Genomic DNA, 72,089 nt, shown 5'->3' with positions numbered 1-72,089 from the left:
CATCTATTTTCTTAAATGATCAAGCCCAAAATACTAATCTTCTATTAATGATATCTAAGAATATTTTACTCTGTATGCTTAATAATGTGATGCCTCTGTAGTTATTGGCATCATTTACATAACCTTGTTTTCAAAAATAGCATTAAACAAGACTTCTTAATATGGGACAATTGTATCTGATGCATTCTAAAAAAAACCTCGGGATTGACGTTGTCAATACCAGGAGACTTTTTTTCAATCTTTGTATGCTTGAAGTGATTTCTTCTCTTGAAATAGGAAAATCTAATACATCAGCTACTAAACTAGCCTCCTCACTATTTCGATGTCTTCCTGCAAATCTTCACTGTTATTGTCAAAAGAAAATAAGTCCAAAATGTTTAAACCAGGTATCTATGTTCATGTCAGTATTATATAACCTTTTTGGATCATTTATGTTACTTTAGAGTTTTTCTCGCTGTCTCGCCTTGTATTCCCCTTTTTTAACTTCTTCGTGTACTTATTTCTATCCTGGTTGTAATTTGATATGGATACTTCATCATTAGTTTTCCTAAATATATTTAAGCACCTGCATCTTTCCCTTGTGAGGAATTCACACACAATATCAAAACATTTCTTATCTGTAATACTTCGACCAACTTTCCTTCTTCTACACATACCAGACTTACACAATGCTTCAACAAATCATTGCCCACTTTTATTGATGTCAGTTAATGCCACTTCCATTGACCTGTGAGGTAATTCTTGTACAGTATCAGAGTAAAAAGCATCTTGAAATTGCTCGTTCTTATCATTATCCCTCACAAACTTGAAGCAATCACCTGTATTACTAGGTGTGTTACCTAAATGTCTAGGAAAAGTGACATCTGCTGATTGTAGACTGACGGTGACAGGTAGATGTGATGATTCAGCTCTTGATGTGATAGTAAAGTCAGTACAGCAATGAAAAAGTTGTGGTGAATATATAACATAATCAATGACACTAGTCCCATTTTGGCCTACGTACGTAAAACCATCAACATCCGAGTCAGAGTCACATCTCCCATTGATTATGTGAACGTTAAGTACTGAGCACAAATACAGCAAACATTTGCCGATCTTATTAACAGCAGTGTAACATGAATATCGCCTCATACGAAAATGATCAAGCATATAGTCCACAAGGTTCATAGCCCTGAATGTGTTCAATAGTGTCATCTTCAACATAGTCCGGGTCATTGCCTGTGCGGCCATTAAAATCTCCACCGAAAAAGAGTATGACGTCCCCTTCTATATCCAACAGTATATCAAGAATATCTTCTTGAAAAAGGGAAATACCATTTTACTTTCTAATCCAGTATAGTTATACCATGTTGAATTCTGAGGGTGAATATACGCTGTGGAATATAAAACATCTGATGTAAGACCAAATAGTGTCCTGTCAAATAAAATAAATATGCACTTCTTAGTATTTTTAGTCCATTTCATGTATTTAACAAAATCCCTTCTTAATAAAACAGTTATTCCACCTGATAATCTCCCAGTTTTTGTCTATTTTATCTGCCTCCTTATTTAGTATGGATAAATTATCTAACACAGATTCAAGTTCTTGTGGTATGTCTTTAATCCATGTTTCAGTTGGGCCTACAACATCAAACGTGTTCAAATAATTCATCGTATACGTATCCTCAATCTTTGGAGTTAATCCTGAAATGTTCCAAAATAAAGAAATCTCATCATCATATGTTGTTTGGGACAATTGATGTTGATGTGTCGTAAAATCGTCCAGGCCCTGGCCCCACCCCTCTCTCCCCCCAGATTTAGGGGATGGTCTGTTGCTCTGTCTGGATTGCTGTGCACTCTTTCCTTGGTGTCGATTACGTTCACTAGAGGAGGTGCAAACGCTCTGGTGTCTCTCTGACAAGTCCTGTGCCGGTGGCTCCAGGTGTTGTCTCTCACTCTCCACTATGAAACCCCCACAGATAGCAGTAGCGTCGTACACAACAACAACCTGTACGCCATGTCCGTACTTCTTGTCCAGTGTGCCTCGTGTGAGTAGGGGAGAACTTTCTGAATTTGCCTCAGGCCACAGGGTTGCATAAAACGGCCTATCCGAACACGCCAGGCATCTATGCTGATCCCCATTGCTTCTTTTTTTATTTAATAATTTGATTTGTTTTCGTTCGAGCTGAGACAATGGGTGCTACTATTCACGAACGGTAACGGAATCAGTCGTACGGGCCCTAACTGTCGTTCTGAATACCCCGTGTGAACGTTTTCGAGGTTGCATAATTAGAAGACACAAGCCGATTGTCACTTTCATGATCTGGTAAGCGATGCTTTGATTAGTTGGGTGAAAGGTCGTTCTGACGTGACCCGTAATGGGATGTTCTCGGATCTTTGTTTAGCGATAGCGAGAACTAAGCTCTGATTTTAATGAGATTGCAACGTTAATATTCTTATTTGTTGCAGGTGTCGTTGGCTCTCACAGACCATGTGCACTACATATTGGTGAATCCACGCTCTGTCGTTTCTCCTACTCGGATTGACTAGACTGACATTTAGTTCCAGAAATAAGGTAATCTTATTTAAAAACAAACATCTACAAAACAAACAAAATAAAATCCAAATGGAGCCCAGAACAATCCATAATTTCCTAGAGCTGAGGCAATCCAGACTTGCCAAATCATTCTCAACTTGAGTTGGACTCCTTTTCAAATAAAAAATTCTAGGGTCTTGGAGACAGACTACTGGTCGATGGCTGATGGCTTTGACAAACTCATTAGTCATCCCTGAGGATACTAGCTGCAACTGATGAACTATAGGTGAGTGATTTGGTGAGTATGATTTTACGCCGATTTTACCAATATTCTAGCAATATCACGGAGTGAACCAAGGCCTTGTTTGACTAGATCAAAATCCCGTCATGATTGATTTTTATATACGTCTCACGCTGTTCAAAAACATGAATGATGGATTGACGAATTAAAATAAATGTCCCGAGCAAGTGCATTTATTTCTCCCCTACCCTTGAAAAATGCCGTCAGTAAAATGCAACCGACTTCCGGCTGACATCACGAAACAAAGAAAGAAAGAAACAAACGAAAAGGCCAGTCCATCTCGAGCCCTTGATCCTAGTGATCCGTTAATGAAATCTGAAGCATAGTGCTGGGCTGAAGAAGGCCGCCCGTGACGATAAACATTAATGGTCAGCTGGTCAGCGTCTCCGAAAGCACTTCTATAGAAAGATCATCCCTTCTATGCGACCATGACATCTGCACAGTCAAACAGAGCCAAACAGCTTTTTTATGTTATACATCATCTGCTAAGAGAGCCTATTAAATCACAAATGAAATGAACGTAAACTATTATCGACGCGACTCAAAGGGTAAGGCATGCTGCTTTCACAGGCAAATGGAATTATATATATAACCTACTTTATTGTCAGCTACCGTGTGAGGCTCGAGTTCACAACATAGGTTGAGTTCGCTTAGTGTGTGTATTGATTACCAGGTTTACAGATCCGGCGACCCAAACTTCGACAAAGGTAGTTATTGTCAAGACCTGATTATTGCTCTAACCGCTGAGTAATAACTTCAAATCAGGTCAAGAGTATAATTAAAAAAAGAGACATTTAGAAAATATCTGTGTGTCACTGATCCACCAATACTTATGAACGATCACTTTTCAAAGCATTTTTGTTTCCGATTCTAGCATTTCAGCTTTGACAATGTCAATATGAGCTCATAAGAAGGGCGGCTGCAAAATAACCTCGATAGATGTACAGTACACCATTCTTAGTGTACAGTACACCATTCTTAGTTTACATGCATTAAGTGATCCATGGCAGTGGAGACTGTTCTAAATGTATTGGTAGAATTTGTTAGTGGCAGCTAGTGATTGAAGTGCTAGTAAAATGTCGAGTGAAATTTAGAGTAGTGAGTGAGTTGGGTTTTACGCCGCTTTTAACAGTATTCCAGTTATATCGCGGCGTGTCAGCTTAATGTGGGAGGAAAGCCCGAAGTGATGCAGGCCTCAGACGTTTACCACTTCGATGAAACCCACGAGCACGGGTATGGTGCTGACAAACCTAGAAACATAATTGGGGCGAACCGGGATTCGAACCCACAATCATAGATTTCTGGCGTGCCCAAGGGACGCAACTCTGCACAGCGAATTGCGGCGCCTTAGACGACAGGGCCACCCGTGCCCCCGAAATTTAGAGTAAGCATTTAAACATGAACATGGCCGACCCTATCGTCGATCAATCCAATTTGAAATTACTAGGCTATGTGTCTACTTTCCAACAAACAAAGCAAACTATTACCTCCATGATATGAAGATTACAGCTTATATAATATGTATAGTTATTACACCAAGAGCTAAATTAATGATAGTGGAAATCAACAATAGCAGTATATATACATCGTTATAACTGTGACTCCCACATTATATGTGTGCAACATATGGTGAAACTATCTGCTGCTACACATGGAAGTGTAAACTTGTTTCACATTGAGTATGTACACGCCAAGTAAACCGGAAAATATATGCAGTCTTCATCTTCCATAATACAACAAATATGTTAACATCAAGTAAATCACAAATTTTATTAAACAGGAAGTTTCTTTTATGGAGGTTGATTCGACATGATACAAAACTATGTTTAACAATGTCATTGGCAAATGTGCCACATTTACATTCTATAGACTGTATAGAAGATGATCCTATCCGTGCAAGCCTACCAATGTCAACGGAGTTATCTGAGTGTTATTTAGTTTCCGTAACCGTTAGTTGATACAGTAAGTAATCAATATAGAGCGTAAACTGCCATGCCGATCGAACGCCTTCTCATTATCAAGGAAAGCGCACTTTACTGGTGAATCTCTCTCTCATTATAGAAGGCAAGGCTTTCCATTAAGGTAAGGACTGCTATCTCAGCGCCTGCGCCTTTTCTAAATCCAAACAGAAACGCATGGGGAAATGTGACATTGTCATTAGTCATTCTTTCAAGAATACCCTTTTAGTAATTTGCTTAAGACAGGTGTTATTGTTATATCCTTGAAGCTAGAAGGGTCACTTTTTCATTATCCCTGACCTTTGTTTACGGGGAGGATTTGACCGACATTATATACCTTTGGAACATATTCGTATGCACCAATAGTGTTAAATAACAATAATATATATTGTATCAACGATTTTCCCGACATTATATAGGATCACCCAGGAGAGAATTGTTATCCTCCAGACATTAAGTCTTGGTAGTCTCACAGTATTCAATGATAGACAGAGACCTGCTGATGCCGTCAACAAATGAATAGTCAAAGTTCCTGTCTGCATTTGGTACAGACAAGTCTCTGAAGTATTGTCCATAGCTATGGCATACACGGTCCTTAAGTGATGTGCAATATGTCCGTGCATAGCCAAGAAGGAGTAGTTAAATAATGGATAAAGTTACTAAGAATGGAAGAATGGAGATATCCTCTTCAATGTTATCAATTGTTAAAGCAGTTGTATGATAAGGGTAAACATAACTGGGTGTCTGAAGTAAGAAATCTGTTATTTACATAATATATGGTTTTTCTTTTGTGTGGATTGCACAGGTTATCTGTCTAACCAGACAGGTCATTAATGAGATCGTTTTCTAAATTTAGAATCTCATCACATAATTTTAATGTAAATATGTGTCGTAAATCAAAAGATATTGATACTGTTAACAGTGTTTATACCAATTGTGACAGAGGTGAAATTGAAGATGAATTCCATGTCTTATTAAGTGTAACAAGTATTCCAAGTTAAGATCTACATATCTCCACTTCTTGAATAATGACTATAAATCTGATAAATATTATCAACTCAAAAAAGAAACATGTTATCTTTTCAGTGGCTACTTATATAAAGCATGTTCTAAATATAAGATTCAAGAAGATGTAACTTCTGTATATGCACGTGGCATCATATTATGAGTTAGCGTCAATTGTACTTTAGGCCATATGGCCATAATACTGAATAAACCTGTGTGTCTGGGTGATGTGATAAGAAAGTGAGTGAAACCTCTAAATCCCTGTGAAGACATTTCAATATGATAAGGAATATCATGACAGGTCATGAGTGCAGTTGTTAGCTTACCAACGAGCGTGTAAAGTTTGATGATTTGGGTGAGAAGACTAGTCCCAGATCTTTAAAACATTTGATATGTTAAACATTCATACTCCAGAACAACAGAGGCAGTTACTCGTGACATAGGTCGTAGGTGATTCATTGCCTGTGAAATTCGGATTACACAAACCCACTCCAACAAGAAGTCGAGTGTGTGTTGGCGAAGGACAGCATCAGACCAAGTGACTGTGAGTGGCGTTCACCATGCATCCTGGTAGCCAAGCATGATAACACCAACCGATCTTGTACCGACCTGAAACTATAGAACTTGTTGTCTGTGTTATTTCTCATACCAAGAACTAACGACTTAATTGACGGAAATGGTTTGTAAATTTAGCATTTTGAAGGGTCAGTAGAAGATCGTGCTGACTGAGCATGCAAATATTTCTGCATTACTACTTCTGTTTACTACTCCACACGGACTTTATCAACACAAATTGATGCCATTTGGCTTTAAAAATGCACTGGCTACCATTCAGCACCTCATCAATGACGTCACTGCGGGCATCCAAGCTACAGAGACTTAATAGTACCATTCAATCGGCCATTCAATGTAGTGGTAGAGCATTTGAAGAGGATCTGTGCCTTCTATGAACAGCTATCACTGGCAAAATTGACAGTAAATTATGAAAATGTGAATTTGCTCATGCACATATTGTGTTCTTATGTCATGTTGTCGGTTAAGGCCAGGTATAACGGATCAGTTCAAGACTTGAATCTGTAGCAAATTTCCTAGACAAACAAAAAGGACCTTTACTACCAAAAAATCAGCAAAATCACAAAACCTCCATTCCACAACAGTCCCTCAAGAGGTTGTTGACCTAAAAGCGACGTTGCTGTGTGGCATGTGTGCCTTCCCCAGAAGTGGTTACACTCGTTACAGACTGGCACAAGCCCAAGCTTTATTTTGACCCTTACTTTGAAAACATGTGAGGATGACAGCACTCGGAGAACTGTCGTTTTGTCATGAAATTTCAGCTGTTCATATGCACCAGAGAGCCCGGTCTTCCTTACATCCATAATAATCTGCGTTCCTTAAACGCAGAGTTTCAGTTTATCTTCACTTTATTCAGTACTTGTAGGCCATGGGCCTTTTTGTGCAGACGAAATGACCTTAAGGTGCAAACAGTTTAAGATATAATATACACATGCACAAAAGTTAAGCGCCACCCACCATATTTGTGAGCTGTTACTTTTGGCACTTAATGATGACTATTATAACGAGATGTACGATTGTTATAAGCCGTATATGTGAACCTCATGTGATGCAAAATTTGTCCCAAAGCAAGTTTATCTTGTGTTCCAGAAGAATATAAGCAGAAGGGAATTTTACCGGAGACCAGAAATTGAAGGATTAGAAAACATTGAAAAACTTTTTTTTGTCGTGTAACTGTCATGATATCAGCAGACCATATCAGGTGTCACATAGACACCTTAGGGAGTGCAGAGTCTATTGCAAGACAGAAACGTCAGTAACGTGTGTATGATCCTCGGACATTGACCACAGCTTCAAACCTACGCCTCATACTCTTTACAAGTCGTTGAATGCTTCTCTGAGGTAAAAGGATCCATTCTTCATGAAGTACGGCTTCAAGTCCAGCGAGATTTTGAACTGGGGGATCACGATGTCTGATTTTCCGGCCAAGAATGTCCCAGAGATGCTCAATCGGATTAAGATCCGGACTACAGGCCGGCCGAGGAAGAGTGGCAATAACTTCTTGACGCAAATAAGCCAAAACTGCCCGAGATATGTGTGGTTTAGCATTGTCGTCCATGTAAACAGGTCTTGTCTGAAGAGGATGGTTGTCAAAATGAGGACTATCACTGGGCGAAGAACGGCATCTTGGTATTGTTGGCCATTCAGGTTTCCACGAATTGTGACCAGCGGAAGTTTGCAGCCGAAGGAAACACAACCCCATATCATGACAGACCCCCCGCCACATGCTAAGGTCTCCTGGGTGTTCCTTGGTGCAAAACGAGTGTTACGTTGCCTCCAAACACATATTCGACCATCAACAGTTCGTAGCAGCATTCGACACGCGTCAGACCAATGGACCCTTCTCCAGTTAGCCAAGTTCTATCGACTACGGGCACGACACCATATCAGACGATTCCGCATGTGCCTCTCAGTCAGTTGAGGACGTTTTACTGGTCTTCTGGCGTTATAACCAGCCGCTCTGAGGTCATCGTCGAGAGTAATCCACTGCAGTCTTAAATCTGTTGAAGTGGCAAATGGATTTCGTCTGACTATCCTAAAAAGACGTCTATCCTCTCTGTTAGAGGTCTTTCTTGGCCTACCAGACCTATGCCTGTCATTGACATCATTGGTTTGACCATGTTTGACAATCAAACTGTGATGACGACCCATTTGTCTTGCAATGGCCCTGCATGACATGCCAGCATTTTTCATGCCTATCACTTGCCATCTTTCAGCGTTCGTTAACTTTCTCCTCAGCATGGCTGATTTTCAACCTCTTTTAGAAGGGGAATCTCACACAGGAGCAAAATGCAACCACGTGTCTGAAACTTGAATTTCACTATTTGTTGGGTAGGGGAACTGCAGCAACACGTAAAGCACGCTTTCCTTGTGGTATCTGGACAAATTTGGGATTCATGAAACTATGGAAGCCTAATTCAGTCATACATCATCATATTTCGTATTTCTGATTCCCACACGTGAAATCAAGAGACTATGAATATGGTGGCGCTTAAATGTTGTGCATGTGTATACATTTCTTTGCTTTTTAACAAAATCAGTTTTAACATAATTGCATAATATACATGCCTAAGAGGGCTATAAGTTGGACAAATTAACAAAAAGTGATATTCATTTTCGATATGGTTTAAGTTACAAACTACATTTTCTAAATTCACGAGGAATATTCTAATGTCGTCCACGTTCAATTTCGAAATTGCGAGAACTAAGCCGAAAACGAGTCAATGTGGCTCTGAATTTATTTACAGTAATACTACTCGAATAGTGTGCAAACAAACTGTGCATGATAAGCCATTGTGGGGCTTTCAGATAAATCACATGCCAAACCTGAAAATAATTGTCTTTTAACCGTTTACGTAACGTATTTAAAAATAATGTTTTATTACCGTATGTTTAAAGAACCAGACATCAACAAATCCTAATCTAAAAATAACAGTTTTAAGTTTCGTTACCCAATTTACATGGCCTTGTTCATCGTACACGCGCAACATATAACATTTTTGGGGTAAACGGGATTCCTGCATATTTAAAAGAGACAGCCAATATTTCAAAACAGCAAGCAACTGAAAAGAGTATCTACCACTCGCCTAACACCCCATTATTTGAATAACTTTACATTTAAAAAACGCTTACAGGCATACAATTGAACTTTTTCTAGTGGTTCTATGTCACTGAACCCCCAGATTTCGGCTCCGTATAAAAGTATTGGTGTTATCTTTGCATCACATAATTTGAAGTGAGGCGAGTATGGTTTCAAGGAATGTATACTACTTAAAAGGACCATGAACACCATTCTTGAATTGCGATATTTTTTAAAGCTTTCGACCACAATAATTTATTGCTAAAATACAAGCCAAGATAACTGTATCCAGTAACTACTTCAACCGCATTTCCATCATAATACCATTTTTCGTAACGTGATAAACTCCCGCCTTTTTAAAACAACTTTTTTTGTTTTCGATAGATTCACTGACATTTGCCATTTTACAACAGTAATCCTGCAAGATATTTAACTTCATTTGTAAGTTGTTGACAGCATTGCCAAACACAATAAGGTCATCCGCAAAAAAATGTAGAAAACTATGAATACATTCCGGATCTAACTGAACACAAAAACGACATACACCCTTGCCTCACATCCATGAAGTAATCAAATGTACCAGATTCTCTGTTATTTGAACGAACACAAGCTTTTACATTACTGTAGATGGATTGTAACATTTTGCCCATTTTCGAACTCAAACCATGTTTGTACAATACGCAGAGATCACTCTGTTTGTTACTTTTGAAAGAAATTTGACAAGCACCAAAAAATTACTCAACAATAGAGAAAACAACAACCTGGCCTTGATTTTGTCATTGCAACAGTTTGAGGTGTATCTGTGAACTGCTCACTGATCACAGCCCGCTAACTGTCTTCACAGGATAGAGAACGAACATCAGATATTGATGAGGTGGAGTTTGTCTTTGCAAAAGTTAAGCTTGAGATCAAACATATCAAGGGCAAAGACAATGTTATTTAAGATGCTCCTTCTAGGGTCAGATAATTGGATCAGCACATCAATACAGTTTTGCTAAGTGTGCAGCAACACGAGGGATGAGACAGTTTCTAGAAGGCTGGCTGACCCTTTACAAGCAGCAACACGAGGGATGAGACAGTTTCTAGAAGGCTGGCTGACCCTTTACAAGCAGCAACACGATGGATGAGACAGTTTCTAGAAGGCTGGCTGACCCTTTACAAGCAGCAACACGAGGGATGAGACAGTTTCTAGAAGGCTGGCTTACCCTTTACAAGCAGCTACACGAGGGATGAGACAGTTTCTAGAAGGCTGGCTGACCCTTTACAAGCAGCAACACGATGGATGAGACAGTTTCTAGAAGGCTGGCTGACCCTTTACAAGCAGCAACACGAGGGATGAGACAGTTTCTAGAAGGCTGGCTGACCCTTTACAAGCAGCAACACGATGGATGAGACAGTTTCTAGAAGGCTGGCTGACCCTTTACAAGCAGCAACACGAGGGATGAGACAGTTTCTAGAAGGCTGGCTGACCCTTTACAAGCAGCAACACGAGGGATGAGACAGTTTCTAGAAGGCTGGCTGACCCTTTACAAGCAGCAACACGATGGATGAGACAGTTTCTAGAAGGCTGGCTGACCCTTTACCAGCAGCAACACGAGGGATGAGACAGTTTCTAGAAGGCTGGCTGACCCTTTACAAGCAGCAACACGAGGGATGAGACAGTTCCTAGAAGGCTGGCTGACCCTTAACAGGAACACGGGGGCGATTCGATGTCTTCACGTCCTCACTTGCGTCTTTTCTCCCTGCAAATTGCGGTTTGGATACCTGTCTGAAACCAAATTCCAGTCAGCTTCCAGCACCAAAATCTTTCTTGTCGTCGCCGGCGTTTATTACTGTTTTCCCCAGACTATATTAGAAGAGATACGGTATGAATAGATTCTTCTATTGATCGATTGATTATTCTACACTCAGCGATATTCCAGCTATGACGGAGGTCTGTAAATAATCGAGTTTAGACCAGACAATCTAGTGATTGACACCATGAGTTGAAACGCGACTTTGAACAGTTTTTTTTATCGAAGTGTGTCGGCTTAATTATGGTAGCAAGCCCAAGTGATGCAGGTCCTTCACACGTTTACATTAGGACGAACACGGAGATGGTACTGAGACATCAAGCATCATAACAGGGCGAATCATATCATGGATTTGAACCCACGACACTGAATAGGAGACTTCTTGACCCACTGGGCCACCCGCGTCATCCGGCTTAGAAGAAGAAGAAAAAGTTTATTCGGTATCAAAGGCCGCATGGCCAAGAGTACAATACATGAGATAAATCTTTGCACATGGACAAGTGGGACAACCCTTACACTATCTCAATTCAATATTTATGATACATTATACAGGCAGATTTCTTTTCAAATATATAGCAATATTTTTTTATTAGATTAACATTTTTTTGTTGCTACTAGTTGATTAAATTTTGCTCGTGATGGATACTGGTAATAATAGCTTGGGATGTAGAGTTTTCTGTTTTCCATATAAAATGGACAAACTAAAAGGAAATGGTATTCATACTCAATAATATTATGATTACAATTCTTGCACTTAAAGTAAATCAGTATTGACTTTGTCATTGTAACGAAAGTGTTGAATACCCACCCAACTTATGGCTCAGACATCGGAATTTAAATGATATGCGGATATGATCCTTGTTTGGATATAACTCCACAATATATTTCTCTGGTTCGAGTACAGACTTATATGTAGAATAATGGTTTAGAAATGATGAAGAAATAATTTTAGCATGCCAATGCTTAAAACATTGTATCAAATGTATCAAATTTGATATGCTGCCACGTTCCTGTGCGATCCAAACATACGTAAATCCGGTTTCTAACAGCAGCAAACGAACATGCGTTACCCAGTTGTGGCTGCCGTTTTCATCCTGTGATTTCAACATGTCATAACATGCTTTTGGGTATGGACAATTATCCATATACAACAGCCTGCACCAATACTTTATACAACGACTAAATTAATTAACACATAAGTAGGTTCTGCCTTCTTCGCCTAGTACAGCGTTGGTTGATACTTTTTTTATTAACACATAAATATCGTTTAAAGCAAAAACTCTGATTTTTTTCAATATTTGCACGAGAAGTGTAACCCCAAATTTCCGAACCATATAACAATATGGAAGGTATTTTACTGTCACATATTGTAGATGCTACCTGTAGGAAAATGTTTGGATAATCCTTTAATAAGATAATGATAGGAAACGAAGCCTTTCTGGCTTGTAGTGCTAATGTTTCACACGCTTTTGACAAAATGAATCTGGATGTGAAGACAATACCTAGATATTTATAGTGGGATACTACTTTCATATGTTTACCATCATAAGTCCATTTTTCTGTATTTCTTATGTATCCGCCATTTCTGAAACCTGCAGTTAAACTCTAGGCCCCATTTGTTACAATATCCTTTTAACACATCAAGTTTTCTTTGTAGGCCTATTACAGTGTCATCAATCAATGTTACGTCATCAGCAAATAATTGCGCTATAATATCGTTTAGTCCATCTCTATCAAAAACACCTCTCAATCCGCATTTCTTCATTTCATCTACAGGCTCATTTATAAAAATATAAATAAAACAGGACTCAACATACATCCCTGGCGTACTCCACATGATGTTGTTGTAAATATTTCAGTTTTCGAACTTCCGATTCTAACACAAGCTGAGACCTTGTCATACATATCTTTTAGAATTCTAAACATTTTCCCATGTACACCTTTCATAAGTACATACAATAGCTTATTTCTGTCAACAAAGTCAAATTCTTTACGAAAATCTCACAAAATCAGAAGAAAGTGCGTGCATTTCTGGTGAATTATTCATGAACGACTCGTTTTTGTGAAACCTGTGTTTTGACATAGGATTACACCAGCACTGCTGCCCCGAACCTGTATACCACGGAGTAGAATATGATCTGATCAGCCCACTTTGTATCTCGACTTTTTTATGCTGCCCATGTTCGGTTAATGCAGTAAGTGATTTTACGCTATTCTATTATTATTAAGAATTTAATTTAAGGAAATAATAAATTTCCGATCCGGTGCCAATCGCTTGACTGTCAATCTTGTAGAATTCCAATTGGGCTAGGTTTTGTTTTTATGGTTTAAGGATTCAGATTGTAGAAAAAAATTGTTAGGTTGGTCGAAAAAGAAGAAATATATAAATTTTATAATCCAGTGTACGGAATTTGTTTTTTAGTCAGGAAAATCCCTTAGGTTATTTTTATTGTCAAAGCGATCTTTATCGTCGGCCGTATAAAATTCCCTTGTCATCCTGATTTCATCGTTATTCTGAATTTTCGATTTTAAGGTCCTATAAAGTATGCAAACGATATGTAAAAACTCATGATTAGACGAGGATTAAACGACACCTCCATGATCTTGATTCACTGGACGAACCCCCTCACAGATAACAGTACATGTATGTACGTTTGTGTGGACTTCGTGACTGTCATTAGAGCTTTCTTTTGCTCACGGGATTTTACTGTACATCATCAATCTCTCAGTAAACGATGCATTATAGGACCAAATAATTGAGGCACGTACAAATCTACCTTGTTACTAATTCTTGCAGGTGAGACGAATTCGCTTAATAACCATTGTGTTGGTTTTACGACCCACACGTGTATATGACGTCATCGATTTGTGTGCTGATCGATATTCACGTCTTCAACCCGAGAGGTAGCAGACGACAGCGCGTGTTGTTTTGATTAATAACAGTATGCGATGCTCCTGGCGTGGTAAAATGGATACCTGATACAAGCTTCGTGACAACTTACAGGGGAGACAGACCTTACAATGTCTCGGATGCATTCAACAGCGAGAGAGGTTCTTCTCGAAAGCGGCGAGTTATTGTCTAGCTGGGATTTCACGTTGAAGGTATTCGAACTGTTGTTTTGTTTCCAAATGAATAAAAGCAACTTGAATAATTCTTGTCTGTAGGCAGTCATTTGGGAATTTTGTTGAATTCTGATTAGAAAAATGTATTTTATGACCAGGAACTCCAAGACTTATTCGTAATTATAGTTTTGTTACTTTGTCTTTACTATCATAAGCTAAATGGTGTGACTATCTATCATAATCCTAACTGGTGTGACTATCTATATCTATATAATCTATATAATCTGAATTGTGTATAAGTTAATTCCCTATTTTGACTTGTACGACATGTTCCCGTGTTTTTTTAGGTGAATAATTCATTTCCCTTTACGTGTGTTTGCAACGGGTGACATCACAATTCGATAGTGATTCATAAACACATGCTCGCTATACAGTTGAAAACGTACAATCGACTCTGCTTTTAGAAGAGATTTCTTTTGGCCAGGAAAATGGGTTTGTCGCTTATATCATTGTGTTTTTTGAGTCGGATCGATGAACGTCATTTAACTTAGCTTCTTTATCAAATCGGATACGATTTTCTGATAGAACGGACATTGAAGTTGATGTACAAACACGACATTAAACCAAGCAAATTGTATTTGCCAGATACCAACTCGGTTCACTTTGTAATGGGAAATAACAATAAGTTCTAAAACAATCAGCCCCGAAAACTATAGAAGCATATTTGCAACAACATTTGGTGCATTACTCTGACGATGTGGGTGTGTTAGGTAGGATCGATGTTATTGACAGCCTACATACTTGTAATTGACAATACTGAAGTTATTGGGTTTCACTGGTACCTGGTCTATTGGCAGGCTTCCCACTGAGGGACGGTATCCGTTAATGCTTTCACAGAACAATCAAGCATGGACGGATAATGACGACTCTTCCTCGTGTGGTAAGCAAACAGAAAACTTTAAGATCTTGATCTTATTCATACTCGATATTATTTGATAGGACTTCTGATGACATGAGGAAGATGTTCGTGAACAGATAAGCTTCAACCAAATCCTGTGGCGACTGGCATAGCGTATCCATCAGTACCCCGGGCAAGGAGGGTACAGTGGTATTAGGCACCGCAATTCCATGTGTAGAGCCGCGCCCAATATGTGCATGCCTCCGTCATATAGCTGGAATATTTCTGAGTGAGGCGTTAAACAACAAATACATTGTTACCCGTGTAACAGGTCTATAAGACACCATGAGTTATTGGCGACACCTGGTGATCAGAAGACAAGATTATGTATGTTACAATGCACGGTGTACGTAGGGTGGGGCATATAACACTGAACTACAGGGGGTATTGATATATCTATAAAGAGAGCCAAAAACATTTATATTCCGAACCAGTAATATATATCATCTTCTTAACGCTTTGGAAACATGTCTCGGCATATATCAAAAACACGTCTTATGAATAATATGCTTAGAATATCAATAATACACACAGAAAATATTTGGCTAATATTGGCAAATGTTTATCTCATCATCGTGTTGTGTCACGACATAAGATAAACTATCTATTTTACAAGAAAATCCGAAAGTTATGCTGCTGTTATTTTCTTTACCATGGTATCAGCGCGACACAGGCTAAGGTTGTTTCGGCATTAAGTGGGATTTCACAAGCACTATCGATTATATATTATTAGATAAAGACAATTTTCTGTTTATTGTTCAACTCGGCACTCCGCAACACTCCAACTATATGACGCATGTCTGTAAATAATCGAATCTGGGCCATATAACCCCGTGATTGACATCATGAGCATCGATGTACGCAATTGGGATACGATTGCATGCATCAACCAAATCACTGAGCTTGACCACCGATCCTGTTAGACGCCTCTAACAAGCATGGGTTGCTGAAGGTCAATTCTAACCCGGATCTTCACGGGTCCTAAAGCAAAATAAAACGCGTTTTGTTAAAATAACATTGTACTCGAGCTCTGAGGAATTTAATACTGAAACAAGCCCCTGACGTCTCTATAAGCACTTACTATAACATCATCACGTGGATGATGTGCACAGCAACGTCTCATTGTTCTTCTTGAAGTAAACGCCACACATATAAACACAGCAGTAATCAACACAGATACCGTTGGTTGGGATATATAAGTAAACATACAATATTACAGAGTAATGTGTACAACGGCATTTAATATGGAAAAAAATGTTTCATGTGAGCAAACTACCAACACGAGTAAATGTGTGAATTCCGTGTTTTGTCAATTGCCAAACACTTACTGCTCTTCTTCGGGGTATATCTGAAATTTAACATGCAATCCTTTAGTTTCTCCAACAGTATTTATATTGACAAAACACCCTTGTAGTTCAAGATTAGACACTAACTAATAAGACTTAAGTGGGAAATAATGTCGTGATTCTCAAACGACGGGATTCTTTCAATCACGTAAAAGTACCGATTCAAATATAAATACGAGTAACCAATAAATCGATAGACAGAATTACAGTTCCATGCCTGTTGCGTACTGATGTAGGAATCCCAGTGTAAATAATGAAGTCCTCGGCAGCGCGATCGGCCTACAGTTGCAAGCTGATTGTAAAGGTAGTACAGCAGTTCCAGGAAGCCCTTCGTGCAACAGTGAAAGGGATATCAGCTGAGAAACGTTTCAGCGTTTTCAGTTTATTCACAGAGGAGCAAAAGTAACGTTACCAACCAACATTGTCTGTTCTTAAAACCAGGACAGGAACATTATGAAGGAAGATACCTGCATTGTCAAAAGACATAAATAATCAACTTGATTGACATATAAACTGACGAGCAAAAGAAACGGTACACTGTAGGCAGTGCCGAGTGTTGCAAAAAGCTATTAATTTACAAAGGCATATTTAGAAAAGCATATTGAAAAACTCAGAACTAACTGAAACATTTTGAAAGTATCTGAATTAGCACCGCTATGATTAAACACAGCAGCGGCGTATCTAGAATTCTTCATATCATAAACAGATCTACCCAAAGCACAATATATGACCCGATATAGATATTTATATTGTTCAAACACCCAATACATACACTATTTTGCGCGGCCACTCATATAGACAGAAATTAGACCGTGCTAAAACCTCGGTAGGAATTAAGTCTGAAGTCAGATTAGTTCTTGTGTATTTCAGTAATGAAAATGGGGTGAGTGGTATCAACTTAATAGACAAAAGTGTATCTTAGCATTCTATTGATAGAGAAAGACGTCATTGAATTCACCCACCCTGTGCACTATTTGTACTCTGAATATCATACCCATGCGCGGTGTATTTCACGAAAGCCAATATTCCCGTATTATTCATGCCATATTAACAATAATTTCCTAAAGTAGAATATAAGAGATAATCGATGTCATAGTGAAACTCTTGATTGGAAACGACATAACTGTTATCATTAATCATAGTGCCAACCTTTCAAATAGTAGTTATTTAGGGGGTTGCACTAAGGGGAATGGCCCCCACCATAAACAATGAATGTGGTGTTAACGGAAGTAGGTGAGGGGTGGCCCAGCTTAGGAGTTGGATTCATGATTGTAATTGGCTGATGACGGGGAGGGTGATGGAAAGAACTCCCAACCCATACATGAAGCTAACTCAATATTTTGTTTTATGTTTTGTATTTACCGTTTGTTTAGTTGCCAAGAAATGTTATAGTAGGCACTTCAGAGTGAACGGGTTTGGCTTATGAAGGAGGCTCGAAAAACTCGTCAGTCCTGTCCATTGTGCACAGTTTATATGTTAAAACCGGCGTGTTACCTAAATGTAGGAAAACTGTACGGAGCGTATTAAGTAGTTGCTCTCAGGTGACCTCATTTACACATTTATCAGATTGGGATACCAATTTTATCGAATTGATTTATAGCATCAAAACATTATGAAAAATCTGATTATCTGTTTCTCTTCAGATGATCAAGAATATGAACCGAAGGGTTACAGTCAGAAGAATTCGAACAGAAAGGACAAGCTGATGTGAAGAAAAGATTTTTGTGAAGTTTTACGCTCTAACTCTAACGCTATGGAGGAGGAGGGGGAGTTTCATGTTGCTTTTGTGGTCATAGCATCAATAATATTAATATCAGAATTTCTGTTTGGACTTGTGTTCAATATTGTTGTACTTGTTATCAGTCTTAAATCCTTGAAAAACGCTGATGAGCGCGGTAACACGTTCATATCGAATCTGAACGTCGTCGACGTGGTGATATGTCTGACAGCTGTTCCCATGACGCTGACAATGGTTCTGACGTCCCGCTTCAAGGATGCTCTGTTTTGTTTCTTCATGGAGGGTATAATATCGCTGGTGTGTGTGGCAAGCTCTATGACATTGCTGATGATTTGTCTAGACCGGTATTATGCTGTCGTGACGCCCACAAAACGACAGGTCTTCACAACGAAAGTCACAATCGTCATGGCCCTCATATGGAGCCTGGCCTTCTTCGCATTCTGTACGCCATTTATCGGCTTTGACCAATCAACGATCAACAGTCTGAGTACAAATAAGTCTTTAAGCTGCAACCAACTTATGTCTTCCTTGGGGCCATATTATTTCTACGAATTGTTTTACGTCTTAACTTTTGCCATCACAACTATCGGGATGATCATGTTTTTCGTCGCCATCTTACGCGTCGCTCGGAAACGAGTCGCCATTCAGGCTGCCGTTGTTGCGGTATCGTTATCAAGTCAGGACCAGTCTAGACGGGAATTTGCTCGTGATCAGGAACGGAAAATACTACGCATGTCACTGGTGATTGTCGTGACGTTTATGTGTTTATGGGGTCCTCACGTGGCCGTCACTGTGGTTGAGATGACCATGGAAGGGGACTTAAATCTGGAAACTGCCCAGTTGTGTTGTCAGGTGGTTGCATACTTGACCACCATTGCCCATCCTCTACTGTACGCCTTCATGCGTAAGAAGGTCAGGAAGGCGTTGCTCCAGAAGTTGACGCGGGAAGCCACCATTGTCCCAAGTACAAGTTGAAGAACCATAATCACCGAGATAAACATACTGCTTGACGAACCTTGCGGTTATTTGTCAATACTAAGATTTTCAAAGCCTGGGATATACCATCATGAACACACACTCAACCAAATCAGTATCATGAATTACGGTACCAAAGAGTTCAAGCCCCGCGGAAAGTAATTTAAACGTCTTTAACTTTACTGACTGACATGTGGACTCGGGAATTATGAATTCATCGTGATAAACCTAACGGTAAAAAGCTACGTACATATAGATTATATGAACATGAACCATCAACAAGTGATTCCGTGCGGTCTGTCCAATATCGGGACCCTCGCCGAGTGTTATCTACATTTAGATTCGGTAACCTCCCCTTAGCGATGGAGACAGGCAGAATTTCCAAGCCACCTATACCTCTAAACGACAGAATATGCAAGTTCTGCACGGAAATTAAACAACATACTGTGATAGAGGATGAGGCCCACTTTTTAATTGACTGCTACTTTTATTCTGACCTACGTTACAAGCGTGTGTGTGTATGTGCGTGCTTGCGTGCGTCTGTGTTTACATCTAAACATTTTCTACCAGGCATACATGTTTCCCATATGCCAGTATGGCTGGGCATACACTGTTATGTAACACTGTAATTTTATTGTTGTAAGTTTAATGCGAGACACAGAAAAAAACTTTTTATCTCTCTTATCTCTCTCTGTATCAGAGAGTATATACATAATGATGTGTTATTACAAACAAATAATAATCCGTTTTAAAAGTGTCGTTTACGATGTTGGCTGTGTATACCTGAACTTGACTGAATTCACAACCTGCCAAAGTAGTTTTTCATAAAGTATTGACTTGACAATTAATTTTGTCTTTATTTATGAATATGCTACCTGTGATATAACTGACTTCATGCGTAACATTCCGACAAGACATAATAATGACATATGTCGGAGACGTGTACTGTGGGTACTGTTACATAGAACACTGCTAATATAGCATTTGGCTGACCTACATTTTATGATAAGTCTTAGACATCTAATTTCGCTTTTGTTGGGGTTCTAATGAACTGTTGTTCTGATCTTCAGAGATTTCATTGTATGATACCAGAACATCGTTCCCCGGTAGCTTAGCTGAGCGCGAAGCTGCCGGCTATATAATAACGCCGATGGATGTATTAGAGATCCTTTATCTGGCATTGATGAATCCATTTCTGATGTACTTTGTAATAACGAATAAATATCGGAAGTCCTTTGATACGTTAAAACAGGGTTCTGTCCTTCAATTAAATATAATGATAAGTTTTTCAGCGTGCTGTGATACGACCTAACAGGATTGATTGATAATTCCAACTGAAACGCCACAATGTTTTTATTTGCCTGGTGATTGTGCTACATGACTAGCGATGTTCCAAGTCAAGCAAGTCATACGTCGGATTTATAGCTTATTTCAATACTGACCATATTCAAAGACATATTGATATATAGCTGCTAGCAGTTCGTTCAAAACGTTAATTCGGTTTGAAGGTAAGGGAAATAGTTTAGTTAAGCCTTCTCAGATTCGATTTAATGACAATCGTTAGCTCCAAATATATTCTGAACATAGTGAGTGAGTAAGTATGGTTTTATGCCGCTTTTATCATCTTTCTGAATATAATTCTGTATTATGTTCATTTCTTTCGCCGGATGAGTTTGGCTTTACACCACAGTAATATATGGCGATGCGGAAATAATCGAGTCTGAACCAGGATATCAGTAGATGATGACAGGAGCACGATATCACACAATCAGTAGGTGATACAACAACCGTCCGTTCCCCTGTATCAATCCGTTATTTCGACAAACAAGCACAGGCAGTCTTCACCCCGGAATCTTTAGAGGGGGCATGGATTGCCTGGTGGCCCAGCTCCGCAACTCGCTGCAGAGATTAATTTGTGGGTTTGAATCTTGCATCAGATTATGATCGATGGTCTCCCAGCATCATACCACTGCTCGCCTAATGCCACTTTCAAAATAATAATCTCACATGTGATATGACAGAAATGCCCACACGTCAAAAAGTAGGTGGTCATCAGAAAAAGTTTTTTTTCCTCGTAAAAGATAATAGGTATATGCCATGCTGCTGCAAACACATTTGCAAACATCGCCCTGATTTACGGAGTGTTATTGTCACCAGGTAAGAAATTTATCGCTTTTGAAGCCGCCCAAGCATCCTTGCTGTTGTTATAGCGACCAATAAATGTGCTTCTCAGCATTATACGTTATAACTGTTATATGATAAACATGCTGCCGTGGCATGTGAGGGAAACTGTAGATAAAATAAGGATAACGCAGTTACGAGTATCTAATTGCTCAAGGATTTGCAGTTCCACATCTACCTGTAGACGATAATTTCATGGTTTATATAACCGGAAATAGTTCCGCAGATAATTACACAAAATTTGCAGGAAAAAAGTCTATATATGCGAACAGACCTATCAATGAATAAGGTATTTTTAAGGTAAATAATAGATAGCAAATTATTGCATTACTTAGAAGCCCTAGCGAGATGGCAGCTGTGTCTTCCCTATTACGATCTCATTCGTGACGAAAGAAATAACCTCGTTTGTCCCGACATGAAATCTCGGTAAATATTTCATACAATTAGGAAATTGAGTGGGGTAATTGTCGAAGCACGAATGCGTCATATTGAGAATAAGACAGGCGTGTTCATGAGTGGACGTGTTGGGTGTTTAGTGCAACAAACATTCAGAAAGGTCACGATGGTAAGTCGGTCTTCTGTTTGTTCTCATCAAACCACGTATTCTTCAGTGTTATATTAAACATGTTCGAAACGTACAAAAGAAGTAATTCTCTTCTACTACGTTCTCATGAATCTGGCCAAATTTCCGTACTTTAGTAAAATAATTTAGGAATTTGAAGGTAGCAACAACCTTAATTCCTTAATTGACAATACAAATGGTGTCCAAACTTAGTGGAATAAATGCCAGTCACCTATATTTCTATCCCTGCCTCATCATTATTAGTAGGTTGCCATGGGTGACCGAGTATTTCGGGACGTCTCCTATGCAGAGTATGCATCTCGAAGCCGTGTCAAGTCGTGAGGTCATGTCCATGATTCCCCCCGTTATGATGCTTGATCTCTCCGCACCATCTCCGTGTTCGGGCGATTCGTCCTCATGTAAACCTGTGTAGGATCTGCATCACTATGACCTTGCCTCTCACATTAAGCTGACTACAAGCCGACTGAAATACTGTTTAGTGCTGCTTGAACCGAAATCATTCACTCATAATTATCATGAGTTACTTATGTCGCTGCAATGAAGTCTTTAATATTACATTAGTTCTTGTCAAGATATCATACGCCGAATAATGGCAGATAATGTGTTCTGTTACAAACGTAATACGTATCCTATACATCCGCAGTCTGGGTGGTGCTCCACAGTTTATCAGAGACAAAACACGTCACTGTATTAAACACAATTCATGAGAAAACAGCTGGACAAAAACGTATTTTCTTGGCATTCTAGAAGTTCTGGTATTTCTGGTAAATGAAGGGCGGTCGGGTAGCCTAGTGGTTAAAGCGTTCGCTCGTCACGCTGAAGACCCGGGTTCGATTCCCGACATGGGTACAATGTGTGAAACCCATTTCTGGTGTCCGTGATATTGCTGGAATATTGCTAAAAGCGGCGTAAAACCGTACTCATTCACTCTGGTAAATGAACACCATCGCCATTAGTCAAAGGCGCGCCGCAGTCTACTGACACCGAGCCGACCAGTTCCCCTTAATGCCGAGCACCAGGGAGGCTGACTAGTACCACCTTTACCGTATTTTGGTATGACGTGGCCAGGGGCTCGAACCACGGACCTTCCGCTCTCCGAGCAGATGCTCTGTCCACCAGACCACTGAGGCTGTCATTTACACTTATGAAGATAATATGCATTAATATCTATCCTACATCAATAAATCTTAAATGCCTATCTAATGTTTTGTTAATTGAACCTTATTAGCCATATACAATATCAACAACAAGTCGATCACTGACGCATCGATCCGATAAACCTAAGATTTGTAGACTCTATCCATTGTTCTGGATAACCTCAACACAGGGACAAAAGACTACGACATTATATAGCCATATATATCGATGCTATCGATTTCCTCGCAGTCCATTGGTCGCCACAGTCAGGTAAAACCAGATAAACTCCTTTCCTCGCCCCAGTCTCCCCAGCGTTGTTAGTTAATCAATAGTCAGTATCCAAATTCCCTTGGGTGAGAAATACATGAAAACAATGAACACTGCAGCTAGGGATGTTGATTAATGAGCAAAAAATTATTCCGCATGTGCCAATTTATGCAAACACGCATGCAGGTCTTGAGAAAATCTTCTGTTTGTGACGTCTGCAGACGCGTTGCTTCTGAGCCTTTGGTCTTGCTCACGTTCGCAAGGTACACGTAATGTAATTCATTGCGTCTTGTCAGCCGTGATTGAAATTGCTTCAGATTTTCAGATGTAAGAAAATAATTACTCCTCGGTGGGTAATTTGGTCCCATATACATTATCAGGCCATCTAATTATGTGCATGTTGATGATGTGTCGACTTTGTATGCAGAGAGTGAGTGAGCTAGGTTTAACGCTGCATTGATTAGTATTCCAGTTATATTCTTAAAAACGCAGCGGATACTCGTAAATGACTTAAAATTTTCAAAATTCTAAGAGATATTAGTTCATAGTAATAGTTGGATGATAATAATGAACGAATTGGAAACACATTACAACTGGTATAGGGGGCACGGGTGGCCCTGTCGTCTAAGGCGCCGCGATTCGTTGTGCAGAGTTGCGTCCCTTGGGACCGGCCAAAACCTATGATTGTGGGTTCGAATCCCGGTTCGCCCCGATTATGTTTCTAGGTTTGTCAGCACCATACCCGTGCTTGTGGGTTTCACCGTAATGGCAGTAGATGTTATGGCCGCCAGCGTTCTTGAAGGACGATATGGGTAAGATGAGAAATTTAAAAGTTGATGTTTTTGGACCAGTATTGCGTAATACCCTTCCTTGCACAATATTGAGGGGGGCAAGCATAGTCGCCTCTGATAGCAAGCAATGGTTGCTGAAGACCTATCCTCTACCAAAGTCTTCATAGGTCCGTTCATTTTGACGTCGCCAGACACGACCACGCCTATCAAGGAAGTGCAAAGTGAATCGGAACTCATATGAAAACATGACACGTGACCAGCGACGAATACCCCAGTTTCGACGTCGTGTACTCTCCCCTGACGTCTGGCAGTATGGCTATTTGTAAGGGGTGGCACAACACGTGGTCGTCGAATATGGAAATGAACTGCATGTTGACTATCTGACCAGAAACTCCAGTAGCCTGGTGTATACAGGCTTCTCAGCCCTCATTTCTGGCCTTGTGGTGTATACAGGCTTCTCAGCCCTCATTTCTGGCCTTGTGGTGTATACAGGCTTCTCATGCCTCACTTCTGGCCTTGTGGTGTATACAGGCTTCAGCGGCCTCACTTCTGGCATTGTGTATACAGGCTTCTCAGGCCTCACTTGGTTGCCTGGTTGTGTATACAATTATTAAGTTTAAATGTGTATGTTACTATCGTTACACATCAAATTTTGAAATAACTCGTACACTCTTAAAAACTGAACGCGACTACACACAAAATCTGGTACATAAAATGAAAATATGTTATTGGAAAATGTTGGTGGCCTGATATTCGACAAACGGTGCGTCAAAACGCAACCATTGTCGATTTGTCGGCATTGTTTTCATACTTGATCAAAAATGTCATGGAGGAAAACAGTAAAGCAAAATGCACGTGCAAGTTATGACATTCGTAACTCGTGGTAGTGGCTATAAAAAGGCAAGCATAAGACAACCATTTGTCATTCAGTTGTCAATTCGTCAGTTCGATAATGCCGAGACACAGCGCTGCCGATCGGAACATCGCAATAGGACGTATCCAAATAGGGGAATCGCAATCTTCTATTGCACGCCACTTCAACGTCCACCACATCACGCCCTTTGTGACCGATACACACAGTTCATTTCCACTGCAGACCGTCCGAGAACCAATCCCATTAAAATCAGATCTTAGTTCTCGCTATCGCTAAACAAAGATCTGAGAACATCCAATTACGGGTCACGTCAGAACGACCTTTAATCCAACCAATCAAAGCATCGCATACCTGATCATGAAAGTGACAATCGGAATGTGTTTTCTAATTATGCAACCTCGAAAACGTTCACACGTGGTATTCCGAACGACATTTACGGCCCGTGCGACTGACTCCGTCAAAATTATCGTCTATCTCTCGCTTCCGTGTCAAAAACATTTGAACGGAGGAGGCGTTGTCCTCAGATCTTTGTTTAGCGGCAGCGAGAACTGAGATCCCATATTCATGAGATTGTCCGAGAACCGGCCGACCAAGAGTTACCACCCCTGCACAGGATCGCTACATTCGATTGTTTCAGCTACGGAGACTGCAGGACGCATCCCTTGTTTTAGGAGGATATCAGACCAGAATGTCAGGAACAATCTTCGCGAGGCTGTAATCCGACCCAGAAGACGAGTTATCGCCCCTGTTTGCAACAGATCCATCGACAGCGACGCTTGCTTTGGTCCATACTTTACAGCCTTAGAATTTGAGAAACTGAAGACGAGTGTGGTTTAGCGATGAATCACGATTTCTTCTTCACCGGCGAGATGGAAGACAACGTGTTTATCCTCGTCGAAATGAACGTTTTGTACAAATTCGGTGGCGGTAGTGTCATGGTGTGGGGGTTAATATCCAACAACACGAGATCTGAATTGGTTGTGGTTCAGGGAAATTTGACAGCAAATCGCTACATGAATCAAATTCAACCTCACTTTTCTCCAATCAGTGACCGCCAGAGGGAGCTGTTTCAAAAGGAAAACTCTCCACCGCACACAGCTCGTGTCACGGTAGACTACCTTCATAATGCCAACATCAACGGCTTGCCCTGGCCGTCGAGATCTTCAGATCTCAACCCAATCGAACACCTCTGAGATGAACTCGATCGACGTGTACCTCAACTTCAGAACACGCCGCAGACACTCTCACAACTGTCCAACGCGTAACAAGCAGAATGGCGCAGAATTCCACAGACAGAATTCTTACACTTATCCAGTCAGTGCCGAGGAGATGCAGAGCCGTGATTACTGCCCGGGGCGGTCACACGAGATACTGAGTTCAGCACAACCTTTTGGGCTCATGTTTCATGACAATTGACAGTTGTCAACGCCTTTGTACGACAACATGTGACCATCGAGCCACAAAATTTCATATTTGTATCTATGATATTAAATTAAATATACCGACTTTAATAGGTACAATAAAATTACTAAAAATCTACCTGTGCGTTTCTTTTTTTGAAGAGTGTATTTCAAAGCTGTTTTTCCTTGGTGGTTTATGGACTTACAAAGCAAGCCAGCGTCTAATGTAACATCAGGAGTTTTCGATACCATGAATGAAATCGATTATACTTTCACCATTTATTATAATATATTGTCTTTCCAAACATGTTTTCGTGAATTTGGCTGTTCAATGTATCTTATATCAAACCATCTAATGCTATCCCTGAAGTGATATGTTCTTCGTCACCAGAATTAAGGTCTGATTTGGGCCTGAAGAGTATTGCCAGGTAATAGCTATTACCACATAACTTGTCTTGTCCAACAGGTCCTTGGTGACAAAGTAGACACAATGTATAGATAACACTTCTTCATTTACTGTAATGGCATAGATTCTTATACAGTTGTCAAGTAAGGTCCGAAACATCGCCTTTACTGTAAATAAAGAAGTTGTTTCCATAAATGGTGTCTTCATTGTCATCCGTCAACTTCTAAGTAATGCCAATAAAACAAATTAGGTCCTTGGTGGGTATGGTTTTAAGCTGCTTTTAGGAATGTTCCCGCAATACAGGGACTCAAGAAATGGGCTCTTACACCTAATTTTGGGAATCAAATCCCTGCCTTTGGCAGGACGAGTGAACGTTGGTGGTAGCCTGCCTCTCAGACCCAAGAGAAAAAAAATAAAAAAGGAGTCGAACTCAAGTCAAGAATGATAGGGCAAGTCTATATTGCCTCAGCTCTGCAATTAAGGATTGTTCTGGGCGCCATTTGGATTTTATTAAATTTTTGTAGATACATAAATTTTAATCAGTAAACTTTATTTCGGGGATTAAATGTCATTGTGACATAACCTATTCAAATTCCATTTGTCTCATATCACTTAGGATAAATTCAACTTACCCTTCTAATCAATATATCCCTAATTAAATGAGGTAATACACATAAAGGCCGCTATTGACAGGCTATACCTGCCATGTTTGTCTAACTTGCGTGTACCAAGTATCTACAAGTAACACATATTGACTCTCACTGTGAGGCGATGATGATGAGAGGGGAGAGGACAATTATTGGAGACTCAGTCAATAAACTCGCAGTTAATATGAGGCTTTTATCAATATATCTTGTGCAACTTCCAACCCATTTTCAAGTTTATCAATTTTCAAATCATTGCGATGTTTAAGAGTTCATCAATAAAAATTGACCACTAAATTGGATATCACCAACTTGTGTTCACAGGTATTCAGAACCATTGGATTCATGACACCGAGTTGGTCAAATTTTCCCTATACAAAATCTAGTTTATTGAACAGTGAGAAGAGTGTGTGTGGCAGTTTCTAAAAAAACAATACGATACACGGCATATAATGGCTATATTTATGATGTACTTATGTCAATGGGTGAGTGCTTGAGTGTTTGAGATGGGTGTCAGCTTAATGCGGGAAGAAAGCCCGAGGTGATCCAGGTCTCCGACATTTACCACTTTGGGAAAACACGCAACCTCGGCTACGTTGCCGACAATTCTTAAAATGTAATCGGGGCGAACCTGGATTCAAACCCCCGATCATTCCCACAATCATTTGCATCTTTGGGTGTCCAAGGGGCGCAACTCTTCATAACGAAATGCGGCGCCTTTGACGACTGGTCCCCGAGCGAGTGAGTATGGTAGGATGTTTTAGCAATATTCTAATAACATTACAGCGGGGGACACCAGAAATCAAACAACAGCTATCATTGTGTATAATTCTTAGAATACTATCTCAAATACATCATAGCTATAAATTCCTGTTTTGGCTGCCAATGCCGCTATAAAATCATTCAGATTTTCAACAGACGTCCTCTCCACTGCCATGATATCTAATAGTTGTGAGTAAAATCTTATCTTCGGCATCAACTAGATGCAGATAGATTGGGGAGGTGGGAGGGACTAATTCCAGATTTAAAAGAGGTACTATTCTTAGAATTATACACAGTGATTACTACTTGGTTATTCATTTGAATACCTTACCTTTGTTACATCATAGCCAATATATACCAGATGGACCCGGTCGGATCTAGTTGGCAGCAGTGAAGTAGGAATACATCTATATATGTATACATTGGGGAAAACGGAAGTATATTGCCTGATATTTCGTTATCGATCTTCTACTTTTGGCATTAAATGACGTCACATTTTGTGTCATTCGGAACTTTCTGACGTTCGAGTTCTGATGTCTTTATACGTCACTTCCGGTTCTGAGGTCATTTATATTATCACTATCGATAGGAGATTTCCGGTAGGGACTTGAAAGATGTTCTGCTCCAATGTTGTGCGTGCGCTATTGAGGTATTATCAATGGCGTATAGCTCTAACACCCTGGCTGCAGTGGCCATGTTTTTTTCTCGAAGCTTTGAGTAGTGTACAATTATTCATGGGTTAGTATAGTGGCTCCACTACTGCTGTCTTTGCCAATCTCATCAAGATCTTAGTTTAGCGGTAGCGAGAAATAAGATCTGAGGACATGGGATATCCCATTACTTGTCATGCCCTTCATCCGACCAATCAGAGCGTCGCTTACTAATCAGGAAGGTGACAGTAGGAATGTGTTTTCTAATTGGGCAACCTCGAAAAGATTAACAATGGGTATTCCGAGCCACCGTTAAAGGCTTTACGACTAAATTCTTCAAAATCATCGTCTGTCTCTTGCTTCAATAAACATTTAAACGTGAGTAATTTTGCATAGCCCGCGGGAAGTACTGATATATCTATTTGACATCCCAGAATGTTCTTTGGTTCAGTTTTCAAAATTTGAATTCCAATATTTGTCAAACTATACTGAGTCAAATTAAAAACTTCACATTATAAAAAAGTAATCTCATATATGATATAGAACGGACAAATGTATCAGAGAAGGTAATTTTTAATCATTAATGTCCAAAAAAGGATTTTAATTAACGGTGGTAACCATAATTTGTTCCAAGCACCTACGGTATTCGGTAATAACATCAACAGTTTAAATCATAAGTCCAAAGCACGAGAATCTGATGGCACACAAGCTCAGTAGCGTGTATGGCCACCATGTGCGTTGACAACTGCCACACAACGCCTCCGCATGGACCTTGTGATGCTTGTGAACACATGATTGGGAAGACGACGCCATTGTTGCTGCAAAATGGTGCCAAGATCTTGCAAATTCTGTGGTTGGTTCTGGAGAGTGCGCAGACTTCTGCCAAGAACATCCCAGACGTGTTCGATGGGATTGAGGTCGGGAGACCTTGACGGCCAGTCCATGACGTTGACTCCCGCATTCTGAAGGAAATTCCTTGTCATAATTGCTGTGTGGGGTCTGGCATTGTCGTGTTGGAAGATCAAACCGGGTCCATGTGCTGCCATTAAAGGCCGAAGTTCTGGAGCCAGTACCTGGTCGCGGTAAGCAGCTGCATTGAGGTCGCCACGGATGACAAGAAGCCTGGAACGTGTATTGCCACAGAAAGCACCCCACACCATGACACTTCCGCCTCGAAATCTGTCATCTTCCTGTACACAACACTGGGCGTAACGTTCATGAAGGCGCCTCCACACCCTCGCCCTACCATCAGCAAATCGAAGATTAAATCGGGATTCATCACTGAAGACGACTTGATTCCAATTCCTCTGAGTCCATCGTAAGTGTCGCTGTGCCCACAATTGACGTTGACGTCTGTGTAATTGAGTGAGAATCGGCCAGCAGTATGGCCGTCGTGCTTGAAGGTGAGCAGTTCTCAGACGGTTTCGAACAGTTTGCGCACTCAGTCTACCCCTAAACAGTTCATTTCTGGTTGATATAGCCGTCAAAAATCGGTTACGGAGGTGACGTAAGACAATCTGACGACCCTCTGCAATTGACGTCACACGTGGTCGACCTGGCCGTGGGCGATCAGCGGTGGTACCCGTTTGCTGTAGACGCGTCTGTAAATCATAACCAGTCCGTCAACTACAACCCATCGTCCTTGCGACTTCAGATACGGAGGTTCCCGTCTGGAACATGCCGATGGCACGTTCACGTTGCACATTTGAAAGGCGTGGCATGACAAATGGCCGTAAAGACTTTTGTTTTCCTTTTTTTGTTAATGACTGCTGACAAGTATGGCTGAAAATACGTGCGATATTATGGCCACGTGACCAGTTCCACGTGAAAAACCACTTTTGCCACTATAGTGCTGTGCACATGATTTTGATAGATTCACCGCACAAAAACGGGTGTTATCTGAAGACAATACGTGGCCATTACTGTTTAAATACACAACAACGGCCCACAATGATAACTGGTCAAAATGTTAAAATTTTAGGATTGTGAAGTTTTTAATTTGGTTCAGTATATTTTTCAAAGTGTAGTCGCCAGCTTGAAACAAAGGTCGTATAGCTCGATAAAGCTGTATTCTGGGTGGCTAATGTCGATTTCTTGTTAGTCATTTAACTTATGGAAAGAGTTCGCGAAAGGTCGTCCTGACGTGACCTGTAATGGGATATCCTCAGATCTTTGTTTTTGCTGTAGCGAGGACTAAGATCTGATTTCAATGAGATTGGAAATGTGCTTGTTACTTCGATGTCCTCCAGTGCAAAGGACTTCATGAGTCAATTTAGTACTGGGTCAGGACCTATAAAGAGCCTATCATGATGTAGTAAGCCAGAGCTGATCTGTAGCCTTCAAAAGTGCCAGGTCTGAAATTCTTGTCGTTTCTTAGATTGAGCATGAAATCAGATACTGCAGGTAACGTTATATCCATGTCTTGTGAGCCACTCGACGAACTCCCACCTGTTAGAGTAGGGGGTAACCGTGGTGTATCTGCTGTTAATGCAGTACACCACCAGGATATCATTTTTTTTCTTGGCGTGGGCAGATATGCACCTAATGTGTCTCTCAATGGGATAAAGGTTGGATACCTCCGATTGTCAGTAGATATGTGTAGCTGGACAGTGGTGCCGTTTTAGAAATATGCCTGATCGATTAAATAAACATGTCTTTTTTTATGGGCAGAAAGGTTTGCAGCCAATCACAAGAACTGGAACTCACGTCTTTCGGCAAAATTGGCCGACCTAAACATACATCATGTATTCAACATCACCACTGGTTTAAATACGAAAACTATTTCCAGCAAAATACCGGATGTCCTTTTGGAAAAGTATCTGAAAATTAGGCAGGACCCTTTATGGAAAGATAATGTTCATACTGGTACAAGCAAACTCCGTAGGTATAGGATGTTTAAAGATTGTTATTGCTGTGAACACTATGTCAACAGCTTTATGCCCCGGAGTAACATATCTGACTTTAGAAAATTTAGATGTGGTATTGCACCTTTAAGAATCGAAACAGGCAGATATATCAATAAGGTTGAAGAGTGTGCTTTAATTGAAATGATCATCCTGCAGATGAAAACCATGTTTTATTCCAATGTCCACTATACGATGATCTAAGATCTACATTATTTAAGAGTTTCAGGGCTGAAATGTCCGACTTGTAAAACCTGTCAAACAATTAGAATTGTGTGTCCTTTTTAAACATGAGGTATATGTCACTAACAAAACCTGCTTTTTAATATTACAACGCAGAAAGCGTTGGCTATATGGGTAAAACGTTTTTATCTGTGTGTATCATCCAGTTTTGAGTACCGACTCTCATAACTTTATATGAGTGGTGCTGTAATATTATTTTCATGTATAAATGTCTATTTTATGCATGTTTTTTTATGATGTACAGCGGTGAGATGAAAATAAAATATATGTCTGTCTACCTGTCTGTCCCGTTGGGCCACCGGTATTATCACGGAATCTGTTGTCTGTCGCTATCATCACTGGCGTGTGATGCAGCCGAACTTCCCATGCTTGACTAGATTGAGATATCGCTCTCATTTCCAGACAGTTGATGTGATGTCTTGGGTAGACCATTTCCCCAGCACTGTGACGTCGTCCACGTGAGTACCCTCATCCCTCGCCTGACGCGTCCGTGGAGAGATAATGGATTTGGGCGGGAAATATGAGAGGCATCCCTGGCATGACACTGTGACGTAGTAGCCACAAATGTAGTTCTGACTTGACACGCTCCATTTGGAATTTGGGAGGCCGAGCGAGATTATCCTTGTGGAACACTTTCAAGTCAATTATTTCCGACGTATTTTCCTTCAGAACTGGAAGACTGGTGAGTAGAATCCATGGGTGGTATCCGACTCTTCTAATGCGCCGATTGCTCCCTCGTCTCGAAGCGTGTGTAAGGCCAAGTTTGCGGCGTCTAGCTTGGCCAATGCCAGAAGGAATTGACGTCCTGCAGGATGGATCACAAGACGGTCGCAGTAGTGGAGCTTGTGTCCTCATCGTACAACCCTCGAGCATCAAGGCGTCGTCCGTCACGTATTCTTAATTTTCTGCGTTCTGCACCAGACGCCCCCTGAATGGACCCGGGGTTGGCCTTGTGTTGAATCTTGGCAGTCTGTAATCATGTTCTTGAGACAGGCAAGGTAGACACAAGTTGGAGAGATGTGCTGAACACTTGGTGAGCCATGTGCGACAGGGATGAGTGTCACGCTACGTTTATTGATCTAATTATGAGAACGACTAAGGTCCATACAGATATGGAACACTTAAATTCAAGGCTTTAAAGGCTGCCAATTATCTTTTTAAAGGCATTTTTAACTGGGTTTTAAGCCTTAGTCTGTCAATATTTTATTAAATCCAGCATACTATATATTAGTCGTAAGACCTAGAAAGCAGTATGACCATCACATATTCTCCAACCTGATGTTATGACTAGTATCACACCTGCCATAAGTTGACATTGTTTGTGTAAACACAAATGCCCAAGTTGCAAAACTTATTGAACGCCCCTAGTACATGTCTAGATGATAATCTCAGCCAAGTTAACAATGTGAATTAGCAACAAAACCTGTCTAGACATGATCAACAACTTTTTACATATGTACATCTAGACACATAGGAAAGAAGTAATTGTGTTTTCCCTTTTCACGCATGGCTTTTGAATTTATAGGGTTTTACTAACAACTATTAGATATGCTGGCAGTGAAGAGGACGTCTGTTGAAAATCTAAAAGAATTTATAGTGTGTTTAGCTGTCAAAACAGCGGAACTGATGGGTGTGACGAGCGAATGCTATCACAAGGCTATCCCAACAGCTTATTGGAGTCCAGAAAAAAAGGAAACATAGTTGAAATAGTTTGTATTTTTTGTATTTACAATTTACAAGGAATAGTTCATGTATATACATATATGACATCCATCAACAACATAGTTAACAAATCACAGACATGAACATCAGGACTTTCATGTGCAATATACATGTATAAATTATCCCCCCAATACAATAAATAACTTAAAACTGAGTGCCTTCCACTTTAAAGGTGTTCGTAAGGTTGCCCACATATTCTCAATTCACTGGCCTATCTTCTGGAATGAAACTGACCAAGGTCGTGTCCTCAACACTGACCACAAACATCCTCTGGGGTAAAAGGTTGCTTCATCTGGAAAACAAACTGGTCCCCAACTGTGTCATCAACTACCTCTTGAGTAAATGGAAACAGACGTGTTTAGTAAACATATATCCTTTCATTTTGAGATACAGAAATGTTTTACTGAAGGCTCATAGTAGTCAACAGGGTTTGGGGTAGTGATGACATCTATATAAGAACCATGTCATATAACTTACAATCTGTCAGGAAATTGATATGAGTTCACTTATTGTATTAATTATGAACTTTTAATCAATAACTCTTGCCTACACATCTTCCCTAAGTCCAGTTTCCATCCTTGCCAAACTAGGCTGGAATTATGGAGTTATATTTTGGCTGGACTAACGAGTATATGCATAGTCCAATCGCCTAACAAATCAACATCCGGTTCATAACCAACATGGATTTGATTTCAATGTGCAGATTTCGGTTGACTGACAAAGATCTGGGTGTTGACAGATATTTTCCAAATCTTTTCATGTTTTTAGTCAAGGTGCTCAGGTGATCTGATACACTTCGCAAGGTAAGACCCGTTTTATTACACTATAAATATTGATCATCGATCAGATCATCTTGAGTGGGCGCTGCCATTTTGTTTGAGTGAGTTAGGGAGTGAGGTTGGTTTTATGCCGCTTTTAGCAATATTCCAGCAATATCACAGTGGGGGAAACCAGAAATGGGCTTCTCACATTGTACCTATGTTTAAAAAATGGGAATCAAACCTGGGTCTTCGTGTGACAAGCGAACGCTTTAACCACTAGGCTTCCCAACCATCCCCAATTTTGTTTGAAGCTGATACAAGTCATATGAGAGGTGGAATCTGATAGGTTAATAGTCGGGGCATAGAAGGGACATAACTCGTAAAAGCCAATGGTGGCGCTACGATTGAGCCCAGAAATTCCAGCCAAGTTTGGCAAGGGTGGAAACTGGACTTTTAGAGTCAGTTAACTCCCTTGCCTCGGGAAGATGTGCCTGCAGCACATAATGAAACTATCAAGATTGGCCTAATATATGTTTGGATGATTCACAGAGTGTTGGCAAATTCATACTTCTGAAAATAACTAAGCCAATCCAACACATACAATGGTTGACTGACAATCGGCGAACACCAGTATGTAGATCATTTACGAGTCAACTACTGTCATTGTCATTGCTGAAACAGAGCTGTGATTCCTACACCCGACTATTCAAGCAGACACAAGATTTTTCGTGTCACATACTGTGAGTCATGCAGTGTTCTCACATCTGGAGTAGACATGGACTGCTGGTCATCTTCTCTTCCTTGTAACACACTGTTGATGAGTGAGTTGGATTTACTTCCCATAGGACAGTATTTCTGTTACTGCACAGCATGTCAGCTTCAAGTGAGTGGAAAGTCAGTTGCTGGTTAGAAACCTTAACACGTTGACAACATTAGTCCTTATCAAGCCCAATAGCTCAGCTATCATAAGGACTAGTAGAAATTTGCCATAATTACAGTATTTGCTTTATGTTATCATAATAAGGACTAGGGCACTAATTGGTTAGTTTATATTGCTGGTTGATGAAACACATGAGCATTGGGAGGGCCCTGACCCATCAAGTATAATAACTGGGGTGTCTACAGTTCTAACTCATGACCAGGAATCATTGACAATTGGTTCATCCACCCTTCCACCAGGGACACCTCACATCTTTCCCTCAAGGTAGACACAGCCCTGTGAGGTCAGGTACTTCAAGTCATCGATTGCAGGTCATCCATCTTCCACCAGGGACACCTCACATCTTTCCCTCAAGGTAGACACAGCCCTGTGAGGTCAGGTAGTTCAAGTCATCGATTGCAGGTCATCCATCTTCCACCAGGGACACCTCACATCTTTCCCTCAAGGTAGACACAGCCCTGTGAGGTCAGGTAGTTCAAGTCACAGATTGCAGGGACACCTCCACATCTTAACTTCCCATATCAGGGTAGACACGGCCCTTCGTGGTCAAGTAGCAGTAGTGGTCACAGATTGTTGGTTATCTACCCTTCCATGAGGGACACCTCCACATCTTTGCCCCCCATCTCCGGGTAGACGTGCACCTGCTGGGCCACGCTGCTGTTGTACACCTCTCCCCTGGAGAACCTGACAAACTCGGGAGGATCAGCCAGTGACTCATTGCTGCTCTCCTCCATATTTGATTGGTCTGAAAACATATACTGTATACAGGAACAACATTGTTACAAATGCAAATCTGCTGTGGCTGATACTTTGCATGCATTAATGTGATCACTAGTCACTGAAAAACCAACAATTACCATTTGTAAGATTGAAATGAGCAGCTGTTGTTTAATGCTGCAGTCAGCAACATGAACAGTTCACCTTTGTCAACATTCAAATGTGGCTGCACTCCATGCCACCAGGGCACACACAATCTAACAGGTCACTCCCATTGTGGCCATCTGATCCTCAGTGAGTTGCCATTACAAGAGACCTTCTTATCTCAGAATCCTCAAGGGTAAATAATTGGGAACATGTCTGAACTACTGCGACTGTTGTGTTGACTTACCAGCTCGGTACTTGTGTATGTGGACCAAAGGGAGATGCATGAAGCCTGCTTTCACAGCTACCACATCCAGGATCGTCTCATAGTAGTCATCCTTCAGAAAAAATATCCCTGCAGCAAACAAGGACAATGGTCAGATGTTATGAGTGTTTGGAGATATTCATAGAGGACTATCATCAATGATGATGGCCGGTCCCAAATGTAAGTCGTTTTTGTCTAGGAAGATATGCCCTTTCCGAGGATGCAACATCACACCAATGCACGTAACCATTTAATACCTTTTCACTTCTTATGAGCCTCCCTACACTTTTTCATGATGTCATATATGGGGCGGTGTGGTAGCCTAGCGGGTAAATCATTTGCTTGTCATACTGAAGACCTGGCTTCGATTCCCCACCTGGGTAAAACATGTGAAGCCCATTTCTGGTGTCTGATATTGCTGGAATATTTTGTAAAATCATACTCACTCACAACATCCAATGATTCACTCTGCTACAACCCTTCTCAATAATGTATGACTGGTTCTACTGTGACATTGTTCATCACTCACCTGTAGACTTCCCAACCAGCGCCCACGTGTCTGTGTCTGATCTCACATCGTAGACCAGCCTCTCGTCAGGGTCGTTGTGACCTCCGTTGCACTTCTTCACCTGCAGCTTGAGGGCTGCGGTCTTCCCCGTCTTACACTGCTTGTCCTCCTCTGGGGATGTCACATTGTAGCTCAGGATGTATTTGGTCTGGAAACATACATCTCAGTGCATTGAATCAATTGGTCAATTCATTGATAGGTTGTCTGTGAAAACAGTACCTAAGTGTCCAATACACAACGGATGAATAGGTTCTCCACACTACAGGTGTACAGGTATGTGTGCCTACCTGGAAATTCTCCACACTACAGGTGTACAGGTATTTGTGTTCCTACCTGGAAATTCTCCACACTACAGGTATTTTGTTTCCTACCAGGAAGTTCTCCACACTACAGGCGTACAGGTATTTGTTTCCTACCTGGAAGTTCTCCACACTACAGGTGTACAGGTATGTGTGTGTCTACCTGGAAGTTCTCCACACTGTAGGCGTACAGGTATTTGTTTCCTACCTGGAAGTTCTCCACACTACAGGTGTACAGGTATGTGTGTGCCTACCTGGAAGTTCTCCACACTACAGGTGTACAGGTATTTGTTTCCTACCTGGAAGTTCTCCACACTACAGGTGTACAGGTACGTGTGCCTACCTGAAAGTTCTCCACACTACAGGTGTACAGGTATGTGTTCCTACCTGGAAGTTCTCCACACTACAGGTGTACAGGTATGTGTTCCTACCTGGACGGTCTCCACACTACAGGTGTACAGGTATGTGTTCCTACCTGGAAGTACTCCACACTACAGGTGTACAGGTATTTGTTTCCTACCTGGAAGTTCTCCACACTACAGGTGTACAGGTATTTGTTTCCTACCTGGAAGTTCTCCACACTACAGGTGTACAGGTATTTGTTTCCTACCTGGAAGTTCTCTACACTACAGGTGTACAGGTATTTGCGTGGCATGGCCTGGAGATCCAGTGGACAGGTGTAGAGGAAGGAGAGCTCTGTCTCCAATCGGGGAATGTCCGGGATGTTGCAGCGGATCTGCCACAAGATGGAGGCTGTCTGGCTGCTATTCACTTTCTGGAAACAGAATACATGTCAGATTTGTTAAATGTCATAGTATTGTATTTCTATGATAGACAAATGATAGATGCAAAAATATATAAACAATCCTGATCCTTCATTTTTAAGACTTTTCATAACACCCAATGATCTTGACTAATGCCAACATATTTTGTAAAATAAAGTGATAGGAAGACCGATGACATTGTACCTCTAACGACTAATGTTTGTTTCAAGGCGAGTTAATGGTGAGTTGAAGAGAAGATTTGCTGATCAGTACATACACGATTTCAACGAAATTAATATCAACAAAATTGAATGAAATACCCCCACCCCCAGGTAGTAAAGTGCTGTATTCCAGTATTATTAAACTCATCAAGGAATACATTCATGTAGGGCATAGGGCGGCCTTTTCCCAGGTTGATTGTACACAACTGTTTCCTTGGTTACATACTAGCTTGACCAACCCTCCCCCCCAAAAAAGGCTGTCTGAGAACCAATACTTTGTTTTCGTTAAGCCTAATACTGTTGACCCAACTATATAATTCTTTAAAAAACATCACAACTATGGCAAAGTCTTGAAAATATTTACCAGTATTATTGAGTTGAAGTGGGGTTTAACGTCGCGTTAAAGATTATTGCACTTATATCGCGACATGCAGCGTACTGACTCCGAGCCGACCAGTCCTTGTTTTAGCCCCTTAATGCTAGGCACTAGGCAGGGTAACAACAAGTACCATATCTTGATGTCTTTCAGTATGACATGGCTGGGCATTAAACCCAGACCTCCCGCTCTCTGGGTGGATGCTCTACAAGTAGACCACGGAGGCAGTCTTCACCAGTATTGACTTGACTAGACTTAAAGACTTTCTAGGGAGGTCTCCATTTACCACTTATACCGTCGATGACTTTATCCCATCATTCTTCAGACAATGGTGTCCTCTGTTGGTTAATTACAGAAAGTTAAGAGTTGACTCCAAAAATCATTCTTCTAAAAACAAATGTATACCACCATTTGTTTCTCAAGCTGTTGCCATGGTCACACACTAGTGTTTTCTCACCATCTGTTGTCCCGTTCTGTTCATTAACTGCAACTCCACATCATTGGAATTCAGGGCAGATAACTCTGGCTGACTGACGAGGAATTCTGTTTTGGTATTGCCTTTAATGGTGACTTGAAGATATTTTCTGTGAAAAAACAATGGTACAATATACGAAACCCGTTCTTGATGTCCCTTATAATAAAAACACAAAAATGTTCTTGGACGGAAGTAAACAGTAAAACCCTACCCACTTATGCTTTTAATCCAAGATTTCTTTTCAATCTTACTTTTGTTTAAAAATTCCTCAACCAGTTCTGAAATAATAAAGATCCATGATAGTAATCAAAATTAACAGTTCTAACCGCTAAAAAATGTAATTAAATTTTGGTAATCGATAACAAAAATGTGCGTAAGTCATTGTTCATGCCACCGTCATGTTATTACAGCAATATTTTGTTAGTCTGTTAATAATCAGTATTAATCTGGGTCCCGTTCCACAATGCGATCTTAGCGCTACGGCTACCATAAGCCTATGTTAATGTATGGGAGTTATGATCATCTTAGTGCTGAGATCACTTTGTGGAAGGGGTCCCTGGGCAACAAGAAATGAATAACTTACTTTTCCTTGCATGTGTGTAAAACATGTTCCACTTTAAAGGGATGGACAAAGTTGAGATGAACGTCGAGTTTCTTGTCCCACACGTCAACATGGCAAGTCAGCTGGAACACAAGAACAGAGTGAGTTTTGTTTGTTGGTTAATGCCACACTCAGCAATATTCCAGCTATATGACGGCAGTCTGTTAAAAATCATATCTGGACCAGATAATCCAGTGATTGATATCATGACCATCGATTTACGCAATTGGGATTACATCAACCAAGTCAGCGAGCCTGACCATCCGATCCCGTAACTTTCTGAAGATCAGAAACTGATGTTCACAGGTAGAACAGAGTAAGTGAGTGAGTTAGGGCTAACACTGATTTAAGCAACATTCCAGCCATATCAAGTTGACACCTTTACATAATGTGACGAGCCAACACTTTTACCACTAGGCTACTTCACAGACCCCTGAACACAATGTAGCATCCAGATTAAAAAAGCATATTCATCTCAGTAAAATGGCGGCTACTTTGACCACAGCTGTAGGTAAACTTGTAACAGTAGGGACTGACAACTACCTTGGCGTCTGAAGAGCCATCAAACGTCTGTCGGGTCTGATGGAGGACCGTTGTAGTGAAGTCTGACGACTGATCTGCTTCCAGTGGTGATAGCTTCAGGACAGAGTTACCTTCCCTTGTGGAGACTTCCAGGTTCTCTGTGGTCTTGAACTGAGCACTGCAGCCTTGTGGGAGGGCAAAACTTCCTGTCAGCAAGGTCAAGGTCGCCTCTTGCTTTATCCCAGCAATGAAGTGATCTATGAACAAAGACAGTTCATATAGTTCAGTTCAAACAGATCAGCTGAAACATTTACACATCTGTTTTCTGCTGAAAAATACACCTTTACTAGTTAATCTGTGAGATTTATATTCCTTTGTTAACAGATCAGAAAAACAAAACGTTATCTGCCCTGCAGTTGAATAAATTTCTTGCTGTTTTGGACTTTATTATTCAAATATAATATTTTACACTGAATAATTTTACACTACACAGTCTACATCAGTACAATAGGCACACAAACACTCGAGGTATGGGTTATGTGTTTTTCAGAAGGTCCATGGCTCCATGCTATGGTGACAGATATTTGCTATAGCCTGACAGTGATGTACCTGACTTGACAGGCTTCAGCTCCACCCTGGGTTGGTCACAGACGACCTTGAAGAACAGGTCCCATCCACTGAGGGACTTGAGGAAGTCTAGATGCTTCACCTCGTAGCATAGCTGACTCAAGTAGAACACGCCCTTCTCCGCAGTCTGTAAAAACATGAAGACAGAGTTGACTTATGGATGTAAACTTCTATATTCTTCCTGGATAAACGTACCAGCATCTGTACCAAAGTGATGCAGTGAACGTTGAAATACATGTCAACTTTGTCTTCATTGATACTACAGCTTCTGAACTGGAAGAATGTTTGTCTGTTACATGTTCAACACCACACTCAGCAATAATCCAGCTGTATGACGGCGGTCTGTAAATAATTGAATCTGGACCATACAACCCAGTGAGTGACATCATGAGCATCGATTTACACAATTGGGATATGATGACATGCATCAACCAAGTCAGTGATCCTGACTACATGATCCCGTCAGTTGCCTCTTACGACAAGCAAGGGTTGCTGAAGACCTATTCTAACCCGGATCTTGACGGGTTGGAAATATGTGTAACTACTGATTCTGTCATTATCACAGTATCAACTGACAGCAGCATTCTCTTGTTTTGCACTGCTAAGGCTGTCTAGAATGAATAAAGGTTTCAGTAAGAGAGTACTGGTCAACAAAGTGAGGATGTAGTAATGTATCTATATTGATGAAGATATCTTATTCAAAACATTTTTTGAATTTTTAGAATAGAGAACATGGAGAATGAACACTCTGTTCAAAATATAGTGAACTTCTATAAATCAAAGTAGCAAAACGATGTGATGTCATATAAAAACAATCACAATGTCACATCACTTATGTTGCCCAAGTGTGTTGAGTACCATGGCCACAAGGCTATGTATTTAGATACACGTGTAAAACAATCTGGCCATGCATACACTGAAGTTTACTGCATGAAGTTTTATCTTTATTCAAACATATAAAAGTCAGAAGGAATGGGTGCATTGTCAGAAAAAAATGGGAACATTAGTGACTTATAGTGTAACCATAGAGTTTTAGATAATTTTTGTCATTAAACAATATATCAAGGGACTAACCACGGGTCCGGGTAGTCCTGTGGGTACCCGGGTCCTACTCAGTACCCACCAGACCCGGGTACCAGAGTTACCCGTCCCAGCCCTACTCAGAACACCCGACTTGTTCATATTACTACAGCTATAGCTATAGTAAAATGAAAGAATCTTTAACTTCTTTTCAGTGGTATATATGAAAGAAAGTGTGAGCTGCACCCACCTTCATCTTGAGCTGCACATTGTTCTCGCCCGGCTGCAGCTCAATGTCCTCAGCCAGGAGACTCACTGTGAAGTCCCCCTTCATCGTATGGTCCACATCACTGGCCCCTCCCGGACCGCTGTCTGTTCTCTTCAGCAACTCATGAGCATTCTTACAAGTCAGCCCTGCCCCCACAATCTTCCCCTGCCTCTTTTCGTAGGTTGCCACAGTGTCAATCATTGCAGGCAACTGCTTTCTGATTGGCTGAAAATTTGCTATGTGTTCAGGCCTGTGAATGGTTAAGCTGGGAGTTCTTGTATGGGCGATTTTCTTTTTCGAGAAGTGAGACGAGCTGGGCTGTTTCTCCGGCGGGCAGTGAGAGACGGAGATGCTGATCTTACTGCAAGTGATGGCTCTAGGGAAGTGGTTGTGGATCTTCGTGTCTATGACAAAGTCTTCATTAAGGATTACAGTTGGCGTCATCACTGCCGCGCCTTCCAAACCAAGAATCTTGGAGGCTTTCAGGATGCACATTTCTGGTACAGACACAGAGACATATTGAACTACGTGCCATAGTTTTACAAACTAAAATAGACAGTGTCACCTCTATGCTATTGCCACACAAACAACCTGAATGCTTTAATCTTTACAATCCATCTAGTAAATAATCAGGTTTGGAACAGGCAAACAAGTGGTTGATAGCATGATCAACAATCTGTGCCCTGGGTCCACCAGATAGTTGGGTGTTGGTTGGTTGGTTTGTTGTTTAACGCCGCACTCAGCAATATTCCAGCTATATGACGGCGGTCTGTAAATAATCGAGTCTGGACCAGACAATCCAGTGATTAATATCATGAGCATTAATCCACGCAATTGGGATTGATGACATGCATCAACCAAGTCAGCGAGCCTGACCACCCGATCCTGTCAGTGGCCTTTTACGACAAGCATAGTCACCTTTTACGGCAAGCATGGGTTGCTGAAGTTGGATGTTGGAGACTCAGGGCCTGGTATTCACACAGGGTTTATTCCGCCCAGTCAGAGTGCACTATCTGTGTATGATGCTCCACTCACCATCCTTGTCTTCAGCTATCCTCATCACCTCACTGAAGTAGTGCTCCCTGTCGGCCATCTTCAGATGAGGGCTGCAGGCAATGTGGCAGGCTGTCTTCAGAAATCTCACAGTCAAGGAGTAGAGAACAGCTACTTCACATATCAGGCCTTAGTGTTTATACAGACCCCGCATACTTTACAATCGTAACCTTATTGTCCTTGGGTCAAGACAAAGCTATCAGATAATTCATACTCCAATATGTAAAAAAGGTTCTCATATTCTCATTTCGCCGATTTCAATTTGACAACAGGTGAGATGAGGTGAAATTGAGTTTATCGTCGCTTTCAAGAAGATTGCACTTATATAGCATGTGTGTGTGCGTGCTTGCATAGCTGCTTGTTCTAGTCCAGACTAATGCCGATTTTATAGTGCTAGCCTACTGAGATACCATGCCACAGTTTAACATAATACCCCACTCAGACACACTATACTGACTCCGAGCCGACCAGTCCTTGTTTTAAACCCCTAACTCTTGAGCGCCAGGCAGGGTGACAACAAGTACCATCTTCTAAATGCCTTTTGGTATGATGCAGCTTGTTTCAGGAAAAGTATCTAAAGTATGTGTATATGGTTATTACATACCATACAGAGAAACTTAATTAGTACAGGACCAGTTATTCCAGAAATCTACCCTTCCACTTAATTACTGTATATCTACATTCCTTTAAAAAGAAAAATTACCATTTTATGACTCCATACCCATACTATGGTAATCTGGAATTGTTTGATAAACAGGTTCTCTCAGTGTGTCTCATTACAGCTTAAGTGAGGAAGGAAGTTAGTAGAAATGCCACTTTTAACAGTATTCCAGTTATATCACGGCATGTCAGTTTAATGTGGGAGGAAAGCCCGAAGTGACACAGGTCTCAGACGTTTACTACCTCGGTGAAACACATGAACACGGGTGTGGTGCTGACAAACCTAGAAACATGATCAGGTCAAACCTGACTGACGTAATGATCCTAGGTTACACCGGCATGAGCATGGCGCTGACAAACCAAGAACTGTAATTCCGGTGAACCAGGATTTGAACCAACAATCATAGGATGCTGGCACAACTAACTCTGCACAGCGAATGGAGGAACAGCTACAGATGCAGGATACTTGGCGTTGTCGTCCATCTTGGCCTGGCAGACGGCAAGCTCAAGCATGGTGCCATCTGCCAGGTGTCCCCAGTGCTCTTGTCGGTACATCTTGATGGCATCCAGCAGGAAACCCTCCGCCTTGTGGGGCTCCCCTAGCAGCCTGGACAAACAGAGTGGGGGCACTGAATGCTGTGTTATGTCAGAGTATTAAAGTGTAATCACAGCCTCAGAGTCAAGTCTGATCTAGTCTGGATCAGACAAACCAGTGGTTGATAGCATGAGGAACAATCCACCCAGATCAGGGCAATAGGACACATTAGCAGCCAGGTCACACCGGATGATCCACCTATAACCAATTACAGTGGAATTTGTCCAAAAGGGACTCCGGTCCTCTCAGTTATCATTGTTCAAACTGGCCTACAACTCTCTAATTTGGACCCCTCACACTTCGGACTTCAAACTAAAATTACGGTCCCCAAAACCAATATAAACCAGCTAAAACAACAATGCTAATCTATAAACCAGCTAAAACAACAATGCTAATCTATAAACCAGCTAAAACAACACTGCTAATCCTGCATGTAATCCTATTGATCTTAACACTTTGTGGTCTGCTTAGTTCATCAGAATTTACTCACTTGTTAATGAGAAACCCAACTTAATGACATTAACTCATTTCATGAGCGAGAAGTATGGTATCTGCAAACAGACTGCCTCCAATATATATATTGTTGCTTTTCGTTTTGTCTTCAGTCCCAACTTTTTGTACTGAGTAATCCTGACATCTCCGTAAACTGGACTCTTTTACCGCTCCTAACCCAGTCTGAACTGTTCAGATTCCACTGTAAATACAATGTACTCCTGGGGACCTATTCCAACCCTGCATCACACAGGGAATACGCAAAACGTCCATGATATGATCTGATATGAGTTTGCAAAGCATTTACAGTAATTAGATCTCATGAGACTTAGCAACAGCTCTAAATAGCATCACAAGAGTACGGAGGCACACCAGCTCTGCCAGCTGAGTTAGGCTCTCAAGATGGTTGGCCAAGTCAACATCACTCAAATCCCAACACAAACATGGAAAACAGGAGCTTGAATCACTTCAAGGAACATCTTTAGTAAGAATAGTCACTCACATGTAGAAGTCAGCCAGGTCTCTGCCAATAATCCGAGCCGAGCGGAACCGACAGATGTGTTTGTACGTTCCCATTGCCAGCTCACACATTTCCTGTAATGATGAAAGAAATCTTTATTTTCTATCAGGAATATATGAAGCAAGGCACGGTCAGGCGAAAATGTACTTCAAGGTCCTTTTTAAGATTATTTCAATTATATAGCAAAGTGCACGCAAATGAGTGTGTGTCTGCTTGTATTAGTCCTGACTTATGCCAGGCTTATTGTGCCAGCCCACTGAGATACCATGCCACAGTGCAACACGGATATCCCACTCAGGCACAGGATACTCCAAATCGGGCCATTCCTTGTTTTATCTGCATAATGCCGCACGTCAGACAGGGTAACAAGAAGAAGTGTGATCTTTTAACGTCTTTTGTTATAACTCAAAAAGGGGATCGAACCTGCCGCTCTCTGGGCAGACGCTCGTTCCACTAGACCACGGAGGCAGTTGATGGGTATATGAACTTACCAGGTAATGTTTCTTGTAGGACTCATCTGAGGACAGAGCCTGTCGCAATCTGTCCAGAGGTGTGATCTTGTCAGTAGGCGCTACAATATGAAAACACATTTTTATTCAACCGTTTTTTACTGATTGGAAATTTTATCATAAATTGTATCTCACACACAATATGCCCACCCAACCATCAGGGCATCTAGCCTGTTAGCTCTATGTAAGAGAACGAGTAGGCAGAGATACACACATGATCAGATCATGATCATTACTGGTCAGTAACCAGAGGGAGGCTGGGGTGTGTTCAGGTGAAGTGTTTTGTTTTAGAAGGTGGAAACATGGTTCAAGCACATTTCCTCATTGGATCGAGGAAGATAGAAGATATGCATAGTGTGAGATTCCAGCTTTTAAACTCAGATAAAAAGAACAAAGTATTAGGAAAATACAAATGATGCCTGTGCTTTACAAATGTAATGAAATAAGGGTTATCTGACAGAACTACAAAATCTTAACCAGCTGTAAAACCACCAGAAACTGTCAGTTACAACTACCATATTTTCTTGAGTATAGTGCGCACCCATGTATAATGCGCACCCCCCTCTAGCAGTTTCAATATTTTGGAAAAAAAGAAATTTGAATATTATGCGCAGAAAAATTTACACCGTACCCTTTCAGCGAAGTCCAGCAAACGAAAGGGTGCTGAGAAACTTCGTCAGTACAAATTCGAATACATGTTTATTTACCATTTAAATAGTATTTATTGTTCTGCTAGGCATTGTTTTATATCTAGGGATTATGATTACCTTGTGTATTTTCTCGTAAACTAAGCCAGAATCAGCAATCAGCTGTACACACATTTTCTTGGAATCGACCGGAGATTCGGTCAAGACACACCCAATGATATAACTTTATAGGATTTCTAATGCAAGGATCGGCAACAGTTGTGTCTGAAACTATTTTATTTATCAGGAATAATATATTCCGTTATTTTCTTAATTATATGCAGCCTTTACTAAACATATTTAAAATGATAATAACCCTAAGCGAAGCAGCTGATCGCTATTCCCGGGTATTATTTTTTACATGGAACATGTCTGACCAGTCACCGTTAAGGCTCACTCGCACGTGATCACGTGATCGCGAGAATTTCATGTTGACATAGAATCGTCAAACAAAATCAAATATGACTTTTAACGAGTCAAAGTATGTCATTTATGATATATGTATCCATTCTCTGTCAACTAAAGTTTGTTTCAAGGCGTCAATAGCGGTATTCTGACCGTGGTTGCTGTTAATAACGGTGAGTTGTGCAATCTTCCGATCGGTTCACTCACGATTTCGCCGAAATTAATAAAAACAATATTATAAGGAATTTTGAAAAAAATTAATGAAGTAAGTTACAAACATAAGTCCAGATATACAAAGAACACTTTTTATAGCCAGACAGTGTAATTACAAGATTATTTTGCGTACTTCAGTATGGATTTGTTGACATGGTATTTCCGGTATTTCGTGCTAACGGTAATGTCTTTCCATGGGGGGAAAAAACATCCAAACTCATAATTCCAGTATAATGCGGACCCCCTTCTACACAGCTGTGTTTTTTCGAAAACAAGTGCGCACTATACTCAAGAAAATACAGTAATGAGTAACTGACCTGCATTTACCATCATTACATTCACCGAAAGATTCCTAAACCCATTTTCAAAATGTATTAACCCAGGACCAAGTTCCGACAGTTACCATGGTTACATTGACCCTGCAACTAACCTGTCTCTTCACTGTTCAGTGTGACCATGCCCGAGGTGAGATCCACTCTACAGCTCAGCTGTTTGGATGTGGGCATAGTCCCGGGGATCAGGCCGCACACGTTCCCTAGTTCCTTCAGCTGAAACATTCAGTGGGTCACTTTCCACGGCTCAGGGATACCAATTATCCAAATTAATAATGAAATTTGAGTTAACCGGCCAACATGTGTGGTTATAACAGCTTGAATCGAATTTCATCAGGATGTCCATTTGTCTTTTTTTTTTTGTAGAATTACATGTCTCAGGGGGTGGCCTTTTATGTACTTACCAGAAAAGTATTCAGTAAATTCCTATTATTTGTTGGCCAGAAAGTGTAAGTCTCTTGGCAAATTTCCTGAACACAGAGGACATCCTTGAGGGTGGACCTAGTCTTTCCTTGCCCTCAAGAAGGAGTCCCGACCGACCACGACTCACTCACCTTCCGTCTGGCGTAGTCCCACAGACTGGCGATACATAAAGAGTTCTTGTTGACCCGTGATGACTCATTGTACCGCTCACACGTCTCCAGCACGGCAAGACTACTGAGGAACACCCAGCACCACAGCGCCCCCTGGGGAACCTCCACCTGTAGACAGCAGAACAGTAGGGTGGGCTAGAAACACTATTGTTCTACATGGAAAGTTGCATGTGATGCATGGAGTTTGCATTGCGTGTAAGGAGCTGGTGTAGTATAGCTAGTCACATGACCTGACACAGTGACGTCCATGGATGCGCAAGCTGTCAATCATTCATTATAGTGTAAGTATTCTAAACTTGAAATTTTTAGGTACTAGTAAGTATGGTGAGGTAGGGTAACGTAAGGGGATAGCTGTTGAGGGGCAGTTGTAACATGGCGATGTAGTAAAGACAGTTTTGATTGATGCAAAGTGTTTGTTGAAGTTTGAGTTGATCTGAGTTGTCAACAAATGGTCACACTGCCAGGCGGAGATATAACATTATTACTGCTGCAGGATAGACACATTCCATTTCAGGTAATGTCATTTGAGGTGTTGATCAATGACGCATGTGCACCATGAACAATAGCAATTCATCAACAGATAGATACATGTTGCTTTATACTGTAGTCAACAATAGTGCAGCTGTATCATGAGTGGCTGGGAGTCCAATCACAACCCCACAGCGTACACAATACAGGAAACACAAGCAATGACATAGTCATGGTAATGTTTCAGCATCAACATACCCAGCCAACAGCCTGTTCAGAACATGTTGAATGAAGCTACATTTATATAGAATACTAAATGAGCTTCCTTGTTTATGAAACGAGTGAATAGTTCTTGTATCTGACTAGCAAAAGTGAGGTTAGTACTTTATTTATTACTTGCCATTTAGAACTTTTTTCTAATTTCACTGTCGTGTGTGAATAGGCAGATATCTACACGATCCACAGTAAGGCACTGAGTTTAAGAGAATAATACTCTAAACAAGTCAAAAGTTGTCACATATTAATATAATGCCATACAATAGTCCACCTTTAGAATTATGAAGTCTGTTCCACAAAGCTATCGTAGCACTAAGGATATCATAACTCCCATACTTTAACATAGCCTGTTGTTGCCCTATCGCCTTGTGGAAAGGGTCCCTGCACCACAAAGTTTACAATGAATTCACAATACCCGATGACATAATTTGTGGAATTCTGTTGCAAGATCCATCGGTGAAACAATGCCATGTGACCTGAGCCTAACCACAGGATTGCTGGGGTCACCGAGTGTGCATAAGCTCCACTCAGTGATCTATCAACTCTACACGCAGTGTCGTTGAATAAGCCCAGGAGTTTGGGGAGTTTTCAATACTTTTTAGTGAAACATGTTCTGGCAGTACATAAGCAAGGGCTTTGTAATTGCACAATGTGTAATACAGCTATATTTTTATTAAACGGCTGATCTCTTCACTGACAAGTAGTAAAACTGTAAGTGAGGCTGACCTCGAGTGCAATCATCTCTTGTACAGTGTAGTGGAGGTAGTCCAGAGCCCGCTGGGCCACCTCGCCCGGGCGCTTCAACAAGAACAGCAGCGCACACTGGCGAGAGAACAGGTAGTTGCGAAACTCCAACACACTGGCCTTGTTCATCTTGATGGCGTCCCGCAGCTGGTGGTTCAAGGCCTTGGTGAGGGAGAGACCGCTCCAGTTGCTACATGGCTGTATGAGAGGGGTCAGCCATTTCACATGAGCTGTTGAAAACGAAAGACAAGTTCTCATTTCCTTGCTTGATTTAAACCAGACATGTTTCACTAATACACTTCATTTTAGCAGAATGTGTTCATGGTCGAAGGAAGAACGTACCCGAACCCGTGAAGATGAGAATAATATGGCATCGGTAGATGTATAGACAGAATGCCCACGTTTCCACACGCATACACACACAGACACACCCATACACACAGACACACACTTAGGGAGGGGAGACATCTAACATGTAATCTGTCATGAGAGCCTACACTTAGTGACCCGGGTATAGTGTGCACCCTTGTCATCCTGGATAAGCCCGTAGAATGGGCTAAGGCACGTTTTGACATACTCCAGCCAAACGACTTGGGAAATCACACCTGTCTTTCGCAAGATGAATCAACAAAATACCGAGGGTTACAACACTACCCCTAGGAACTTCTGACACACTGTAGGGATTCTCAAATGTTTACTTTTTACATTTGTAAATATTGCAGGTTCTTACAAAAGAACAAAAGACAGTTTGATGCATTCAGAGTTTGTACATTGAGGGATTGAAGGAAATGGAGTTGTGAAGCCTGGGACGTATACCGTGGGTGTCAGAATTCAACCTAAGCAGGAGTGAGGAGTAAGAAGCCGCCCCTAGTGTGTGATATAGCCGCCCTCAGTGTGTGACATAGCTGCCCCCAGTGTGTGACATTGCCTACATCAGTGTGTGACATAGCTGCCCCCAGTGTGTCACATAGCCTACCTCGGTGTGTGACATAGCCTACATCAGTGTGACATAGCCGCCCCCAGTGTGTGACATTGCCTACATCAGTGTGTGACATTGCCTACATCAGTGTGTGACATAGCCGCCCCCAGTGTGTGACATAGCCTACATCAGTGTGTGACATAGCCCCCCCCAGTGTGCGACATAGCCTACATCAGTGTTTGACATAGCCGCCCCCAGTGTGTGACATAGCCGCCCCCAGTGTGTGACATAGCCAACATCAATGTGTGACATAGCCAACATCAATGTGTGACATAGCCACCCTTAGTGTGTGACATAGCCAACATCAGTGTGTGACATAGCCGCCCCTAGTGTATGACAGTCTCCCCCAGTGTGTGACATAGCCTACCCATGTGTGTGACATAGCCGCACCTAGTGTGTGACAATGCCGCCCCTAGTGTTTGACATAGATGAATTCGGTGTGAGACATAGCCACCCCTTAGTGTGTGACATAGCCGCCCCTAATGTGTGACATAGCTGCCCCTAGTGTGTGACAATGCCGCCCCTAGTGTGTGACATAGCCGCCCCTAGTGTGGGACAATGCTGCCCCTAGTGTGTGACAGTCTACCCCAGTGTGTGACATAGCAGACCCCAGTGTGTGACATAGCCTACCCCAGTGTGTGACATAGCAGACCCCACTGTGTGACATAGCCGCCCCTAGTGTGTGACAAAGCCAACATAAGTGTGTGACATAGCCGCCCCTAGTGTGTGACATAGCCGCTCCCAGTGTGTGACAGTCTACCCCAGTGTGACATAGCAGACCCCAGTGTGTGACCTAGTCTACCCATGTTTGTGACATAGCCGCCCCTATTGTGTGACATAGCAGACCCCAGTGTGTGACATAGCAGACCCCAGTGTGTGACATAGCCGCCCCTAGTGTTTGACATAGCCGCCCCTAGTGTTTGACATAGCAGACCCCAGTGTGTGACATAGCCGCCCGCAGTGTGTGACATAGCCGCCCCCAGTGTGTGACATAGCCGCCCCTAGTGTGTGACCTAGCCGCCCCCAGTGTGTGACATAGCCGACCCTAGTGTGTGACATAGCCACCCCCAGTGTGTGACCTAGCCGCCCTCAGTGTGTGACATAGCCACCCCCAGTGTGTGACCTAGCCGCCCTCAGTGTGTGACTTAGCCGCCCTCAGTGTGTGACCTAGCCGCCCCCAGTGTGTGACCTAGCCACCCCCAGTGTGTGACCTAGCCGACCCCAGTGAGTGACCTAGCCACCCCCAGTGTGTGACCTAGCCGACCCCAGTGTGTGACCTAGCCACCCCCAGTGTGTGACCTACCTCCTGCTGCATGGTTCTCAGCAAACTGTGTGAACAGAGCATCCAGCTCGTCATACTGGAGCAGCGCGTCGTCGTACACACCCAGGATCTCAAACATAAAGGCCAGCTCCTCCTGCATTGTCACAGAACATACACAATACAAATAGTTGGTTTACGGATGCACATAGCAATATGAGCTACATGATGGCAGTCTGTAAATAATCAAGTCTGGATCAGACAATCCAGAAATGACATCAGCATTCTCCACGCAGTTGTGTTACGATGACAAACAATACACGAAGTCGCTGAGTCTGACCACCCAATCCACAGAGTCTGCTGGGTACTAATAGAGCAATGGATATCTTAATCCCGCATGTAACATTTGCTCTTACATGATACATACTGATCATGGATATATTGTTATACCTCTATTAAGAATCTTGCAATTCCATTGGTTAATCTGTACAATGTGACGAAACAATACATTTCAATATAGACCCCCAAATCATGTGACTGACACAGACATCGAATATTGACTCATCACATGATCAGAATTGACTTGTCACGTGACGAGTATTGACTCTCCTGCTGGAAAACAAGATGCCGTTTTGTATACTAACATTTTACGGTTTGCAGGTAATGGAACAGAGGACAGTGTAAATGCTTCAAAAACTGAATTTAGTCACTGAATGATAACTCTTGAAGAGGTCAATATGCAAGAACAAGGACCCTCAGAGCCGACCTCTCGGCTATCTGAACGTACCTTGACTGGCGGCCTCGGTCCGGTCAGACCCCCCATGGGTCGGGTCCTTGGGTCCTTCTTTTCGCATATTGACCTCGTCAAGAGTAATTATTTATATAATAATTGATGACAGAATCCCCTTTGGGTAAAATGAAGTTGAATACAGCCATGGTACACATGGTAAATCACCTGCACAACAAAATATTCCATGTAGTTCCATCCTGGTTCATTCCGCTTCTCTCTCAGCGCCCGCATGTTGTCCTCAAATCGACCCAGCTGCCGATTATACGCAGTCAACAGTAGGGGGCGGAGCTTGATGAAGAAGTTATACCAGGACTCGGCACTCTTAGGGTCAGTCTTCATTGGCTCTGTCAGCACCAGACATCTGAAAACAAGGTCACTCGCCAGTGGTACAGTTGAAGGAAAATGTGATCTTCATCACTGCAGCTGACATACACTTGTGTACTCAGAAATTGTAAATTTGACATTAAATAGTGTATTTATATATTTATCCAATCTCACACTATGCATTCTTCCTTCTTTTTTCGATCCTATGAGAAAATGTGCTCGAACAAGTTTCCAGCTTCTAAAACAAATCACCCGAACACATCTCTCATCACCATGGTCACCACCCAAATAAATGGGTCACGCAGTGTAATCCCATACATAGCAACCTACACAACTGTGAGACATACATGAGGAAGCTGTGATGTAGGGATGGTCGGGAGGCTGTATAGCATGTGAGTACAACTGTGAGACTTACACCAGGAAGCTGTGATGTAGGGATGGTCGGGAGGCTGTACAGCATGTGAGTACAACTGTGAGACTTACACCAGGAAGCTGTGATGTAGGGATGGTCGGGAGGCTGTACAGCATGTGAGTACAACTGTGAGACTTACACCAGGAAGCTGTGATGTAGGGATGGTCGGGAGGGTGTATAGCCTGTGAGTACAACTGTGAGACATACACCAGGAAGCTGTGATGTAGGGATGGTCGGGACGCTGTACAGCATGTGAGTACAACTGTGAGACATACACCAGGAAGCTGTGATGTAGGGATGGTCGGGACGCTGTACAGCATGTGAGTACAACTGTGAGACTTACACCAGGAAGCTGTGATGTAGGGATGGTCGGGACGCTGCACAGCATGTGAGTACAACTGTGAGACATACACCAGGAAGCTGTGATGTAGGGATGGTCGGGAGGGTGTATAGCCTCTGAGTACAACTGTGAGACATACACCAGGAAGCTGTGATGTAGGGATGGTCGGGAGGGTGTATAGCATGTGAGTACAACTGTGAGACATACACCAGGAAGCTGTGATGTAGGGATGGGCGGGAGGATGTATAGCATGTGAGTACAACTGTGAGACATACACCAGGAAGCTGTGATGTAGGGATGGTCGGGACGCTGTACAGCATGTGAGTACAACTGTGAGACATACACGAGGAAGCTGGTGACAAACAGTGAGAGAAATAAAACAACCTATAACAGATAGTGCCTAGTGTGATAAAGACATTAACTCGTGAGCAGGAAAACACACCGAACAAGGCCATAAGAACCCTGAACCTTAGTCGGAAGTAACAGCATAAAATGTGATAAAATCCCAGCAAAGGCCCAGAAAAACCTTCCCATTCTGTAACCTCTTGAACTGAACCCTTTTACATCCAGAGCAAAGATTTCACTGCCTCGTGCAGCAGTCACAAGGGCCCGGAGAAAGATGGTCTTGAAGGTGATGAACTAAAAATCCTTGTCCGCATGTGGTTCATACTCAAGTGACAGAGGATGAATTTGAGACACCAAGATGTTGGCCGGCAACAGGATGACTCGTCTGGCAACTTGTAGTCCCGAGTGAGGGACTGTAGCTCAGCAACTGTGCATATCTTTGATCTGGTTGAAGTAGCAATGACGCAGTTGACAGCAGCAAGTGGACCTTTTAAGCTTCCAGGTAGATCACAAATGATGGAGGTAGTTGGTAATCTGTTGCAGACTTCCCCTCAAACGCTTTCCATTTGTGGATGTTGAGGGTCTTAGTAGAGGAAGGGTTAGCCTCCGTGATTGTCTTGGCTACTCTCCTTGAATAAGCTTTGGCAACAAGGGACCTCTATAGGTATGCCAGATGCAAAGATGGAGGGTTCCACGTGATGGGTGGGGCAGGTGGGAGTGAGGCTGAAGGAGAAGATCGTCCCGTAGTGGAGGTGAGGTAAAATGAGGTTAAATGTCGCATCTAAGATTATTGCACTTTTATAGCGATGTGCGTGCGTGCGTGTGTGCTTGTACTAGTCTGGACTGATGCCGACTTATAGTGCTAGCCCACTGAGATACCATGCTGCAGTTTAACATTAATACCCCACTCAGACACTCAGATACTGACTCTGAGCCGACCAGTCCTTGTTTTAACCCCTTGATGCAGATGAGAGAGACGAACCGGGGTAGCTGAGCATTGAACCTGGTTGAGAAAATTTAATGGTGGACGTCTGGGCTTGGGTAGTTGGCAGATCAAGTGGAAGATCATCGGGTGGAGACGCCATTCAGTGGGTGACGGTCGGTTGGGTCAGTATAGGGTGTGTGTTTTGACATTGTTTATCCTGGGGAAATGTCTTGCTTGAACCAGAATATTCAGGGAGTCGATTAGCTGGAATATGTTGACTTGGTGGGGCCAATCTTGTTTATATACCAAACGACTGACAGATTGTCGGACATGATCATGAGGTATGACGCATAAAGTAGATCTGCCAAATGGGACACCACCAGAATTTCCGCCTTGAACTTGAGATATGGAGTTGCTTCTCTCAGTTGACCAAGTAACTGTTGCCACTGGCATTGAAGGAGAGGCTGTCTGAGTGCCAATGGCATAAAACGCTGTTTCTTCAACATGCTGCCCAGTCGGGTGTCAAAGAGAGCCCAGATGAACTGGAGCTGTTGACTGGGAACCAAGCCAGTTGACAAGCCTCCCAAACTGATGGAGAGGCCATTGCAGAAAGTCGAAACAGTGCATGAGGGCGTCTGGATCTGAGTTAGCCTGAATACAATCATCGATGTAAGACTTGAATACGATCCCTTGGATGTTCAGGAACTTCCTGATGAGCTTGATATTACGGGTAAAGAGCCATGTGAATGAAGAAATCCCAAACGGGAGCACCTTCCAATGGTAGTGACGGATGCATCGGGAATGGACTGTTGAACTGGCACAGTAGGGACGTCATTTGTGAGGAGAAATGCCATCATTGGCCACCCTTAGAGCAGGCAAGGTGGATACTGTATGTGGTTTGGCCACTGAAACAGATGAGGGGACAGCTGGAAGACGACCCATGCTCCAAGTCCCTAGTTTTTGAGCGCCTGTCAATTTAAGGTCCGTGGCAAATGTTGAAGGATGAGAACACTGAGAACATCGCTTGTCAGTACTGCAACGACCACGACAGTCACAGCATAGGTCTTGAGGGGCCGAAGTGGAGAAGGTTTGCCTACACTCAAGACAGGCCAGGTGTTTTTTATGATCCATACTCATCTTCCCTCAGACTTTATCATAAAATCAATACGATGTTGGAGGGAAATCAAGCAAAAACAAAAAGAAGTATTTTCTGAACTCTCAGTGCATGTCTCCACAGAGTGGTGATGAGAAAGATGAGGTCTTGTGGGTCGCTACACGAGATTACATTGTGTGACCCATTTGTTTGGGTGGTGACCATGGTGTATGCTGGGATGTGTTTGGGTGATTTGTTTTAAGAAACTGGAAACTTTGTTCAAGCACATTTCCACATAGGATTGAAAAAAGAAGGAAGAAATACATAGTGTGAGATAAAATTAACTGTTTTCAAGGTATATTTAATTTCTCCTTGTTAAGGTGTTTATAAATAATTTTTAAAACTTGACAGCTACAAAAGATTTCACACTGTTTTAATCGGTGAGAAGGGATGTATATGATATCAAACTAAGTGCCCTTGGCCATGTTAGCAGCTCAACTGGGAAAGAAATTGTTAGATTGTTCAAAATTAAGATTTCATTCGGATCCATTTTCTTAAATTCAGAGGCACTTCACCGAAACCTGGTTCGCCCTGGTTATGTTTCTAGGGTTGTCAGCACCATACTCGTACTCATGGATTTCATCAAAGTGGTAAACGTCTGATCCCTGCATTACTTTGTGCTTTTCTCCCACATCAAGCCGACAACAGTGATATAACTGTAAAACTCTTCGAAGTGGATTTAAATTGAAGTCACTCATGTCATTCATCTTTTCAATTATCAGCAATCTCACCTTTCTTGTGCCTTGTTGCAGAAGTCATTCTTGACCTTGTCTATGACAGATGACCTTGGGAGAATTTTGGATTTAACTTTGCTTTCATCCATGACGACCACCACAATCAACCAATCAGGTATGTTCTTTCCCTTCAGTGCAGCCTGCCATTCAGCAATGTCTTCTTTCACTGTCTGCTTGTAGCCTTCTAGGTCCTACACAGCACAAGATAGTCACATGAGAAACAAGGCACCACTTTGCTTCATGTAGTAACACCTCAACACATGCCAACAGCAAACAACCGTGTTAATATACAATATCAATGCCATGTTGGTGAATGTGATTGTGAAGTATGGCAGGATGAAGTTTGTAATGCCACACTCAGCAATATTCCAGCTATTTGACAGGGTTCTGCAAATAATTGAGTCTGGATCAGACAATCCAGTGACTGACATCATGACCATTGATCCACATGATGACATGCTTCAACCCGATCCTGTTAGTCGCCCCTTAGGGCAAGCATGGGTTATTGAAGATGTATTCTCTACCCGGGGCCTAACGTGTCGGTTGATGGAAGTATCACTATTGACTGGGTGCTAAATTCACTACCCGGACCAGTCCTCATTGACCATCACCTGTGTGTCTTTCTGTATCATAAATATAAATTAAGGTGAGTGTGTGTTTGCTGTTTAATGCCACACTCAGCAATATTCCAGCTATGATGGTGGCCTGTTAATAATCGAGTCTTGTCCAGATAATCCAGTGATTGATATTGTAAGCAACAATCCATGTCAAAAACAAGTACAAAAACTTGCAATCAACCAAGTCAGCAAGCCTAATACCTCTTCCGTTAGGTTGCCTCTTATGACTAGCATAGGTTGCTGGGGGACACTCATCCTAATATATTTGCTCACTACGCAGATGTTCACTGAAGTCCCCAAGATGATTATCAAGTTTCCAAGCATGGTTCTATTCAATGCACTTACACAGTCTGTCCAGTATATATGGAAGTACGGTCTACTGATGAGGACTCGGTCATCTTCTTCAGGAAGGATGTCAGCATCGTAGGGAACAAAACTTGCTTCGAGTTGCAAAGTGCGAGGTGCTCGACCATATGATCTAAAACATCAATATAATTATCACAACCATGACTACATACATGTTGAATGTATTTCAAAATGCATGTTTTAAAGTTAGTCCCATAACTACAGTGTCTGTAGTAATATGTATGAATAATCATAATAACTAGTAAGGTGAGCTTAACGTTGCGTTCAAGATTATTGCAATTATACAGCAACATAAAGGTACATGTATGTTAGTGGCTACTTGTACAAGTCCAGACTTATGTTGGTTTTATAGTGCTTACCCATTGTCACAGTTTAATGTGGATACCCAATTCAGACATCATAATGAGCTTACCAGTCCTTGTTGTTATCCCCTGAGCGACTGGCAGGGTAACAACTACCATCTTTTAACATCTTTTGGAATGAAATAGCCATTGTTACTAGCGTCACATATTGTTATTACTATAAGCATGAAGCTATACCCATTTAGCCAGTTACAACAAGCACTACCATCAACTACCACGTCTCTTGCCCCATTTCTCCACAGAGGGTCAATTTTGAGAAGTTACGAACTACATACACCATACATCCATCTATCAACATGATCGACTGTCATGATAGCGGATACCTTTTCCATTCACATGATTCCTTTGGTAAACCATTGAGAACAATGGGATGCAGTAGAGAAAACAAGCTTTGGTCTCCATGGCCTGCAAAACAAAAATCAGGTGATTAGAAAGTCAATGATGCATGAACAATGTTTTCAGAATTGCAAGTACATGAAAACAGCATTTTGACAATGGGTTTTTAAAACAATTTAATTCATATTACCACTGATTATATAAGTACTGGTTATCGTCAAACTCTGTAAATTTCAGTCATAAGTGAAGACATAGACAACCGTTTTGTTTATTTTTAGTAGATAGTTTAAAGGCAGTGGCTTGTTTATCTAATGATAAATAGACTCAATGACCATCAATGGTGAATGCATTGATGCTGATGATTATCATGATCACAGACATCTTCCCAAGGCAAGAGAACTGACTGCAAAAGTCCAGTTTCCACCCATCTAACTACACTGAAATTCTGTAGCTCGATCCCAGTGCCACCGGTGGCTATTACGAATTATGTCCCTTCTACGTCCCTCCTATTGACCAATGAGATTCCACCTCTCATATCAATTGCATTTGCCTCAAACAAAACGGCAGCAGTCAAGACGATCTGATTGATAATCAAGATCTATTTTGTAATAAAATAGGTCTTACCTCGCAAAGTCATTTGAGCACCTTAAATTAAAAATGAGAAAGGATTTGGAAAATATCTGTCGACGCCCTGTTAACAGTACATGTTTTGCAAATTCTGCAGTCGACAGAAATCAGCATGTTAAAATCCATTTTGTTTAGGAACTGTATGTCTGGTTCTTTGCGCGATTTTGATTGGAATATGCATAGTCTTGTTAGTCCAGCCAAACTTTAACTCTGGAATTCCAGCCTACATGGCCTAGTTCGGCAAGGGTGGAAACTGTCCATAGGAAGATGGATTATAATATAGTAAATTAACATGTTTAGTCATGTCGCTCATAATTAATCAAGTTAATGTTAATTAATGTTTATTTTCCCTATACTTTCTTTTTTAACTTATATGTGGTGCCGTTATCACCAGTTAAATCTTTTGCCATTAAATGGGCACTGATCTAACGCAATTCCCCGGACTGGTTGTTGCCTTTGTTATTGTTTTTTCCCCGTGAGTACCCGGATGATATGCAACACAACTGACCGTGACAAGAGACTTGGCTACCGTCTGCAAGGACAGCTAAATAAACTTGGAGGCTGGAGGCAATATTTGTTTTACGCATTTTTGAACACTGATTGGTTAACTGTGATCTATAAAGATTTCGACAAAGGGCGTATGTTAATTAATTTCTTCAGCGTAAACAAACAGACAAAAAGGACGGCGGAGCTCATCGGATGTTGTCGTTTGGAAATACCCCAGATGGTTATAGTTTAATAATAAAAATAAGTATCCATGCAGTGAAAGCATCTTCGGATTTCAGATTGCGTCGATAATATGATTACTACTCCCTTGTTGTCATCCACGTTTTCTGGTATAACCCTACACTTGTGTATTTGTTGTCATTCACTTGATGCCTCAGCTAATGAATTTATTACAGGTATAATTACTGGTAGCACAACTTAGATTACCTGACAAAGGTTTCCATTTGGCATTTATTGTGTCTGGGATAGTTATTCAATCTAAATCCAGGTTTGAAGTGAGGTGAAATGTGTGTTATGTAATATGTACATGGCATCCGAGCAAGAGGTGAAGGATCAGTTGATTTACTTTTTTTTGTAAATCAACAGATCGTTCCTAGTCATCAAAGGATTAACAGAAAATATGTTGATTGATTAATCACTGTTATCTTGCACAGTGGATATGTCAAAAGGGAGTGTTTACATGTCTAGGTTTACTAAAACAAAGGGAATACATTCATATCATGGCGTGAAGTGTCGATGTAAAAACAACATACTTTGTTCAAAGGGTTAACTGATAATACGTTGATTGATTGCCCATTGTTATCTATCACTCAATGGATTTTTTAGGAACTGTGGACGTTATGAAAATAGTTGTCACATGGGCTTTCTCAGCCGACCCTTGAGACTTTACACCTATGTGAAACACCTGAAACAATCTAAGTGATCAGTTGAGAAACGAACACGGGTTATAATATCGTGAAACGATATATATCTTTTAAAATATTTGATGGTTACAGAGACAAGTGACATCGAATAAGTTTCTTTGTACAGCTGCAGACGAGTGGGATATTGTTCCTTTGGTTGGATATTCACGGATACATTCTTCGAACAAGGAAGCTGCCTAAACTTATACACATAAATTTGGTAGGTTGTAATTATGATATTTGCATTTTGATTTCGTTCATTTGCTGTAGCATTGAACCGATTCGTTCTTGTTCCTCTACGTCTTGATTGGGAAATTCTTCCATGTGCGATAGACTTTGTTTTCACAAGTCTTTTTCTTTGTAAGCGTGTATATTTTACCGTCAATTTGTAAAATGTTATTCTCTCAGGCAATTTATAAAATGTGGAAATATTTCAGTCATTTTGACTGAAAAATCTGTCCAGATTGACTAAAATTGATTAAGACGATCAATCAAACGGGCCTAAAACATCACAACAGATTATTGTGTAGGATTAGAAGCCAAACAACATAGAAATGTACTTTTCAACATAGCATTTTCAGTCTCTTGGTGATGACATTAAACATCAAAATGTTTGGAATTCGTTATCATAATAATACAGATGGAAATGTTTTTCAGTCACTTTGTAAAATAACTGAATATTTAGGCGTTTTATGTTTTATGTTACATATTTTGAGAGTAAAAAACTATACACACTAAAATGCAATGCTCAGGTGAAATATTTATTTTGCGTTGCAAGTCAAAATAGTGTAAACGAAAATCGCAAAAATTACCAAGCAAGTGACTAATCAAAACTTCGTCACCATTACCGATGCTACCCACAAAGATACCTACATTTCCTTATTATCTCGAAAACTATTTCATTTTGTTGATCAATGTGACCATATGCCCTTATTACTAACCATAAAAGTGACTAATGCGCTTACGAATGGCGCAGCAGAGGTCGCGAACTAGTCTAGATTTCTGCTATACATCTGGGTACTCACTGGGAAAAAACAATAACAAAGGCAACAACTAGTCCCAGGGAATTGCTTTTGATCAGTGCCCCTTTAAGCATGTTAAATCTTATTTGGTGCCATTTTCGCCAGGCATATGGTTATTGCTATCCAGATGCAATGCCCCTTCTGACTGATTCCTTCCATGCAAATTGCTTGATCTAAATCATTTCCTTTCAGTTTGGGTCAGACAGGCAACTGCAATATGAAATCACCTAGTACTGCACTTTACCACATTTATTTGGCGCCCTTTTTCAGACTTCAATGGGCTCTGAGGTGTGGATCACGTTTCAAGATTGAAGATAAACTAGGCTCACGAGTAATCTAAGTAGTTAACACTTTCCCATCGGACCACAGGTGCTATAACAAATAGTTCTCGTTTGCCTAGTGATGGCTTGAAACCTGGCATGTTTATCATGTTTCTGTTCAGTTCTTCGATGACAACAATTAATTACTGATTGTCTACCTTCATACACATGCACCGTAGCGATTTTTCTCTGCGAAATTCCATATCATTTTACACAGTTTGCTATTCATTCCACTAGATTAATTCGTTATTAAGGGGTATAGACAGCAAACCCATCACAAGTAACACTTAGGATCGTAAAGGGGTACCGACTGTCAAGATTTGCACGCGGAGATCAATAAAGACCACAGTCGGGGCCATTTAGAGCCACAAGCCGCGCCCGGTAAACTGCACTCTTGTCCACCTATCGACAATAACGATCTTATAAGTTTCCGCAACTTTTACACTCCCTGACAATTCAGATCTAGCCCTAGTCAGAGGATAGTGGTTTATCAATCCTGACGTTTACACATGTAGCACAGGCATTGTTAATAATGTTTACAACAATTTCAGGATCGTATAAATAAGAATTAAACTTATGCATATGCTACGTACATGTCACAATAGGCTTAGCCTCCATAGTTAGTACGATGTGAGAAGGTCTCAATGCATTCGATTTCCTCCCATTTTGGTTAATAAAATGTGTCCTTCACCTTGCTGTCACTTAGGTAAAGCTAACATTCACAATGTCATTGAGAAATAGACCTCACAGAGAAACAGGAAGAATAATGCAGTAGCTATCACAGCAGATTCATGCAATGCATATTATTCAATTTAAATGTTTATTATTAATAATAATTGAATGTTTATATTTATTTACGGGGTACTTTGTTGGAACATATTTTGATAAAAATGCGGCTGTAAGAGGAAAGTCAAAATGGCGGACGATTTAGATGATGAGTGGTGGTTGAAAGGGGATAATGCACCACGTGGTCGGTATTTTTACATTATTTACTCCAAAAGTAGAACGAAATGTTTATGAAAGTATGTATAATCTATTGTTTTATTGTCTTCCGTTAATTGCTGGTCTATATCAGCGTATTCACACGGGTTACTGATCGCCCAGTCAAGTCGGGGATAACCACGCGTTCCTCACCATTAGCCTACCTGAAAACAGCCGGTAATTTCGTAACCCAAATGAATTCGTACCCATAGAAAATTATTTATTTCTTATTTCGTCGTTCTGTTATTGAGATCTAAGTCTAGATTTTTATTTTACGTAGCATAATTTATTGCCTATTGCATAGGGGTACGAAGTTTGTTACAGATTTTCTCATTTTTAGAATGTGTTGAGACCTAAAGGTACGAATTCGTTTTGGGTACGAAATTACAGCATACCCCCAGGTTAATGCCATTACCAACTATTGGATGACTCCATGCCTTGCTACATGTACACAACCAAGAAAGCTGTATAGTAGGGTACTGAGACTTGTTTTGCTCTTATTTGATTTGCCCAACGCTGGATGCCAATGTTGAAATAATTATTATAATAAATCTTTTTTAGATGAAAAGTCCAGTGATTCAACAGAAGAAAATCAAAGCCAATCTGACAAGAAAATCCAGGATGTCAAGAGAAAAAAGGCAAAGAAAAGAAAAGCAAATGATCATGATGGCGAAAAAGATGAAATAAATGGAAAGAAAAAATTGAAAAAGGTTCCTAAAATTGATGAAACTCTCGTAAAATCTGATGAGGAGAAACCAAAGAAGAAAAAGAAGAAAAAACGAGCACGGGTAATGAAGTGATGTTATTTAGCACATGTTTAGCTGACATGGACATTAACTGTGCCTACAAGACAATGATTTTGCCTAGTCCAATGCTGCACTCAGAAATATTGGAGCTATATAATGGCGGCTTCTTCAAAAAGAAATTAAAAACAAATATGCTAAATAAATAACAGTTTTCATCTTGCATGTATGCAGATACGCTAATACCCCGTTCACATGCGCTTTTTACATATGTGTGTAGAAATACATATGTGAGTATACTTGTCATGTGAACACGTTTACTCGTGTGTATATTTACCCAAGGAGCATATTTGCATCATGTGTGGATGTAAATTTGCACTGTGTGTATATGTTGCAATGTGAACGTTTATGTCCATGTAAGAGGATGATCTAATTGATATCTGTTCTTTTGCCAACACCAAACAATTTGTCAGCAGTTGCTTTCAAGGAGTCAAAACTTTGTGTACAAATTAAATCAAACGCATGTTGCTGCACGAGAAAATTTTCGATAAAGTAACTCTCTTCTCATTCAACTTTGATTGGAAAACAAGCTGTTTTGTGTTGTATGTTGTGAACACACTGACAAATATGTGTGCCTGACACAATTTACATACCTTATTTACACACCTAAGATGCTTTTTTTTTATGTGAACACATAATAAATTTACATATACGCACATATGTATAGTTACAAATGTGTAAACTTACTTACGTTAGTAAATGTTGTGCTTGTGAATGGGGTATTACATGTTTATCCCATGCTTGTTGAAAGTGATAGGATTTCATGTGTTTAAGTCACTGTGCAGTTTTGTGCCTTTGGTGGTACATTTAAATTGCAGATTTCCCTCATTTATGATCCTTGGGCTGTCGGCACCATTCCCATGCTTGTGTTACCAAAGCAAAATCCTGAGTCTAATTCAGCTCACATTAGCATGATTAGGTAGAGGTATTTTACAGAAGTAGTTTTTCAGTCAGTTAACTCCCTTGCCTCAGGAAGATGTAAGTAGTAAAATGTTAAATGAGGCAGTCACTCACTATCATCACGATTCATGTAAAGAAATTTGACAAGACTTTCTCATTTACTCATTTCAGAAAAGGATATCTGAAGAAATATCTGGTAAAACATTAAATCCAGCTGAGAAAGATGATTTTCTGCAGTTGTTGAAGAAAACATACGAGGGAAAACTGTCAACAGTTGAATGGGATGAAATCCAGCTGGAAGGTAACAGAATGGTTGCTATGGTGTTTGGAATATAGTATGATTCTATATTACCGCAGGCTTTGTATTATTGCAGTATCAATAAACCTCGTAATCCACACCCTTTCTCGACTGGTTAACTTATGCAAATCTAAGCACAATATTTCATTGCTTGATCGAATACAGAACTCGTTGTAGTATGTCATAGCTACTTGTATATAAGTATACTCATTAACTTTTTTATGATAATTTCTGGAATGTTTTGGGGGCAGAATTACCCCCTGCATTTCCTCCATTCAATATTGGTTAGAAAAGAACCCGTTTGTTTGGACGATGTCCCTTGTCTCAACCTAGATTGCATTGATGCTGATTATGTATAGTCCAAAACAGGAAGTGATGTAAACCACATAACCCACACTCATCACACCACAAAATAGTAATACCACAATAATATAGTGTTGGCCGCCCTTGAGTTGCTAATGACAGGTACTTTGTTTACCGAACACAGTAAAGAAAATCAGCATCAATCAATCCTAATTGATGTCATCAAAAGAACATCAAAGAACAAGAAACATTTTGCGTATCACATATTTAATAGGTTGGTAAGCATTCGCCATTACAATCCATTATGAATTAACTACTGTGATATTATAGCTACATCATTAGTTATGTTATGTCTCGGATGTTAAGTTCCATTTGTATTTGTGTATTTTCATGTGATACTCATAGTATGTGTTCATGAAATGAACCTTATAAGCTCTAAATGAATGGTATGGTCAAAACAAGGTTGAATGCCTGTTGGGGATCCAGGGCAGAGTTTGTCTGCAGTGCTCCATGCTTGGTGAAGTGACTAATGAGGATCAGGTGGGTACAGAGTGTGACCTGGTGGATTGTGTTGCTCCATCTGTCGGCCATCATGGCCCTGGTGTGCTTGGTCCGACTGCTGGTTGTGTGCCATGTATGATCTGATTGTGTAACAGTGTGACCTGGTGGATTGTGTTGCTCCATCTGTCGGCCACCATGGCCCTGGTGTGCTTGGTCCGACTGCTGGTTGTGTGCCATGTATGATCTGGTTGTGTAACAGTGTGACCTGGTGGATTGTGTTGCTCCATCTGTCGGCCACCATGGCCCTGGTGTGCTTGGTCCGACTGCTGGTTGTGTGCCATGTATGATCTGGTTGTGTAACAGTGTGACCTGGTGGATTGTGTTGCTCCATCTGTCGGCCACCATGGCCCTGGTGTGCTTGGTCCGACTGCTGGTTGTGTGCCATGTATGATCTGGTTGTGTAACAGTGTGACCTGGTGGATTGTGTTGCTCCATCTGTCGGCCACCATGGCCCTGGTGTGCTTGGTCCGACTGCTGGTTGTGTGCCATGTATGATCTGGTTGTGTAACAGTGTGACCTGGTGGATTGTGTTGCTCCATCTGTCGGCCACCATGGCCCTGGTGTGCTTGGTCCGACTGCTGGTTGTGTGCCATGTATGATCTGATTGTGTAACAGTGTGACCTGGTGGATTGTGTTGCTCCATCTGTTGGCCACCATGGCCCTGGTGTGCTTGGTCCGACTGCTGGTTGTGTGCCATGTATGATCTGATTGTGTAACAGTGTGCCCTGACTATGTGGATCTTTGCTCATGCTATGAACCACTTATTTGCCAGGTACAGATTTGATTTCAGACCACTTTGATATTTCTTGAATTTTTTTTTTCTCGACATGGTCAAAGTGTAACACTTATTCAGCAGTCAGTTGTGTAGGTTGGATGCTCGTCTGCTAGTTTCGTGGGTCCAGACTTATTACAGATGGCTGTGGTACATGTTTTATATCAAGGAATTATACTTCAGCTGCAGACTTCCTTATGAGCAACCCTTCCTCTGATGGGACAGCGCCGTGTAGTTACTTGCAGTCGGTAGTGCCAGACTGGCCCAGCATGGTGGCAAGTGAAGACCTGAAGCCAGGGACTCCGTTCATGTTGATTATTGCCAGCTCAGGAGCAAGAGCTGTAGAACTAAACAGGTACGTCAGCGAATCTGCATTTGTACATTTCAATTATAATGAATTCTCTCACAGCTATTGTTCAGGTTGTCTCATAAAGATCCGTGTAGGAATATGTCTTCAGGAACCTAGGCAATTATCCTTGTCCTAAGATGCGACTAATGGGATCAGCTGACTTGGTTGATGCATGTCATTGATCCCAATTGTGATGATTGATGATAACAATGTCAATCACTGGTTTATCTGGTCCAGACTCGTTTAATTACAGACTGCTGTCTAGCTGTATTATTGCTGAGTGCAGCGTTAAACAACAACAACAACAAACAAACATTGTTCAGGTTGGATTTGTAAAAGAGGTCTTTGATTCTTACTGTTTAATTTTTCAGGGATATTCAGAAATTCAAGGGCAAAGACTGTAAATGTGCAAAGCTGTTTGCAAAACATTTTAAGGTAAGTTTCACTGTGTACATGTTATGACGATTCGTGTTGCATAAGGGGCGGTCGGGTGGCCTAGTGGTTAAAGCGTTTGCTCATCCCGCCGAAGACCCAGGTTCGATTCCTGACATAGGTATAATGTGTGAAGCCAATTTCTGGTGTCCCCAGTCATGATATTGCTGGAATATTGCTAAAAGGGGCGTAAAAACATACTCACTCACTCGTTGCTTAATAAAGGTACTATAGGAAGATAAGCCTGCGTCTACAGTTGCTGAAGTTGCTACAGTCTGATAAGCTCAATTTTTCATGCTTTGGCTTCACCTTTATTTACAATACCTCTGTTTTATGTTTCCTCAATTGTGAAAAACAGTTGAGTGTCAGGTTATGTGTAGGAACATTGCTCTGTGAGTAATACATAGAGGATGAGTGCCAATACTTTATCAGGATATAAACATACTGTTGCAAGAACGAAGGGTGAGGTGAAAAAGTGTTTTATCAGAATATATACTTACTGTTATATCCTGATTAAGAACTGGCACGAGTTCTCTATGTATCTAAGACCACAGGCACAAAACTCCACTGTTCCCATTCAAATGAGATTCAATAATTTCATAGAAACTGTACTGTGTGTGCAGTGAAGTGTTTATTGTTTGAGGCCTGTCGTGCTGAAATGTACAAGTTAACAAAACACGAGAGTTTCACAGTATTTTATCAGCATATAAATGTACTTCACCTGACTAAAATAGTGACCACCCGTTGGACCTGTGCTCTAACTGAACACAACCAATTATTGTTGTATGTACTCTCCAGAGTTGTTCCCCTTGGTAGAATGCACTCTTTGGTTTGAAGGACAGTTCACAAACCTTATCCATGTTTTATCAATGTTAGGATCATACTCATCGATTTTCATCCAAGATCTACATGACTGCATCACACAATATACCTGGATGCCATTCACAGCAGCGTAAAACTCAACTGCATCATTCATTTTGTAGTTTGGAACATGCTGGTGTTTGACACCAATAGTTGAACATATATCATTTTATGATTCATATTCATACCCTTTTTATTTTCAGTTAGCAGAACAAGTGCAGTTTTTGGCCAAGAAAGTCTGTCATCTCGGCATTGGCACACCGAATAGAATTGGTGCATTGATAAAGTCAGGTATGGAGTTCTTGGTTGGTTGTCTCATTCACAGCATACAGAACATATGTGAGGTGGGAATACAAAAGATTTCCCTCTGCAGTGGGATGTACCATGTAAAATATTTCATCAGCTTTGGCATGTTTGGTGGTTGGGTTTGAATTGTTTCTTGCCTCAGAAAGAAATGGCTTCTACTTCCTTTGTGAATGTTTTATTGAGACCAGAACTATCCTAAATTTGGCAAAAATAAATATATGCTGTGTTTTTTAGCTGCTTTTCAAAGTTTTATGTAAAACAACAACTATAATATTGAACATGTTAGGTCTGGCTGATTTCATCATGTGTCAGTATTGTGAAAAACATCCAGTCTGGCCAATGACTGTAACAAGTCAGCAACAGAAATTGATATTCTTGTTCATGTTCCAGGCTCATTGAAAGTGGACAACTTGAGGTACGTGATGGTGGACTGGAATTGGAGGGACATCAAATTTAAGAGAATTATAGACATTCCTGAAGTGAAGAAAGACTTGTTGGAGCTGTGCAAGAGCGAGCTGATTCCACACATACGAGACAGTTCTTGTAAGATTGGGATTCTCTGATCACACAGGGATAATGGACACCCAGTTGTTGAAGAAAGTTTTCATGTAAAACAATGACAAAATCTTCAGTTGTGACCCTGAAATAAGATGTTCTCAAGAATGGATGTATTTTCAGAAGTATATGATGAAGGAAACGTGTGTTTTTACATGAGTGTGAATTTGAAAATTGTTACATCTGTGAAATGTTTACAGCTCTCTACAAGTTGTCTACAGGTTTTTTGATGTTGTAGGAAATACCTAACATAACATGATAGATATTTGTTATATTTGTGTTTTTGTGTAACTGTATGTATGAGAAGCCAACCCAACATCTGAATTGATAACCATAACAGTTTGCAGACAATAAAATCTTTGCCTTTTTAGCTTAGAGACATTTATGGTTGGCATACAGTCAACTGCCAGATGATTTATAAGCAACGGAACTATTGCCGACTGCAGAGTAAAAGAACATACTCCTGTGTGGACCCAGGTTAGAATAGGTCCCTGTCACTCTAATGCTTGTAAAAAATAATAAAATTTAAACCCAGGTTAGAATAGGTCCCCGTCACTCTAATGCTTGTAGAAATAATAACACGATAAACCCAGGTTAGAATAGGTCCCTGTCACTCTAATGCTTGTAAAAATAATAACACGATAAACCCAGGTTAGAATAGGTCCCCGTCACTCTAATGCTTGTAAAAATAATAAAATATAAACCCAGGTTAGAATAGGTCCCTGTCACTCTAATGCTTGTAAAAATAATAACACGATAAACCCAGGTTAGAATAGGTCCCTGTCACTCTAATGCTTGTAAAAATAATAACACGATAAACCCAGGTTAGAATAGGTCCCTGTCACTCTAATGCTTGTAAAAATAATAACACGATAAACCCAGGTTAGAATAGGTCCCTGTCACTCTAATGCTTGTAAAAATAATAACACGATAAACCCAGGTTAGAATAGGTCCCCGTCACTCTATTGTTTGTATAAATCATAACAAGACAAACCCAGCTTAGAATAGGTCCCTGTCACTCTATTGCTTGTTAGCCCTCTGGGTCCGAAGGACCAAGGTGAGCTTATGACATACCGTGGCGTCCGTCGTCGGTCCGTTATCTGTACGTCAACAATTTCTTCTTCTTCTTCTTCTGAACCACTACTTGGAAATTAACGAAATTTGACTGGAAGCATCCCTAGGTGGTGGGAATTCAAAATTGTACAAATGGTGGGGCTGTGAGGGGCGGGGTCAAATAGTGGTAATTTGGCTATATTGCTTTAAATGACTTCTTCTCTGGAACAAAGAGATAGATATCAACCATATTAGGGTTGGAAGTATCCCAAGTTAGTGGGGATTCAAAATTGTACAAATGGAGGGGCCGACCCCCTGAGGGGCGGGGCCAAATAGGGGTAATTTGGCTATATTGCTTTAAGAGACTTCTTCTCTGGAACTAAGAGATAGATATCAACCATATTTGGTTGGAAGTATTCTCCGGTGGTGAGAAATCAAAATTGTACAAATGAAAGAGCTGATCACCCTTCAAGGGGCTGAGGGGCGGGGTCAGATAGTAGTAAATTGGCGTTATTGCTTTAAACGACTTCCCCTATGGAACTAAGAGATAGTTATCAACCACATTTAGTTGGAAGCATTCTCCAATGGTGGCGATTGAAATTGGAGAAATGGAGGGGCTGACCCCTACCCCCTACACCCGGGGACTAGGGGGGGGGGGGCTTAAAAGGTAATTTATTTGGCAATATTGCTTAAAATATTTCGTGTTTATTGGACATAGTTAAGATCCCCACCTTATAACCATATGTACAATTGAGAGTAAAATGAGAGGAATGCACTTTTGCTCATAGGACTGGCCCTTCTGTTCATCTGTCCGACACTCCCTAAGGAGTTAGAACCTTGACCATAACATGCAAACCGATATTATCCCCACCCTATAATAAACAAATACATTGTATACATTTGTTTGTTGTGAAGAGAGTAATACCTTTAATGTGATTTATCCTGGATCATAACATGGAAACGGTTCAGATCTTTGTTACATTTGTATGTAGAGAAATACACGTTCATGCTGTCAGATTTCCCACCCACCCATTTAAAATGCTGACAGTCAAAATTACGAAATATTTGCAGTATTATATACATGTGCTAAATATAGTTTGTTATAACCGTTGTTCGTTATAATCATATATGCAATGTATACAGCAAATGACCGAGACAAAAAAAACCAGTTTGGTGTATCCGTCTGTTCCTCATAAGCGTGTTCTGTTCCTCATAAGCGTGTTCTGTTCCTCATAAGCGTGTTCGTTATAAACATAGTTTACTGTATATTCAGGTGAGCGATACAGGCCCTGTTGGCCTCTTGTTATTATAATCATGGCCGTCCTGACATTTTTGTTGTGGCCACTTTGAATATTTTTTATGTTCACAAGACCAATTGAAATCCTAGAAAATAATTAAACCCAGACATGTAGTACAACAAGCAAGTTTCTACAAAATATGCTAAATACAATGAAGCCAGAAGAAAGAATTCAACCATATCAACCTTTCGGGAATGTGTTGTGGTATTTTATATTCATTTTATAGGTTTTTAAGTACAGTTACAACATGTACTATTTTAATTACTTAGACACATGCTGTGCAATAATGATTGTTATTTGAACAACGATGTTCTATG

At 41.0% G+C, this 72,089-nt stretch overlaps 3 protein-coding genes across 4 annotated transcripts; 2 read left to right on the top strand and 1 right to left on the bottom strand.

The window, feature by feature from the left end:
* The first annotated feature begins 17,780 nt into the window (after positions 1–17,780).
* LOC139475349 (G-protein coupled receptor 22-like) lies at positions 17,781–19,304 on the top strand. Its single transcript, XM_071258574.1, has 2 exons — positions 17,781–17,820; positions 18,322–19,304. The coding sequence occupies exons 1-2, from the start codon at positions 17,781–17,783 to the stop codon at positions 19,302–19,304; spliced, it is 1,023 nt and encodes a 340-aa protein (XP_071114675.1).
* Positions 19,305–35,347: 16,043 nt separating this feature from the next.
* On the bottom strand, positions 35,348–62,985 carry LOC139474716 (trafficking protein particle complex subunit 10-like). 2 transcript variants are annotated; one of them, XM_071257817.1, is made up of 23 exons: positions 62,894–62,985; positions 59,547–59,567; positions 58,910–58,991; positions 58,204–58,336; positions 57,239–57,432; positions 53,174–53,369; positions 52,264–52,375; positions 49,964–50,211; positions 48,455–48,601; positions 47,999–48,116; positions 46,247–46,326; positions 45,738–45,829; positions 44,615–44,755; positions 43,471–43,574; positions 42,418–42,932; positions 41,130–41,274; positions 40,542–40,777; positions 39,981–40,081; positions 39,380–39,506; positions 38,172–38,336; positions 37,224–37,410; positions 36,677–36,784; positions 35,348–36,313 (listed from the first exon to the last, which is right to left on the bottom strand). In XM_071257817.1, exons 1-23 carry the CDS (start codon positions 62,916–62,918, stop codon positions 36,150–36,152), a joined length of 3,441 nt encoding a protein of 1,146 aa, XP_071113918.1. In that variant the 5' UTR covers positions 62,919–62,985; the 3' UTR covers positions 35,348–36,149. The 2 variants fall into 2 exon arrangements, with proteins under 2 accessions (XP_071113918.1, XP_071113919.1); XM_071257818.1 differs by lacking the exon at positions 59,547–59,567.
* Positions 62,986–63,208: 223 nt separating this feature from the next.
* Positions 63,209–70,801, top strand: LOC139474303 (protein CMSS1-like). The gene is made up of 7 exons (XM_071257258.1): positions 63,209–63,270; positions 63,843–64,069; positions 65,156–65,285; positions 67,102–67,273; positions 67,639–67,702; positions 68,764–68,851; positions 69,257–70,801. Exons 1-7 carry the CDS (start codon positions 63,216–63,218, stop codon positions 69,427–69,429), a joined length of 909 nt encoding a protein of 302 aa, XP_071113359.1. The 5' UTR covers positions 63,209–63,215; the 3' UTR covers positions 69,430–70,801.
* Positions 70,802–72,089: the final 1,288 nt, after the last annotated feature.

This window comes from Haliotis cracherodii, unplaced genomic scaffold, assembly GCF_022045235.1.
Source record: "Haliotis cracherodii isolate W230 unplaced genomic scaffold, xgHalCrac1.p SCAF_3, whole genome shotgun sequence".
In the NCBI taxonomy this organism is placed as follows: Eukaryota; Metazoa; Mollusca; class Gastropoda; order Lepetellida; family Haliotidae; genus Haliotis; species Haliotis cracherodii.
The sequence above is the reverse complement of the archived record's forward strand: the minus strand, read 5'-3'. Positions and strand labels throughout refer to the sequence as shown.

What these genes read in the sequence shown, in the direction of transcription:
- LOC139475349 (XM_071258574.1), top strand. Translation starts at nt 17,781, where the DNA reads ATGGCCCCCACCATAAACAATGAATGTGGTGTTAACGGAA. An exon ending in TGAATGTGGTGTTAACGGAA is followed by an intron (nt 17,821 to 18,321) that starts GTAGGTGAGGGG and finishes ATTTTTGTGAAG; the next exon opens with TTTTACGCTCTAACTCTAAC.
- LOC139474716 (XM_071257817.1), bottom strand. Translation starts at nt 62,918, where the DNA reads ATGGAGGCTAAGCCTATTGTGACAT. An exon ending in TGGAATATTTTGTTGTGCAG is followed by an intron (nt 52,376 to 53,173) that starts GTGATTTACCAT and finishes GTGACAATGCAG; the next exon opens with GAGGAGCTGGCCTTTATGTT. An exon ending in GATAGCTGAAGACAAGGATG is followed by an intron (nt 42,933 to 43,470) that starts GTGAGTGGAGCA and finishes TGTCTGTACCAG; the next exon opens with AAATGTGCATCCTGAAAGCC.
- LOC139474303 (XM_071257258.1), top strand. Translation starts at nt 63,216, where the DNA reads ATGGCGGACGATTTAGATGATGAGTGGTGGTTGAAAGGGGATAATGCA. An exon ending in AGAAGAAAAAACGAGCACGG is followed by an intron (nt 64,070 to 65,155) that starts GTAATGAAGTGA and finishes TACTCATTTCAG; the next exon opens with AAAAGGATATCTGAAGAAAT. An exon ending in TGTTTGCAAAACATTTTAAG is followed by an intron (nt 67,703 to 68,763) that starts GTAAGTTTCACT and finishes TTTTATTTTCAG; the next exon opens with TTAGCAGAACAAGTGCAGTT.